Source organism: Apteryx mantelli, chromosome 1, assembly GCF_036417845.1.
Source record: "Apteryx mantelli isolate bAptMan1 chromosome 1, bAptMan1.hap1, whole genome shotgun sequence".
NCBI classification, from domain to species: Eukaryota; Metazoa; Chordata; class Aves; order Apterygiformes; family Apterygidae; genus Apteryx; species Apteryx mantelli.
Genome location: NC_089978.1, coordinates 171615927 through 171676874, shown reverse-complemented (window position 1 = coordinate 171676874; position 60948 = coordinate 171615927). Strand labels below are relative to the sequence as shown.

Below are 60948 nucleotides of genomic sequence, written 5' to 3'. Positions count from 1 at the left end.
TCATATACCTTTGCTAAAGCAAATTGCCTTCAGCTGTGGAATTTTTATACCTCATACTTGAATTCATGATTTTGTTAAAATAAAAGCATTGGCTTTTAAATATCCTTCATGTAGTGCAGCTATCGGATCTATATAGACAGTCCTGCAGCACAGGAACTACGTAATACTATTTTGACAGTAAACCAAAAAGTAGTCAGATTTGGTAGGGCCTCTCTAAGAGATCGGAACAAGTAGACATCACAGGTGCACAGTAAAATGAGAAGTTACTCAAATGCACATAACATACAGCAGAAAGAAGGAATTTAAACTAGGTCTCATTCAGTGCTATCAATAACTAATTTGTTGTTCAGCAATAATGGAATTATATTTGGAAGCTAGTGAAGGGGTCCATAATACAAGTTTTAGTGGAAACCCTGATTTAGATCTATATGCTGAAATGGAAAAAGTTTAGGAAAATCATGCTAACCTTCCTGAGAAACTAAGTCTTCAGAAGGCCGTGAGCAAAACGACTGCAAAATGCCTATACAGCACACATGGGCATTTACAATTAGCAGATGGACTGTTTAGTTAGAGAACTACTGGCAAAGTGAAGTAAAATAATTGACTACCAGACTGTATGAAGCAGAAAAGACAGTCTGGCAATTTTTTGTTGAGTGGGAGTTCTAAAGAGGCTGATGGTAAGTAAGTGGAATGAATATAGTCAGTGTTTAACATGTTGTACGAGAACACAAATGCAAATGCTATACCACAGAAGATGTTTAATTGATTGAGAAGTTGAACAAAGTTTTCACTTTGAGGGGTCTTGCAACCGCTGTTGTTTGAGGTGGCCTAAGTATACCTTCACAGCAAGCAAAGCTCTGGCTGCAGCACAGCTCTGAACCCTCATGCTCTCTGCAGCCTACCCTGCTCGTGATGCTGATACTGAAGTCAGAGCAGCACAGGCATCAGCCCAGGCTAGCCCAGCCAACAGCCTGCCCTAGATCCCAGATACACATGCAGGTTGCCACTGTGTGCTACCACATCCTATTGCTGTTTGCGTCTGCTCCCAGTGGGCTAGTGCTAGAAAGAGCCTTTTTGTGTCAAAGGCACACCACCATTCTGCTGGGGAGGCTGCCTTAAGCACTGCCCTGGGGCAGCTAACTGTTTGCTGGAGCCCAAAGGAGGACGGCTTGTCTCCTGCTTCCACTGCTACTGTTGGTGCTTATGAGCTCCTTTCTCTTGCCACTTTTTGAGTCTCTAAAAACGGCAGAGAACAGTCCACTGCTTTTGCTGGGTTAGTTTCCTTCCAGTCTAGTGAAGTAAGGTGATGTACAGCAGACTGCAACACACCCTGGCATGCAGTAAGCCATGGGAGGGTGAAGGCCAGAGGGGAGAAGGGAGAACTCCCTCTCCCCGTGGGTAGCAGGTAATGAGCTTGTCTGTCAGCTCAGCAGAGCTCCTGGCACTGCAACCTTACTCTGTGCAAAACTATAGCCGTTTTACTGTCTTTTACCCTCACATCTTGCTAGATTTTGTGTCATGGCCTCCAGCGAGTCAAATACAGCAGGGAAGATAACCTAGAGTAGTGATGTGTGCCCATTACCAATTAGGGCTGTTTTAATTTGCAGGAGTAACTACTCAGAACTGTCAGCTTTTTCTGCGTCCTTTGTCAGATACAAAGCCAATAGGGAAGTGCAAGACCTTACTGCTTCCAATTTGGACCCTGTCAGATTTTTTCAAGACAGTGAGCAATATTTTGTAGGCTCATTGATTTTATGCTCTATTCTCATTTTGTAGCAAGGTCACCTTCCAGCGTTGCACTGGAATGACCTTGGAGTAGAAGCTGTCATGGCCCCAAGTTGTGCCATACCAAATTCCTTTGTTATGAAAAAAAACAACTAATGTGTTAGAGATCAGAGGTCTTTTTCCTGCCTGACCTTGAGACTAACTGACATTACATTTTTAACTATTCTATACACTAGCAATGGGAGGATTATATCTTTAAAAATGCAACAGGCAAAGAATTTTTTCTGAAGTAAAAATTATTAATGCATGGCATCTATTTCTTGCACATGTCCCCTCCAGAACCTGTTTAACAAAATGCTACATAAATAGTGTTTCATCAAATGGTCAGCCCAGAAGGCAGCTGTGCAAACTGAGTAGAAGAATGCAGATTATAATAAAGAAGGGCAAGAGAGCACCATGAAGAACAGTCACAGATTTCTCAGGATCAGTGCCAAGACTTTTGATTTTTGTAATGCATGTATAATTTGGTGGTCCAGGTGAGTAAGAAAATAAACATTACGGGGTGAATAATAAACTGGCTGGTGGAGTTTAGCAAAAGACTTAGTTTAGCAAAAAAAAAAGGGGGGGGAGGGATTCTGAATGCTCATTGGCTAAAGAAGGGGAAAGTACAGACTATAAAAAACATTAATTACCTTTGCAAGAATGAAGATGGAAACATATTGTTTTACAACAATAAAAAAGACCAAGAGGATCTTATGATAGATCAAAAGGGCATATAAACAAACCAAGGGAAATCCTTTCTTGTGATGGAAAGGCAAGAAAAGAGCTGCTACTTTTTTCTTTTTAATATTTTTAACATTATGGAAGAGACTTTCCTGTGAAGATAATTTTATGAGCTCTATCAGTAGAAGCGATCTCAGTTTATCAGCTGGCTGTAAAAGGAGGCTAAGTGCAGATATGTGGTAGGTAGGGTGAAGGCTTGCTGCAATGCACGCAGGGATACTAAGCATGGGAAGAAAGGTCTCCCTGAACCCAACAGCAGCACATGCACCAGTTCAGACAGAGAAGGTTTACACTTAACACAGTGCCTGTTTCCCTTCTCAGGGGATACCTAAGAATACAGGTGTAAAGGCAGTATCCAATTTTATTCAAATAAAAAATATACCAAGAAAAATAAGACTATATCTATATAGTAATTTTTCCTGACAGAGCCAGGGATAAACCAACTGATAAGTCTGGGCTTTACAAAGTCATAGCACTGTCAACGAGACTTTTTCTTTTTTCTTTTGCTTTCCCCTCCACCGTCCTCTGAAGATTGGGCAGGGCTGGGTTAGGATAACATGGGTGTGCCTGATCTGATCCATTTCCTGTGCCTGCAAGCCAGGCACAAGCCTTCCCCACTTCTGTGGTCAGAGACATTGCACATATCAGGAATTCTTTAATGATTTAAGTGTTTTAATATAATTTTCTAAATGTTCAGTCATTTCATTATTTACGCCATTAATTCTGTTTTTCCTTCAGTTCCTGAAGCCACAGAAAGTGACTACATTCACTGTTAATCCACTAATGGTAAAATGCCAAAGTACTCCCCCCTTGCCCCCTACCCCTCTGCTCCCCTACTCCATTTCCGAACTTCTACACCAACTCTTGCACTGATTAAAAACAAATACACACCTCAAGCAGTCCCCTCCCCCCCCTCCAGTAAAATCAGCATAACAAATACTGCAATTAAAATAAAAACAATCTGTCATGACAATTATTTTAAAAGTAAGTAACACTGAATATCAAATAAGTAGAGACACTGTATTTTTTTTTCTTTTTAATACAGGGTGGAGGAGAAATCTGATTTTTCTTTATTTAAGACCTTGTTTTACATTATGGCTGGGAACCAGGCAAAGGATTTCAGGGAAAGTTTTTTGTAGTTCTTAGATCAAGCAAAATAAGTTCTATTAAGAAAACAAAACCAATCCTGTCTCCTAGTAGTGGACTGTATGCTAACACATTATTTTCATTATATTTGTCAAGAGAGTCTGCACAGTGCTTTTATGGAAGTGTAACTCCCTTCTCCTCTAAGGATTTGTTCCCTCGTGTGTCTTCCACATCCCTTAATCTGTCACAAGAAAAAAAATCCACTGTACCTAGAGTCCCATCACCTATCTGCTTTGCATTCAGTCAGAGAAGCCCAACAAGTCAGTGCTAACAAAGGCTAACCTACCAAACATCGCCTTCCTGTGTACTTCTTTCCCCTTGCAGGTTGCAGTGCTTGAAGCGAGTGAGTGCTTGGGTCTCCCTTCTTTACTCCTTTGACAGAGTGACCTGGAGATTTTGTCATTCAGTTCATCATCTTTGGAAGCCTTATGCCACATTTATATATTTCCTGAGCGTGATAAGGAAGAGTGCCAGGATAGAACAATAACTAACTGATCTAGCTTTTGAAAAAATAAGCTTTCTGTGCAAAGGGTTACTGGCATGAGCATCAAGTTCTGCTGCTCCTGAAAACTAGAATCCCCATATACAGATATCTAATAATTTAGAATCAGGAAATATTAATACATATGACTGTATAATTTGTCCTGTCATTCTAATTGGATTCAAAGAGAAGATTACTTCATCTGTCTGACATGGCTGATGCATTTTTTAATGTGCTCCCTCCTGATCATAATCTTTTCCCTCCGCTCCAGTAAAAAGCACGCCTTATACTTCCAATTACTTGGATCCCTCCCAAGATATCATGCTTTTTGTGATTGTAGGTTTCTAAAGTGGGAAAACAGTTGGATTAAGGCAGAAGACTGACACAAGTGAGCAGTAAATCACAGACAAAGCCAATTAGAAAAAATCTGATTGAACAGGCAACTGACTGCCAAAAAGTATGCATTTATGTATTTACACCTTAAAGTCCAAGACTCTTTGTAGCGTTCCTCATCCAGTCTGCACATTTAAACAGACAAAAATAAAGACAGCTTGTATATGCACAGCGCTTCTTAAAAAACAGGAGGAGGGGAAGAAAAGAAAAACAAAACAGCCAGACCAACAGCTTCATCTTGGTATAATCATCCGTTCTATGGCACAAATGATATGATCCCAGTTTTTACAAAATATTGCCAACAGTGTCACTGCAAAAAAAGTGCAGATGATATGAAAACGGCTCTTCATCATAGGAGCAATGAACTTTGCAATAGTAGAGACACACACTAAGATGACAGTCATGAAGGCCAGGATAACATTTATACATTTCCCCAGGAGCACTTTGGCATTAACCGTTTCAGACTGCTGTGCTTGCTGTTCTTGCTGATGGAGCTCCAGCTTTGAAACCCGGGTCTGGCATGATTCCAAGGCTTCCTGGAGATAATAGAAAACAAGAATCAGAGCAGCTGTATTTCAACATAATGCTTTTTTCCCTTTTTAGCTGTGGAGCCATCCCTCAGCTAGATTAGAAAGTATAATTTATTACAGACTCCTCAAATTTGAATGAACTACCAACTCTTTTTAAAATAAATACACTTATATATCTGTATGTATGTATCACTGTCTGCTCAGGCATAATTAAATCTGACAACATTGTCAAAAATGCAGTATTTCCATTTTTCATGCTTGAGGAAAGTATCACAGCTCTAATGTTCATGATAGCTCATGTTTCCTGCATCTACTGATGAGACAAAGTACTGTGAAAGCTGTTGCCATGGCAACTTTCACTGTATTAAAACAGCATCAAAGTTAGTTTCTTTGCATACACTATAGAAAACATTAGGGTAGTACTGGCTTGCTGTGATACTAATTAACTCTCCTGTGCAATGTGTACCATTTGGTTTACACCACCACTTTGGTCTACATTACTTTTGTTCTCCTGAAAGACACCCATTGTACAGCGCTGGGATTATGTTCTCAGTAGGAGATTGCCCTCTTCCTCTGTCAGCATGAAGGCTCATTAGCCCATATCCTAAGTGTACAGCATGCCGGGTTATCTGTCAAGGATGTGAATCTGAGTCACACCAAACAGCTTTTAGCCATGCATAGAACCCTCCAGTATAAACTATAATAATAAGAGTTTAAAAATTGTGTATTCTGATAATTTTGCTGAAACAGAGAACACATTATGATCAGATATGCAAGGCAAAATGCAAGTGGGAGACTAGTCTCATGATTACTAATGGAGGAAGCCTTCTATTGCCAGGCTTATGAATACATCCTCCTCCTCTTCCGCTCTGTAAGTTTAGGCACTCATCTCAGATTATATTCAGCCACCCCTTCTGGAAGAAGGGTCGCGAGTCTGAAACTACTGCATACACTCTGCACACAACCAGGGCAGCCAACGGGCATGGAAGAGTCTTGGGGCTCTGCTTTGTAGCTAATGACTGCCTAATGTAAAACATATGTATACAAATCCTGAGAGCTGGTCTGCCTTTTCCTAGTTCAGTGTCCTAGCTGTGAAGCTCCAGAGTCACGCTCCTCCTAGCCTGCTCTCCTGGTCTCAGGGATCTCAGCTTCTGACAGCTGAGCTGCAACACAGGGAGAGCAGAGACAATACTCCCATACAGAACATCCTGGGAGGCAGAAGAAATGAATTCAATCCTCTTCTCTCAGAGGTGGGCTTAGAAAACAGTCTCTCACTCTTGACTATTTTTACATTGGTGCTCTCATACAAAAGGTCAGTGGCATCATACTACTGGAACAGAATTTAGTGAAGGCTAAGCTAGTCAGGCTTGGTTTGAGCACACTAACAAAACAGACTTCTCTGGAGACAGAGCTCAGATCCCTTATTGCTGAATCCAAAGCAGCTTTAGCTGACTGGGCAGCCAGCTAAGCAGGGACAAGATCTCCACTAAGCATACTCAACAGCAAAGCTTCAAGTGCTATAGGAAGGTTTTGCTTGAAACTTCAGATGCCTAAGCAAGTCAAGTGGGTTTTCCCTGCGCCATTCTCCTTAACTTCAACTCCGCCATACTCACCAGGCTTGTTTTTTAAATCTTTAGACAGGGACCGTGCTTTAAGAGCCTGGCTTGCTATTATGTGGTTTTTCCAGGTCCCTCCGGGTCTACATTGCTTAGTTTCTAAATGGCCTATCCTGAAGGCACAGGAAATGCAATTACACTATTTTCTTCAGTCATGAGAACTCTGACCTCCCCATGGAGGAAATGACAGTGGAGAATCCTGTGGTGACACTCTTTCTCTTACAGGACTTTCTCTTACAGGACATTTTCTACCTGACATTTTGTTTTAAAGAACACAGACCTCGCTCTTCTGCTTGAAGGTGTACTAAAAAATGTTCTTTAAATAAAATGGTTCCTAAATTGCTAACCCTGCACTCAAACCCTCTCAAGGTGAAACATGGAAAATTTTCTAACTGCTTCACTCACTTGCCAAAATATGATTTTCTGCTTGAGATGTGTCTTGGGTGCCATTATGTAATATGCTGTAAGGCTGTAGTTTCATGAGATAGGTCAACCCAACATAATCCTTTGCCAACACTTAAAGGAGAAAAATTATGCTCCAGCTTCCCTACCTCCTTCCCCACTCTCAGCTGCAAACTCCAGGCATCCTTTTAGTGAGTTGAACTGGCTTACCATGTGATCAGCCAGGCACCAAAGTCAGTGCAAGGCAGCCAGCGGGAGCATGGGGGAGATAGAGCTGGGAGGACAGCTCCCTTTAGGCAACCATGAGCTACTAATTTGGCTCAAGATGTAAAGCAAAACAGCACCCTCTGAAAGGCAGTTTCCTTTCACTGTTTTAGCAGTTAGCAATATTACACAGAAGACGGTTGTCAGTAGGTGGCACAAATTCCCTTAGGGTTCACATGTGCTCTTCTACATGCTGAAGAGCTTTTCAGGCCTTCCTTCCTCTCTGATTTTAAATTTTTCTCAAATCATCTATGCTGCTTTAGAGAAAGTCCATCTGCGAAAGTGTTGTACCTGGAGTTCTGCACTGAGAGGCTGAACAAGCATTTTAAGAACCACCCCCACCTTCACCCCCCCTTAGGGACAAGGTGCTCCAAAGTTAGCTTGTTACTTAAAATACCCATAACTTAAATGCTTTCACTCTATCTTAGCTTATTTGCCAAACCCCAAATAGACAAGTTTTAACAGGCCCAACTGTACAGAGATAAAAGAAACAAGGCTACATCAACTTAGCACTTCAATTACTTTTAAAAGTCTCTGACACCCCTCCAGGGTTCAGGTAATGAGTTAGCAAACACTTCACAGCCCTTTGACTGGAGATCTCTGCTCTCAGTTCAATTTTTACATCCTCGAGATGCTTTCAGAAAGGAGTCCTGTACAAGAGACCTCTCTTCTCCAAACCTACAAAGGAACCTGTGATATGCTTAGATTCAGTACTCTCTTTTCACTCAGTTCCTGAGGGTTTGTTAACTCTCATACCAATCAGAAAAGAGTTCAGTCCTTCTGCTACCCTCCTGCTGATTTTTCTCTCTACCTTCAGAAATGTGAACACCAGGATGTACAGGGCAGTTTTTATTTACTATCTGAGCAAATAAGAGGACAGTCATTGAGCTTTCTTACATCATTAGTGAATTTTAAACTTATGGTAAGGTAAGGCAAAACAATCTTTTCACCCTTAGACTTTGGGTAGAAATATTTCTATCCATCAGTTGCTTAGATTGCATATAAACATGCAAAGGGATAACCACATGCTGTTCAGGATAAACACACAGAAATTATTACTGGCTATTACTAGCCAGACATGACAGTTACCAATTACTTTGAGGTGAACACACCCTACAGCTTTGACTATAGGGGCTGTTGTGACCATAGGTTAAAACTCTAAAATTTTAATTTGCAGATCTAAAAATCTGTTTATTGTTTGGCAGTCTTACTTTTTACCTTAATCTCAATTTACACTTTGTCATGCAATATTAGTACATATTGGAGAAAGCCTGAGCAACAGGTTTGTGTTAGGACACTGTTCCTCTGGTGCAGGAAATTAAAACACAGGCCATTCTTCATCCACAAGTCTTCCTGGACTATATTATCAATTCTGGCAGGTAAAATTCTGGGTCCATTGAAACAAATGGAAACTGTCATGATTTAAAGGTGTTAGGTTTTCATCTTAAATCAGGCAAAATATCGGCTTAAATCTTTCCCCACATTCTTTATGTATAAACATGTAGAAAGATGTGTGTTTTACAGCACAAGATTTCTAAAAAAATGTTGAAAGTCTATAATAACCAAAAAAATAAAAAGAAAAAAGGAAAAAAAAAGAGAAGAAGTACCTGAACATCTCGTGATCGCTCATATGCCTGATATGCCACTTTCTCCTCTATGCTGGCTAGCTCTTGTTTCAAGTTTGCTGTCTCATGTTGATGAAGATCAGTCAGATCATTTAACTGGTCTTCCAATCTTTCATATCTTTTCAGAAAAAAAAGTTTAAAATTAGTGCTTTCTATTCAAGAAATGTTAAATCATGACAACAATTACACATTTCAAAAGGTAACCTCTAAGGATGCATCTGCTTGACATTACAGCGTACATAGGAGAGAAATCGGTAAAACTTTGGAAAACACTCTGTAAATGTTTGTTCAGCAGACTTAAAGCCTTTTGTGACAACTCCTTGCTGGCCATGGGTATTAAAGGACAAATATTTTTATATCATTGGCGAATTTTATAAACTGAAAACCAGTGGCTAGGGATATCCAGTTCACATTTTCTCATTTCTCACTCTTCATTCAAACAAGATGATATAGTTTCACACGTAAACTTGAGCCAATTAACAACTCGCCGGTAATGGAAAGGAAAACTGTGTTCCCCATACGCTCTCTTTGTGAGGTCCAGTCATTCATCTGCAGCCCGTTTTGGCATGTGTCTGCATTGTAAACCAATTCAACTGAACCATCAGAAAACTAAAATTATTTTTGGTCAGTTTGTAACTTGTGTACAGGCAAATGCTGCAGTCGGCACAAAAAAAGATGGAGGCAAAATTGTGTAACTGTGGAAATGGCAACAGGAAGCTTGAGACCTTAATGGCAGTGAGCTTCCAAAAAGGCCACTCTGCCTTCTCATGAAACCAAGCATACAGTAGGACATTTGCTCTATTGTGCTCTCCCCCATGTCACCATCTGACCTCTGGCCTTCCCTGTGTTTCAAGAACTGTAAACATGGAAAATACTAAATACTGTGTTTCATACTGAGGTTTTGCCCATTACCTAAGTAGAATCAACACTTGATTTAATAAGTGAGATGTAGATACAGCAGGTGCAAACACTTTGTAGAACAGATCTCACTTCCCACAGTGGATGATAGAGGGGGTAATTACCAAGGAACAAACACAAGAGGAAGCTGTGCTGCAGCACTTAAAATTACATTCCACAGCAGTGTGTCACACCAGGAGTGTGTTACACAGTGACATTGCATCCACTGGATGTGTCTGAGAAGTGTCTGTACAAGGTGCTAAGGGTGTACTTATCAACTGTAAGTCAGCTCTGTTACACCGCAGACTGATCATCATTTACAAGTTATAATAGATTGAAAGCCTTCCATTAGTTACAAAACAACTGGCATCCCTTATACACAGTATTCACATAATACAACGCACCAGTAAAATGTCAGATGGCAAAGTTTTCAGACAAGCCTTGGACAAAAGGCAAAGAATCACCACATTATCTGATGTGAAATATTAATGTTACACCTGTATTGTCAGTTACTGGAAAGAGTGGAACATTTTGATACCAGATACTAATTGGAATTTATCCTCTTGTTTCTGAAGTATACCCCCCCAACACACACACATTTACTCTTTCTGAATAGTTCCTATACTCATTCAAAGCCATTTCAAGAGAACAGTTTAAAAAAAAAAAAAAAAGTACCTATATCTTTCCTCCTGTAACATCTGAGAAATAAAGCCATAGTCTCTTTTAAACTGTGTTTTTAAATTCTCAATATCATCAGCTAATTGGGACTGTGTCTCCTTAATTTCCCTTAGTTCCTCCAAAATCATGGAAAGCTTTCCGTGGCTGTCCAGGGTGCCTGCCACAGCAGCACCGAAGGAAGTATTCCCATTACTATCTGCAGAGCCAGAGGTACCACTTGAGCATTCATCATCACTAACATATTTTGGTTTGGCCACAATAGTAGCACTGCCACCATATGTTCTAGAACTGGCTTCTGGCCGAAATTCATCCAGGGTATTTTTGAGATGAGCAATGTTGTCTGCACTACCAAATTTGTTTCGAATCAAGTTTGCAAACTCTTTAGACTTGCTGAAAACAAAGACAGGTGGTGTCAAGGAGACACCCGGCACACCCGATTTGCTGCTCTCAGTTCCATGCCCAGATGTACGAAGCTTTCCATGCTGAGTATCTTTCAAGTTATCCTTGGAAGCATCCTTAGTACTTTTGGAGGATCCATTTTGTTCAATATCCTTGAGCTTTTTGTGATACTGTTCCAATTTCTTCTGCAGCTGGGCAATGGAGTGGGCAGATTTCTGGTTCTTTTTCTCAAAGACTTGTTTAATGCGCCCAGCCTGTTGTTTGTCTGCACTGTTTACTAGTTTCAAATACTCAGCCACATTTCCATCTCGAGCTGTTTGTTCAACTTTGATTTGTTCTGTGACCTTGAGGATCTTCTGTTTCAAGCTATCTGCGCTGAGTTTAACTTTGTGAAACTCTAAAACCCCATCTGGAACATCAAAGTTCAGGTTGGTGTCAGAGCCTCCGCGGCGAATGTTAAGTGGCAAGCTCAGGGTATTCATGTCATGTCTTTCTACCTGAAGGGAGGGAAAAAGAAAAATAGAATTTGAATTTTATTTTTGAAATCTAACTTTCAGTTTCAATTTCCCCACATACTGTAACAAATACAGAATATAAAGTAGTTTATAACAGCAAAATAGAATGAACTTTTCTTTGAAAATATGAAGGATTTTCCCTCATCTTCCCTAGGCTGATAAACACCACAACTTGCCTGTCTCTGTTTAAAAAAAAAAAAAAAAAAAAAAAAAAAAATCACTAAAAAGAACAAGAGTGAATATATATTTTTTGAAAATCATTTAGTTATTTACAAAAATCAAAACAATACCTAGCTAGAAAAGATTCCTAAATACATTTTAAAATATAACTTTTTATTATTATATTATAATGTATAATTATATAATGCATTTATGTTACTATTACATTTATTATATTTTAAAATATATTAAATATATTTTTATTATCAGGAGATTCAAAAAATCATGACATAATTATCCCCTCATTCTCTTAGCAATGGTCAAACCCTGATTTAGACAGATTTTTCCCTCTAAAACAAGATTATACCATCCAATATATTGTACCAGGTTAAAGTCCTTTTTTGATGCATGCTCCTCCCACCCAATTCATCACACAGTTTTTGCACAACTAGCTGAAAGTTCCTGGAAGTTTACTGCAAGCTTCAGCAGGAAGCAGCTGCTAGTTTTTAGTGCAGAGAGTACAAAGAAAGAACTGGTCATCATTTGACTTTTTGTGCTTGATGAAGATGTCCAACAACTTGATCTGCTGTAGCTAGGTCTGCTTTAAAAGCAGATTCACTGAGTGGGATTTTCAGAAACCCAAAGGAAAGAAAAAAAAAAAGAAAAGAAAAAAGCATTTGATCACGCGTATAATCCCTACATCTTATGAATACTCTCCGGAAGCGTAGCAAAAATAATTAGTCAACTTGGTCACAACACCAAGATAACTGATTGTTCATCTTTCTCAACAGAAAGCCAAGATAGCCTGATACGAAACAGAGTATTTCCTCATATAAAGACAAAGTCACTAAGGAGCCGCAACAAGAATGACTTTACCACAACAGTTTCATCCCTGTTATCATCACGCGTTGGCCCCTGTGACAAAGTAGGTGCATTTCATTAAAGCTGTCACAATGTCCTATCTATAGAGACTGCTTAACAAACACACTAGCCATAATGGGTTTTCAGATCTTAACACCAGGCAGAACTACTACAATAGCTTGGTCAAGACCACTGCAGAGAGAGGGCAGAGGCTGAATTAAAGCATATCTTTTAAAGATGCTTTTATGGAAAGCTGTTCAAATGTCTAGCTCCTCATTGCTAAAGGTGGCCTGACTTATTGTGTTAAAAGTGTAATTTCCAACTGCAGTACTTTGTATGACTCCCCATGGCAAGACTTCAGCGCACATACCTGTCTAGTGGTCATCGCTTTTTTTCTTGATTAATAAAAAAACATCATTAAGCATTGTTGAAAGACTTGTTTTCCCACCTCTGCAAGTCTTGGTGGCCCTCCTGAGGGCTACCAGCATTCCTATACAGCCCTTCAAACACAGGCTCAGGAACCAGACTTGGGATACTATTATTAATGATATGCATCATGCACAGATCTATCATGAGAACTACTCTCTCCCCATGTCCATCATGAGGGGTTACAAATACAGAGAGTGCAATACAGCCATAAAATTGGATCTGAACTGGCCATTTCAGAGACAAGATCTACTTCTTATTCTCATAATTACATTACTGCTACAGCACTGCTCTGAGAGTCATCACTAAAGCAACTACTTACAATGACCTGAAAGTCCATAAATCTTGTTTTTCTACTGTACCTTTTCTTACAGATTTCTCTTTGAGAAAAGATGGCAGCACACCAAGCCTAACACTGCCATATCTGCTTCAAAAGTAAAATGCATCTCACCAAAATTTCTGCAACAAACTTTAGTAAAAGTAAGAACAAAAACCCAACCCCTTCCCCCCTACTATCAAAAAAGTGATGTGTTTACCTCATCAGTTAATGAGGCTTTTTACCTATGTTTTCATAAATACTTTTAAAAATTGGCAGGCTCCTGGTAGTAAAATGGAATAGCAATAAATTATTCAAGGTCTAATGACAATAACTTCCCTGGCCAAACCCTTTTCATGTGAGTTCATGAAGCCAGAAAAGCCTGCCTCTCCTTTTCTACCATGCCACTGCTGATTTGAAAGGGTCCTCTGCAGGGTCTGGTTTCTGACAACAGTAAAAAGGTGACACAGAAATTCACATTCACCAACCTCTAAGCTAAACAAACACTTGAAAAATGCAGACTGAACAGTTCTGGTGCTGACAATTTCTTTTGGAGAATATTGGTTAATGGCAACATTTAAGACTTGGAGTCTGTTCTAAGGATTAAACCAGTGCTGTTGTCTCATAACTCTGCACTTTACCAGTTTGCTCAAAAGAATTAATATTGAGCCATATGTTTAATTATTAAAAAGGGATGTCATGTATATAAATGCATTAAAGTTGTATATGATTTAATATCAACATTCAAATGAACTTCACAGAAAATCTACTTTATTAATGACATCTCATTTTAATATTAGCTCAGATATGACACACACCTGGAGCCTGGGATGGCATTCTATATTCAGTACAATAATTAATTTGAAGAGTGATAAAGATCACAGCTGGCTCAAAACTAACTTCAGTTTTTATTTTTAATTGAACAAGCCTTAGAAGTATGACTAATAGCTAAAACAAATTTAGCCTTTACAGATCACTTTATAAACAGTGATTTTTAAGTCCTCACAACACTGTTGTGGTAGCCAAAATATGCATTCAATATGAACAAAACTAGTTTCACATAGGATACTTGTATCTTTCCAAAGCTCATATGGGAAAAAAGCAATCAAGGCAAATAACTGAAGATCTTAGGTACTAGTATTGTAACCCATACCGTGAATACGTCTTTATTTACTGGGTCTGGACAAATGCAGTAAAGAGAAAAGACTGAGTATAAAACAATAGTTTCCTGAAACATTAAGACATTTTTGAGTAAGCTTTGGCACAAAATTATACTATAATAAATCACTGAACTGCGCATACACACAAGTCAGAACCATCACTGCTGTTACTCAGGACAAGCTGTACATACTTCCAAGAATGGGTAGGGTCTATCTCCGCCCTTTACACAGCATTAAGTGTTTACTTCCTCAGTACAAAATATTCTAAAAATATACTGTAATAATTGGATACAAGCCCAAACCAGATCCCTCTTCCCTTATGTCCTCTCCCTCACTGGAGTCTCTGGCAGTCAGCAAGGTCTGTATCATGAATCACGCACCTCTTGCCTTCCTGGAAGGGAAGGTCCTTCCTCAAGGTTGCAACAGCAAGAGGGGAAAAAAAGAACAATACTATCAAGGGATTACATCAGCTGGAAGTTGCATTGCTCTTGCAAGCAGGGATAGGTAGGTCTGAGGAAATCACCACATGGTAAAATTACTTCTGAGATGAGTAAACACCAATCATAAGTTCAGCTTAGATTCAGTAAATAATTTTAGAAAAGAATTGTATCCAGACTCACAAAACTAGCAGTAGGAGTAGTACTTAGCTTACTGGATTGAGAGCTCACCGAGGGTACAGAACAGTCATGTCCAATATATTCCTCTAAGTGTATTTGACCCAACTGGCAGTTGTCCTCTTGCCATCATGCTGCAAGGCTATTCAGGCAACAGAGGCTCTTGAAACCTTCTGTTGATGTTATATAGTGTTTATCAGAAGCAAACAGCCACTGGAGGACCCTACAGCCCAGCTGGGAGCTGCTTGTAATGTTTGTGTTCCTTGAAGACTAAAGAACGGTGACTTAGTAGTGCAGCAATTTAGGGTCCCTGCCTTCACCAAAGCTAGACACCACAGATGACTAGACAGGCACCTATCGGGGTAAAATAACTTCTTTCTGTCCCAGTGCCTCCTCCAAGGAACCAAGCATACACCCAAAGACTACTGCCAGGCTTTGCACATAGCCCAAGTGCAGCCAAAGCGCAGCCCTTCAAAAGGGACAGCAGAATGGCAGCTCGTCACAAAGAACGAAGGTGCATTGCTAGAAACCCTTCATTACCCAGGAACAGGCAGGTATACTTTCTACCTTAAATAGCAAGCGGAGTGCTGAGTAAAGGCAAAACTGCATTCATAAAGTGTTCAGAGCACAACAGTGCTTTGAAAACGCAAGCACAGAAGCAAAGGTAGGGATGATATTGGCAGCATAATTACCCACAGGTGTTCTCACTTGCTATCTGCAAAGGCACCCCAAAGTGCAGATTTGCAAGGCCATGCCAGTAAGAAGCCCAGAGCACAAAAGGACCCATGTGCCCAAATGCCACAAGTGAATCTAAACCAGCAGGCACCTCTTTGAAAGGGTACCATACGGGCAGGAACTTCTGAAGGGGTGAGAAGCCATGCCTGGGTAGAATGCCCTTTATATCCTCTGGTGGCAATATGCAAAGCAAGAGGAGAGGATTATTTCTTCCCCAAAGATCCTGGGTGGGATCCAATCTGACAGAAGGCAACCAGTAGTCACTAGAGCATAAGGAGTGTGCAGCCTACCCTAAAACACACACCTAATGGCTGCTGAGATTAATCACTTCCTCTGCTCCACTGATTGTGTGGATAGCTCTCCACTGACGAGTAAGAGCTCAGCAACCTTTACTTAGGTGTCAAACTGAATTTTGCTGTTTATTCCATACAATTCTTTTATGCCCATTTAAGAAGTGGCATAAAGAAGCAGACAAAAAAAGCATTTGCAAGACGGAGTCACTGACTGCACATACACATCAGGCACTGGAAAGCCCATGTCTTTAGGTCTCCTCACTAACAGAAACCAACCACAAAGACGCCAAGCAATCTTCTTATTCCAATATGCTCAGAGTATAGTTTTTTTCTTTCCCACACAGCCTCATCAACATCAGCAGTCACAGCTGCGCAAGCTAAACAAAGGCTTATCATGACAATTTTTAAGTCAATTTTGCAAGACTTTCACAGGTATCTGATTAGTGCTTAGAAAAATAATCCCATAAGAAACATACAAAATAGGATAAAGGCAGCCTTAAAGCTTGTAGGTTTAGCAACAGAAACAAAAATAATCAATTCTTTTTTGACAGAAAGGATACATATACCAGAGGCACAGAGGGTTCCAATGGATAAAAGAGCACACAGAGGACTTATTGTTACTTTTTCAGCATATTCTCAAAGCAGAAAAGTATTTGGGCAGAGTTTTACCACCTCTTTCAAATCCAGTGCTCCTTCTGAAATTCACTAGAGCCAAGTCCTTCAAAGAAGGCTGAAAATGGTGCTTAAACATCATAAAAGCTTTTAAGTGCTCAACTAAGTTACAGAAAACCAGCCCCAAAGACTTTAAATTATTGCTGTGCTGAATGCCACAGTAAAGCACCTCCTTCTGCTCAAGATTTTCCTTTTCAAGAGCTATCTAATAGGAATATCTAGAAGTATCTACACCCAGCGCATCATACTAACTCACCACAGGGAAGGTTGAGAATGCAGCAATGAAGGGAGACAGCAAACCTTGCCTCTACTTTACATGAGGGAAATCAGGGATCAAGGGTAAGTGATTTGCCTGAGATCACCTGGCAAATGGCTGGTGGAGACAAATAACATAGAAGATTAATGTTGTCTGTCTTTTTGACAGGAGGCAGCGGAACTGTTGATAGTGAACATTTGAGACAAGCAGTAAGGCTCTCTCACTAAAACACATCAGGAGTTTATTCCAGGTAGTAGTCAAAGATTGGTTCCAACTCAACAGCCGCAGTCTTATCAATATTTAAAATGGAAGCAAAAATCTGTCCAGCTTATGTACCTTCTCATTAGAGAAAACTGATGCAGAGAGAGATGGAGAGTACTGGATGACAATAGTTGGAAAGCTAATATAAATATAGGCCTTTTTTGCAATCCCTAGCTTTATCAAAGATAGTTTCAAGATAATCCCAGATACCCTTCGGTTACTATCTGCACTTCAATATTTGAAGTGCTTGGGAGTTTCAAAACCATTTCATGAGCAAGGCATCACACAGAGGCAAACTAGCCTGTAGCTTTGGGACACTTCAGAAAGTTTTGCCAATCATGCCAACATGGTCTGATAATTATAAAAACCCAGTTCTCATACTAAGTACCTTTTAGCAATTTTTATCATGATATTAGGTCATAACCAGATTGTCTTTTTATCATGGTAAGACCTGAGATATGGAACTGACCCCTTCTCAGGATCATTTTGATGGCCTATTTTTCCCCTCCTGGGTCCAGTCTTGTTCAACTTATTCATCAATGACCTGGATGAAGGGACAGAGTGCACCCTCAGCAAGTTTGCTGTTGATACAAAACTGGGAGGAGTGGCGGATACACCAGAGGGCTGTGCTGCCATTCAGGGAGACCTGGACAGGCTGGAGAGGTGGGCGGAGAGGAACCTCATGAAGTTCAACAAAGGCAAGTGCAGGGTCCTGCATCTAGGGAGGAACAACCCCGTGCGCCAGGACAGGTTGGGGGCTGACCTGCTGGAGAGCAGCTCTGCGGAGAAGGACCTGGGAGTGCTGGTGGACACCAAGTTAAGCATGAGCCAGCAATGTGCCCTTGTGGCCAAGAAGGCCAATGGCATCCTGGGCTGCATTAGCAAGACCGTTGCTAGCAGGTCGAGGGAGGTGATCCTCCCCCTCTACTCAGCCCTGGTGAGGCCACATCTGGAGTACTGTGTCCAGTTCTGGGCTCCCCAGTACAAGAGAGACAAGGCACTACTGGAGCAAGTCCAGGAGAAGAATATGAAGATGATTAGGGGACTGGAGCATCTCTCTTATGAGGAAAGGCTGAGAGAGCTGGGCCTGTTTAGCCTGGAGAAGAGAAGGCTGAGAGGAGATCTTATCAATGTGTACAAGTATCTTAGGGGAGGGTGTCAAGAGGATGGAGCCAGACTCTTTTTGGTGGTGCCCAGCAACAGGACTCGAGGCAACGGACACAAACTGAAACACAGACACTTCCATCTGAACATGAGAAAAAACTTCTTCACTGTGAGGGTGACAGAGCACTGGAAGAGGTTGCCCAGAGAGGTTGTGGAGTCTCCTTCTCTGGAGATATTCAAAACCCGCCTGGACGCAATCCTGTGCAACGTGCTCTAGGTGACCATGCTTGAGCAGGGGGGTTGGACTAGATGATCTCCAGAGGTCCCTTCCAACCTCAACCATTCTGTGATTCTATGATAGAAAGCCAGGCAGGTCCCTGCCACGACTACCCACTTCACACAGTTACAACATATCCCTCTGACTTTCCACCTTCTGGGATTTAGAGCATTTATTCCTTCATATCACCCATCAGTCTAACTTCACACCACAAATTATCTGTTCCATGTTGATAAAGCTACAAGTCACCTGTTTCCCCTCACCCAGTTCTTTCTGCTTCACAGTTGATGCTTTTAATTTAATTGCTACTGAGATTGCAGATCTTGAAATCCCAGCTCCTGGAAACATGCAATCATATGAACGACTCAAGTAATATTACTAAAAAAGTTTCTTGTCCTCAGAGGGAAATTAACTCACACGTCAAACTTAATAGTCAACAGCCAACAGAGTCTTCCTTCCCCTAAAACAGACAATGTTATGGAGATTTAAAATACCATGATTTACAGACCCACAAAAATCAAACCCATAACCAAACATTGATTTTATGAAGTCCAATTCATGACTTTTTATTGCTTTGAGCTGGCAACACTTATAAAAACCTACTTTGTAACAGGCAGTTCAAGATTTTATAGTAGCAAGGAATCTTGAAAGTACTACTAGAGATAAAACACTTTAAATCCAGATAGAATGGCCATCATTTACAATAAGACACAGGTCTCTTGTTTGTTTTAAGCATTGCAAAACTTCCATTTATAAACAATAGAACAATAACTCCATCACACAGAAGATCTTTTGATTTGCCTTAATGCTGCAGCAACACATCCTGAGCATATAAACAAACACATCTTGTCCTGTACATGAACTGAGTCACTTACTCAAAGGAGCCTGTTCTCTCTCCCCCCCCCCCCCCCAATCTTTCTCTCCACACTGGACTGATAAAGTAAAACCTCAAAAATATTTCTGATAAAGTCTGCTTCACTACACTGTGTGGCCAATGACCACAAGCTGCTGAGAGAGAAGCTTAGATGTCAGTTCTCACTATTACAGGAATTACTGTCATGCTTACAGATGCAGCTTTGATCCCTCTCTAGTCTTTTAAGAAGAGTTCTCACATATCTGATATTGCTCCCCTCTCTCGCTCTCTGACTTTTAGACACTAGGGGCTATAAACTGGGCTTGCCCATCAAGTTCAATACCTGGTAGTTCCAGGTGCATGTTGTCAGCGCCAATCAAATAGACCTGTCTGAACTTGGGAGAGGGCTGAACACCATGAGATCTCCCCACCACCACAGCCTCCACCACTCCTTAGGCTTCAGGCTGCTGCTGAGGAAGAGATCTGTTTTGGAGGGCACTCTACTTACCTCTCTGTACATCTATTGACAAGTCAAATTTTTAAATTTGGTTACTTGAATAGTCAAAACTTGCTTGTGTATATAAGTCACATTAGACATGTATGAAGCACATTTTTTTCAGATATGTTCCATACCTGATATGAGATAAAGGCTTGTATTTGTACCTAGTACCACAAAAAAGGCCAAAGGCAGAGAACTGTAGGGAAAATGGGCCACAAAAACACCAGGAAAGCAAAAATTCAAAAACTCCATTACCTACATATAATGAAAGAAAAAAAAAAAAAAAGGCAAATCCAGAAAAGAAAGTAAAGAGAGAGATACAAGATTTTATTCAAGATCCCACTTTTTAAGAAAAGTTTAAAATTATTTTAATCATCAAAACTGTATTTCATTATGCAAGATAAGGACAACTAAAACTAGAATCACACAGATGATTATACTGGTCATCATTATTCAAAAGCATTGCTGCAACAATAGTATTTTAAGCTACTATACACAACTGATTAACACTGCTTTGAATAAAAACTCTGGAGAAAACATCTTAATTGCATTGTAGTAAGCACCAAAATTCCCTGTGGGTTAAACTGATTTAACCCACTGCCTCTTGAAGATCACAACAACAGTATTTAAACCATTTTCATGCCTACATTTCTTTTAAAAAAACACAAAGATCTTTTCCTTTCCTTTTACTGAAGGAGAAACATAAAGCATCAGGCAACAGAACTACAACTTCTTCCTCAGGCAGTATGCTTTGCATACCTTCCTCCAGGAAGAAAATGAAACATTGACCCCCAAGTTAATGTAAACAACATTTATCTGCAAAGTAAAAATATAATGGAAGAAGGTTTTCTGCTGCTGTCACTATGCTACTAAACTGTGTTGCAGGCAATAATTTCCATTTGTGAATAGAATTAATCAAATCTTTTCGAGAACAACTATGGCAGTTCTCCTTATTTTGGAGGAAAAGCCTTCAACATTACTTGTATGCTTATGTACCTATATATGCCTTCATATTTACATACATTTATTTATAAATATGCATTTGTAAATGGTTTTGTAAATATATATGTTTTACATCAATATAAAATCATTATAAGCATGTACTAATCCACAGAAAATCTCACATAGATAAAAAAATTAAAGCCATGTTTCAGCTGAGGTGCACCTTCTAGAAAACCTGCTCTTTGCATGCTATTTTAAGTTTACACTCTAACAATCGATTCAAATAGTTACAATGAAAAATGAATTCGCAAAAAGCCAATTTCCTCCAAAAAGAAAAAAAAAGATAAGAACAGCACATCTTTTGATGACGAATATGCACCTGCAAGTAAATCTCAAGTAAGTCCTCATGAATCTCTCTTTTTGAAGAGGCTCCATATGCACAGAAGAGAACACACCGAAGAGTGAATGACTACCTAAGCTGGGGTTTGGGCGCTCTCCTGAATCACGCCTGGTGTGGGCTTGCATCCTCCCATGCTGAAGAGTGCACCGAATTTGAGACCCTTAGCAACTGATCTAATCCCTAGAGGCATGTAGGCAGCATTGTCTATCTTCCTTCTTTTGTAGATCCAAGATCTCAACCTTGTCTCCTGGTAAAAAGTATTCAGCAAATTTTGGATTCATGGATACTGGTAAAGTGATGAAAATGGCACTTTTCAGCCAATAAACTATTCTTTTTTGAGGGGACTAGGATGGAAATCACCCTGCTCAATTCATAGAGACCGCAGAATGCTCAATACAATTGCAGAAACATTCCGATTCTTATACATGGGCCATAGCATATTTGTCAACCAGTAAATTTGCTGCACCAATTGCCAGTGTGTTAGTTGCAATGGAAGAAATATCTTGTACAAGTCTATAGCAAATTTTAAATAAACTCTTAAATTAAGTCTCTTGAAGGAACCACAGTATTTTAAAACACTGCTTTATAGCTTAGCATACAATTCTGAATAATTTCTCACTGAACCTTTTAAAATGCTTATGAATTTCTACCAGCACAATTCATTTCCTATAAGAGGTTGGGGGATTGTTAAAAAAAAAAAAAAAAAAAAAAAAGCAGTTTTCCTATCAGTCTTTTCTCCCTGAACCAAGTTTAGCTAAGACTGTTATATCAATTTTATCGAACGTTCTACCTCCTGAACTAAAACAACATGCTATTAGTGCTTGGTGATGGTCTTCTCCATAAAAAACAATCCCATTTTTTCCCCTTTTCATTTCACAGTTCTGTATACAACGTACACTTCAAATACTAATGAGCATTACAAAAGATATCTCAACCCATAAGAGAAACTGTAGTGTAGGGAAGTTTCACAAGCCAGTAAGATAACATTAATTATTTAAAAAACCTGAAATGCAGAAGGCTTGTCCAGCTGAAAAGGAAATTCAAGTGATTCACACAATTAGAGAGGAGGAATAAAACCCCACAGATAAGTCTTTAATCTAGTCTCAAAATATTCCTATCCTGAGAGGACAGATCCCCAATTAGTGAGATTCATTAAACCAAATTATTTTCAGGCAATTCAGACAATTTTGGAAGATAAACTAGGTTAAGTTCTACTTAAATCATTTTATTACTTATAACAACAGTGTTAGTCACAGCTTTAAAAGTTTCAGGAGTAAAGGAAGAAATTGCTGTTTAAACTACTGCCATTAATGAGGATCCACAACATTTTGAGAATATGGTACAAAGGGTCTGATGTTGTTTTGAGCAAGCTGCAGTAGTAACCTTTATGTATTGCCTGCATAGCACTGGCAAATCAAAGCAGACTTTTCCTCACAGAGATGTTTGCAGACTGAAAATACCTCTGTGTCTGTTTGGCCAGAACTAAAATGTCAAGGGTGGAATGAACTCCAGTAGATACTAAAGGCTCATTACAAAGCTCACTGCCTTCTACTCCAATCTGCGAGGCACTTCTGCTCAGCATCTCCTTACGTTGTATCAACACACACAATATACATTATGCAAAAAAAGTATGTTCAAATTCAGTGTTCAGAAACTAATACCAAAAAAAACCCAACCCCCAAACAAAAACCTCCTCTCCATTCTCTCTGCCCTCCAAAACAAAACTCAATCTCTCCCTTGGGGAAAAAAAATAAAAAAAGAGAGAGAGAGATCAGAATCACAGGCAAGCAACAGAAGTGACTTTGTTTAACAGACCACTGCAAAGTGCTCAGAAACTGCAGTTGCACAGCACACAAGGGTTGCACAGAACAGAGCGCAGAATAGACTCAGTGGAAAAACTATGCCTGAGGCATTTTTTCTTGTTCTGCTAAAACCACGTTGCTAACATAAAAGACATTAATACAGTGAAATTAAAAACTCTTATCTTAGATGTTGTAATTGAGAGGGTTGATAAAATATTACAAACCAATATTGTATGGACCTTCTTTGCTACATTGACACGTTCATATAAAGCTGTGCTCAACGTAGTACAGATCTAGTTGAGAGCTATCGTAGGAGACCAGCAGGGCTGAAAAACAACATCAATAATCCAACAGCAACAATAACAGTCGTGTAAGAGAAAAACAAGCAGTGATAGCTTTGCAGCATATACTGCTATTACTGTCCTTTCTTGCCTTTGGGTAAATATTACAGCCCCCTTTCCTTCATATTCAAGGCCTTTCATTTTTTTGTGCTTTAAAAAAAAAAAAAACTCTAGGAGGACAGAGGAGATTAAGGCCTTTTTAATGTTTTTAGAGTCACAATTTAATTTGGATCCCAATATCATTAAGGACATCTTGGCTGTTTCATCTTAGCCCTCCAGAGAACATGATGGTGTCACAGGGATTATTTATTTAATCAGATAAGGCAATACTAAACAACAATTAATTATTCTGGAATAATGCCTCTCGGGTAATGATAAGGTTTCTTCAAGTAATATTTGTTAAAATATAATTAAAGATCAGACAGGCTTACTTTACCAAGATGTTTATAAGGCCAGACACCATGCTAATTGTAATTTAGTCTAAAGACAAAAGGGGCAAACTTGTCAATTCATATTAACAAGGACCACTCGCTAATCAAATAAGGGTTTTGTGGAAACAGGAAATCCTAACACTGTCATTAGAATATTGCAACACAGTCAACTTTACATAAATAAAAATAACTATAGCTTGCTATAACAACAACACCTACGTTAATAGTTATGTGCTTCACCCATTGAGTTTGTTCATTTTTCTCTTCAGTTATAGCTTCTTACCATTTTGCTTTTGCTAATCTAATATTTATAACTTCATCTTTTTACCTTAAATTAGTTATATCATGCTCTTTATCTGCAATGTATTTTACCTGGCACAATATTTGCAAAAAGTTACAAAAATTGCCAATTTCTGCATGAATGCTTCTTGTTAAGAGATTTATACAAGGAGATAAAGGAAATTAAGACTATCCTAGAACAATCTGTCTTTTTAAAATGATAATGATTTATATTACACCGCACAAGCAACAAGTGTTAGTTCTGGATACTGCCAAATTCAAAGCACACAATTTTATGCAATCCATCAGTTGACACAACTGATAATATATTGTTTAATTAGTAAAACACAAAAGAGAGTGGATTTTGCTACAACCCCAGATGGGCCTACTATTAATTCCACAGTGATGGGTAAGTCCAAAGTGATGTAAAGACATGATTTTCAAATAAGATATTAGCGTAGACCTGTATTTCACCCCAAGAATCTTTTCCAGCATTTTTGGGAAGCTTCACATGCTACAAAAAAACATAAATCTGTCTGTATTGTCTAAGCATAAAGGGTAATAGGAGTTATTCATATTATTCCCAACAAATACCTAAGGAAGCAAAGAGATATTTCAAATTCTCTTATAGTCACAACCCACATTAGCTAGGCCAGGAGAGCAATAATTATTATGCACTTCTGAAACAAGAGTGCAGGCTATTGCTTTTCTGCTCGGTCAAGTTGTCTCTTACACTTACGTAAATGCTCACCATCCACGACTTACTCCTTCCAGGAACTGAGTCACAGAGTTCACCTATCAACTTCTTTGCCAAGTGTATGAAAACAATAGAAGATGCTTAGAACATTTTTAAGAGTTATTTTTCAGCTTATTCAAAGTCACTGCTTCCCTGACCTAACCACCGAGAACTGGGAGAGCCTCACTCAAATGACTGTCATAGTCCAACGGTTGCACACATCTCATTATAACTTTTCTGTAGGAAGCTACAGGCTGCGCAACTCAAGTAGGTTTGCTGCCCATGTTCTTTGGCCATTACAGCACAACAACAGAACCACTGAAAGCAGGATACAGAAGTTCAGTCTTAGTCTTCCCTCCCTACCTTCCCAATACAATTTTATTAAACCATAAAATACTGCAATCAACCTGATGGGCTTTTTCATGCAGCTTGTAACCTTAATTCAGAGTGTCAAACAAAAATTATCATCGGAAAATGCCATTCATTCAGCCTACATTCAAGCTAAAGATAGAGCCTTTCCCAAAGGCATGTAGACATAAACCCAAGTCTCCAATTCTTCTTTAAGGCTGGTCCCTACATATTAAAGTCATATTATTTCTTTCTACTTTTAAAGTTGTGGAGATGTTAGCAGCCTATTCACCAATATGATTTGATTAGAAATGAAACCACAAACAATATTATATCCAAGCTATTCCTAGCCTGCCTCCCTCCCTCTTTGCTGGGCTTTCTAAACAGATTCATTTTTTCCCCTCTTAAGTTTCTATTCAGACAGTCTAAAAGGATATGCTTCATATCACCCTATTGGCTTTGATGTAAAAGATTTATAAACATATTACCATATTCAGTCATAGCAACAGCACAGAAAAAAGGAACAAAGCGGAGCTCAGTGGGAAAGGAAGTAGACAAGAGTCATGCTGTCCTTAGAGTCAGACGACGGTTACTGGCACTGTGCTGAGCCAGGGCTCTGTACCTGAGCAGAGAGCTCTCCTTAGCTACGAGCTCCTGAATCCTGTAGTAAACAACATTACAGTCTAAACAGGAGACCTCATACCTTTGAAAATGGAAAAGTTATTTTAAAAGATCGAGGCATATAAAATTGTCTAAATATTTTTTCCTTTGTCTCTCATTTGGTCATTTCCTTGGAGTAATTTAACCAGCATAAACTACAGTCTATAAATCAAGATATGTAGTGCTCTAAACAGGCAGATGAAGCCCTAATTCACCACTAAACCCTCAAAAATATGGCTCCTGTGAGATGATTCAAATGATGCGAGCCTAATTACAATTCCCACACAGTGAGTTAATATTCTACACTAAGCATTACGTATCGAAAAACATTCTGCAGATATCCTTCCTAAAGAAGCAGACTGCTCAGTACACTCACTTTCTGGATACAGTTACTTGCAAACTATAGGAAATAAATAAATTTCACCTTAGCTCTTTCACAAGTCAATGGTGCCAATAATTCCTGAGGCAAGCCCCACTCTTTCTTTCAACTACAGCTCTTTGCTCATTCATGAAGCCTGTCACACCTTGACTTCAATTCCATTATTTCTGAAGAACACTTTTACCTATTCCTTTACTGAAAATTCAACAATACATGTTCAGACTTCACAACTATGGTCCTGAAACAAGGCCAAAATTCAGGAGGCCAAGGAAAGTGGTTGTTAGCTCTCAGAGACTGCCCCTGAACAACTTGTATTTACTGCTGTGTTAAGAAGCTTTTGCTGATATAACTTTGAATTCAGACAAACAGATGGATGTCTAAGAAATTACAGTTTAAATTACAAGGGAAGTTACTCCAACTCATGCCCTCTAGCTCCTAGTATTTATGTTACTATCAAAGCAGACTGCCTAGCAGGTAAGCAAGATGGAAGAAACAGGTCAGAGATGTCCTAATCTATGCAAAGGAATTCAACATGCACCAAACTAGTCTCAGTTCTGATTTTGGTTCCAGAGTATCAACTATTTTCCAGAGTATGTAGAGGAGTGTACTTGCTACCAGCATTAAATTTAGACATATATATTTTAAGAAGTATCTCCTACAAGCTTAACTTAGCACTACTGATAATAAAGCTTTGAAAGAAAAGTAGGTAGTAAACTAAAAACAAGAAGAGGAACATCTAATGTTTCAGCAACTCACATAGCACTAAATGGCTTATTTTCCATGTCAGCTAGAAAGGAAACTTGTAAACATGCAAATACTTATGAAATGCTTTGAGAAACTTTAATGAGTCCTAGTGATTTGCATAGGCCAAAAACCTTCCATGCAACAGAATCAAAATATGAACACAAGGAACTCTCCAAATTTTAAGTTCCGTATATGTTATAAAAGACCACATGGCAAGTCACTTCTTGAATTGATCCTCCCCTCCAAGTTCACATTTAAAGTCTGTCTCTACATTTGATTTTGGTATTAACCATTTTATTAACCACATATTAGCCACGCCATTTCAACTTTATGAAATAAACTGTACCACTAATTATTTGTCCCATTTGGTCTGCTGGCTTTTTACTTGATTATCTTTCTTCTTCATTTACCAAGATGTTATGAAACATGGCCTTTGAGAAAGTAATGTTTAGGTCACTATGGAAATAAATGCACCAAGCATTATGTTTCTGTGTAATTTACTATTAAAAATATTTAGACAAGAGTCATATAGCCAGGAAGCAAAAGATACAATAAAGAAAATTGAAAAAGTTTGTTAGGGCTGTCTGCTAGCTGAAAGCCAAGGATCTAGCAAAATAAAAGGAGTTATACATTCAAACAGTTTCAGATTCACCCATGCACATATACTGGGACCACTATAATGCAGTATATCTGAGTAACAACTGTTGAGCACATTTAAAGCAGATTACACTAGTAAGAACAACTATTTCTCACTTATTTAGCAGTCTGTTTGAAAAAGCTGTTTCACTCCCTTTACTGTGAAGAAAGTGATGTTAAGTTTCTGGCATTTATACGGCATTGACTGCACAATACAGGTTTTAAGAGATTTGTGCATAACGCTGTGCATGAGATTTGTTTAACACACAGAGCTGGGGCTGGGGGTTAGTGGCATTTAAATAAAGACATTTATAAGGTAGAGTAATACAGTGTTTGCACCATTTCACCACTGCTTTTCAAGTTCTTGATATGGCTTCTGGGTCATGTGAAGTACTGGATAAGAGGAAAAGTTCTTACTATGCTTACAATACTGTCCTATTTTATTACCTAGTGTATCGGTAATGTAGTAATGTAATTGGCTATGTAATGTGTTCAAACTCTCTTACGTCAGAACTGAACACGCACTTTCCTATAGTTTTACTATTATCTGTAAGGAAAGAAAAGAAATCTTCATAACAGCATTGTTCTAGGAGGTAGAAGTTTCACTACACACACGGCAACAACCGTGTAGGCTCTATGTAAGTTTTAACCTAGTCCAACTGGAGATTTTTTTTTTTTTCCGGCCTACAAAGCAAAGACCCAACTATGAGTAGTTACCTTGTCAAAAAAATCTCATGGTACAACTAAAAGAAAACCTAATCTAATTCAGCAGATATGCTAACACAGACTGATCACATAAGAGACTGCCATACGTGAACATACACAAAATCACTACTGACAGACTAGACAGCCTGCCAACATCCTGTACAGTGAACAAGTCTAGCAAGGTCAAAAGATTTTTAGAGTAGAATGATCAGAGTTGGGGTGTTAACAAGATGCCTTTGTGGTCACCTTCGAAAGAACTCTCATTGTTATATGTGAGATGTATAGGTTAAAAGTTATCGCTTGCAGTTCTAGATGCCTGTCTCCCAAGTGACCTGCTCAAACAGTTTCAGCTGCATTTCTGACCTGCAAAAAGGCAAAACCTAGAGAAACTCTATTAGTCCCAAGAAAACCCCCAGTGACGCACTATATCCCAAAGTGTGTAAAGAGGCAGTCATGCCAGATGTACTCAATGATCTGTTCCATAGGAATTTGCTTCCCCCCTCAACACAAAGACATTGGAGTGCAATATGAGCCAGAGGGATGGAAAAAAAAAAAATTAACCACCACATTGTTTTTGAAACCAATTACAGGTTCCAAGTGTCAGAACATGATCTATTTATTTCCTTTATTGTCAGTGTTGCCTCCTGAACCTGCTCAGCATGTATTCACAAAATGAAATTATGCGATCCTCCAACCACAGAAGATCAAGTGTCCCAACTGCTAACACTATTGTAAACATTTAAGGGCTCTTGTTAGACCAAAAATAAACAAAGTGTTTCTTTGACAACCACAGATACTTGATCTGTGCTTAGATTTAGATGTAAGGTAGCTCCTGCAGCCACCTCAGATGAAATTTCATCCTCAATCTGATACCACATGCATCTGACACCTTCCATGCAGTGATTCTGTTACCTGCAAATCTTAACCTAGACTCTTACGTCTTCACTTTCTCATCCATGGTGTGTACAGCATCCATGAATAAGGTATGATGGAATCTACTTTGGCAGGAGGGAGCTGAACCAATCGCTATTCTGGGTGAAGCAGGAAGGGCTGGAATTTTTCCAAGTGTTAAGCTGAGGAGGACATTACAGGACCTCTTTTGTTCCTCCCTGGTATATGGGACAATGCCACACATGAGGATGTCGCTTCAAATCACAGCTTACTGGTTAAGTTTAAGTTCACGAAATAACCTTTCTACCTCACATGAGCTCCGGATTTCCCCCTTACCTCCCTCAGCCCTTCCCTTTTCCTCCTATACTCTTTTGTGAACTCTTTTCTGTTCTCAGATCCTTCCCTGTAACCTCTTCCCTCCCACTTTTCTATCTGCATACATTGTAATAATTGGGTGCCTTCCCTGTCACCCAGAACTGCAGGATCTACCTACTCCCGGAAATTCCCTGGCCCAATTTAGATTTTGCTCATCTCTGAGCCAAGGGGTCTTGAAGCTACAATCTGGCTTTATAACATTTAAAACAGAAACATCTAATTTGTCCTAAGTGGTACAACTTCCTGTAAATCTCTCATATCCACTGAGGTTTTTTTATCTTAAGAAGTTAAAGAGGAATTTTTTTTCTTTGATCTAAGCATATAATCCTTCTGTAAGGTCATTCTCAGTCTCTGAAAAGATGCCTTATCAGACATTTGGATGCTCTTTAGCTTACGTGATTTTACAAGGAAAGCAATAGCAGAATTTAGTTCTAGGAGTCTAACAGTCATTTAACAACTGCTGTAAGATGCAGCTGCAGACATAAGAACCAACATGAATGCAGAATACCACATAACAAGCTCTGACGCTCACTCAGCCTTCCCCAAGAGGCTACCAGTACTTGGAAGAAACTCTCTTCCCTCTCTCACCTCTTGTGTCTGCACCTTCAGTTCTCAGATAAGGAGGAAAAAAAAGAAAGTATGAAAGGGATCATGTGAAAATACAAAACAAAAACACTCCAGGCCAATATTGAAAGCCTAAGCACTAAGGTATTATATGCCATCTACTTACGTGGCTATCAGAGCTGCCACTTGCCTCTCATGTAAAAATAACCTTCTTTAAAAACCACCATGGCACCTTCCTGTAGATAATACAAGAAGGGGAGCCAATTTCAATTGCACATTCAAATATGCTTGCCATCTTTTTTAGCCAAACTTTTTAAGCTTACAGTAATTAAAAAGCAAATTAAAGTTTTCTGATAATTGTATAATAAAAATAATTACCATCTTTTTGTCTCTCCTTTGCACCTCTCAAAGAATAGAAGGAAGGTAATTCTTCAAAAGCAATTTTAGCTGCTTGAAACAGATCCGTGATTCCAAACAACCCACAAGAGAACTAACGTAGGTAGTCTGAAGACTTAGTACTAAGGCAAATGTCACTGTTTCAAATGAGGTGAACTTAGCCAGTAATTTCCTGAATTCTTTTTCCCGTTATTTCACATGCTTATAAATTTATTGTCCCTATGAGTTTTTTCCCCTTATATCCATGAGATTTCTTTGCAATGACTTCATAATAGTCATCTAACTGTGGCACTGATATCACATCCTGTTGCCAGGGGAATCGAGTGAGAGCAAACAGTATCATGACTGCACTGCAGAAATCAATAGGGAAGAAAGAGGTCCATCAGAGATGAATCATTTGTTTAGTCATCAATGTCTTCAGCAGCAGGCACAAGGGGAAAGAACTGGCAGACAAGCCTCCAGGTTAGGATCACTTGTCAAGGAAGTAAGAGCTGGGTTCCAGGCTCTCTTCAGCTTGAGACATGTTCAGACCCACAGCTTTGAGGAAGACACATCAACCACCAAACTGACAGCTAAAAAGAGAACATTCCTCCACTTCTCCTGAGGAAATCTGGCCACTGGACCCCAAGATTTATGGGGAGATTAAAAAAGAGAGTATGGCAGTAGCTCAGCAATGAGGGCATGCCCCTCGTAAGGGGAAGACTGCCCCACCCCATGGACACAGGTTGAACAAATACGCTGTCACTGAAAGAGGGCACTTCAGCATGTTGCTTTATGTTCTTAGCCTCCACTATTTATTCTTCAGCAGGGAATCTCCAGCCCCAGGGCTGATCTGCCTGGAGAGGTGCAGAGGTCTTGACCAGACTGTGCAAGAGCCCTGGCTCCCAAGCAGCTTACCAGACAAGACAGTAGGGAATAGGCAAAGTGTCCAAAAGATGCCTTCCCTTGGGTTCAGCAGCAGCTTACTCAAGCTGCAGTATTTCTATGCAACATGTTGAGTCTTATTATTTATCCTATTCCTGTAAAACCATATTTAGGACTAATTTTTCAGTACATTATTCATCAGCAGGGTTTGAGCCACACAGTTCTCCCATTAAAAGAGCAACTGTGCTGTAATGTTCCCCACCAGCCACGACTTGAATGAGTCTTACCAAAAAACACATTCATCACTACCTCATATTGACAGGAGCAACTTGAAAACTGGTATTGCATGCAAGGTGGAGTGCTTAAGTGGACTGCAGGCAGTATCTGTTTTCCATAAACTGTTTTTACATCTTCAATAGATGTCTAACTCAAGCAATGCCATCTGATTATCTCTAATATCATGGTAGGCTGGAACTGCTTTATATACCTAAATAATTCACCACTGAAGAGTGCTAATGGCACCCCAGTTCAGAACTAAGCACCAAGAGCCTGTCACTGTTGGGACTCTTCTACACACATTCCCTGACTTCGGAATCTCAAGCTGTCAGTTACAACAACTTTAACAGTTGTGACTGAGCAGTCCATGTTATTTTAAAGCTCTGATGATTTTATTTTTCCTATTAAGTGCGCTCGTGAAAGATTTTCATCAACTAGTCTGAGAGTGCCTGCAAAATAGCTTACATCCTTTGGAACACTTTAGTCAACAATTCTGCTCTGTATGTCAGGTATCAGAAAAGGTAATAGAAAAAGCTCTGAAAAAGCATTTCTGTATCAACTTAAGCTTCAGTTCCACAGATGATGAATCTTAACATGGATGCTTAAGCTTTGACAAGGAAAAATAGAACCTGGAGCTAAAAAGCTTCCTGGAATATCCAAGCCCTGTATGTAGCAAAACCAAGCGTGGTTATTAAAAGTGAGATTTTTTTTTTTTTAATGAAAGTACACTAAATGTAGCCAGTCTTTAAACACTTAACAGTGTGTAAGATTGCAACAACCCATTCCAAAAAAAGCAACATTTGTTTAATTTTTTATGAAGGTCATGATTTTCTTGTTTCAGTGCTCATGAAAGTGAAATATTAATGCCATGCACAGAAACGAAGCATATTAAAAACCCCCAGAGCTCTGTCAAGGCACCTCAATCCAGAGTTTCAGAAGCAGCAACCAGAGCCACTTCAGTAAAGACTGTTCTTCCAAACCATGTGCCAGCTAAGCAGTGCAGAAAATAATTTCAAATGCTTGACTAAGATCAAGTGCCTTTTGCTGTCTCGAGCATTGATGAATCCAAATTGTCACAAGAAGGACCATGAGCATCACTATACCATGCACCTGAAGACCATGAAACACTGTCAAACCGGATTAAGGGTGTCTACTGAATGAAAAATAAATACATAAACAAGAGAGAGAGAGAGAGAGAGAACAATGAACACACCATATTCTTGAAGATAGAATTCAGAACACAGATTAACAAGAATCTTCTGTATCTCCCATGCCACATGAAGTATATACCCAAATTTAGTTAGCACTAGTCTTTCGTGAACCTTAAATTAATTCACAGAACATGTATGTGGGGGAGAAAAAGACCAACAACTGCTTAAAATTAACACTATGATTTTTTGTTTCCAGTAACAAATTCAACCACGGAAAAAGTCCAAAAGAAAATAAAATGGAACCAGCCCTAGTCTAACATTTCAGTGACACGTTCTATATGTGTCGTCACAAACACAGTACCCACTTCCTGTGGCGTTTGTTCTCAATGAAAAGACTAGTGCTGTATTAGGAAACAGGGACATCAAAATGCAGTGGGTTCAAAAATAACTGTGCACATCAATTGTGGCAGAAAGTACCTTGATTGAGCACTGCAGCATGAGCAAAGCAGTCTGCTGTCATTATCACCTTCTTTACCTGGCATGTTTTGCCTGCCCAAAGGCACACCATCACCTCATCTCAAAGTCGTCTACCCCTTTGTTCACAGTGCTGTTCTCTGGCCACCTATTTGCTGCTAAGAGCGCAATAGTGTTCAAATCAAACTTGCCTTCTCAGTGTTCCCACAGAGCTCTCTCACAGAGAGGCGCATTTTCTCTTTCTACAGTCCAATATGACAGTAAAGATGCTAGAGCACATTAACCCAAGCCGTTAGACCAGACTATTATCAGAGCTTTCATTATTAGCATACTTTGTCAGTTCATCACCAGTCAGCTCGTATCATAACCTAAATTCAAGTTAGAGTATGAAGCTTCCTTTGGTAGGGGAGCTCCATGGGACAGAAATGGACACTGTCAGAGGGCACATGTTACACCTGCTTGGTGGCTGGATAAGCACCAGCACTTTGTGCACCTACCACTAGATGGATAACTTGATTCAACACCAATGCTGTGCTCCTTCTGAAGGCAACCATGATTGTTAGTAATGCAATGCACTAAGGACCCCACAGACAATTAAAAATTTGTTTCCACAGAGATAGGAAGAACTCTTCTGCAGGGTTACACGCAAACTGATGGTTACTCCAAAGACTACAGCATCAGACACGATCTAGTAGCAGGATCGGACTTTGCTCAGAACAGGCCACCAGCAGGCAGGCATCTGCTTCTAAGGTTGCCAAAGAAATTAAATAGGAAACCTTGTACCTAAGCACAGCCTGGATAGTCAAGCAAGTTGCCCGCAGTTCAAAAGCAAGCATCAGTAACTGCTTTAAGGACACTAGCAGCCCAGTTCTCCTGCAGCTGAGACTTGACAACTGAACAGTAATTACTATGACAAGTAGTACGTGCTTTCCAATAAATGTCTCTAAATCGCTGCTAGAAACCACACATGCCCACAAAGCCTAGCCAATCCATTTTTTATAAGAGACTGAATGCCTCCGGAACATTAATTTTCTGTTGTGCTGTGACTTAATGCTTGAACTGGTGTGCACTATGGGCAAGAACATCTATGTGGTAATAGAGCATTAATTTTTCTTTAAGCAATACTTTGTGATTGGCTTAAATTACCCTACAACCTCCACTACTACAAACTCCAGCAGCATCCTGCCCATCATATAACTTTTTCCAATACACCTGGAAAGTTATCAGGACTACCAACTAGCAGAGAGTGCTACAGTAAATATATTTTAGTCTAACACTGTTAAACAAAATTAAGGCATACCCATCGTTAATTGGACAGGTAATTAAGCAGTTTAGCATAGTAATTTCACTTGAACTGGGAAAAAAATCAGTAATATCTGCTTGTGGAAAACTGTGTGAGATGGGGAATCTGACACAGTTCTCTACCATGAACTGAATTTTTGAAGGCATTTCATAATGCAGACTTATCTACTACCTCATACAGATTTGAACCTTTGCCCAACTTGAATAGCAACATGGAACAATTGCTGTTTTCCCCGGCCACAGTCAAATTGATAGAGAAGAACAGGCAGCGACAGTCTGCTTCATAAACCCCCACAATCCATCAGAGGCGTTATGTCAGCAAGAAGCAAAACATGGTATCATATGGACATTGGACTCTTGTCTCTTACAGCAACAACCCCAGCAACACCCTCCCAGGTCCCCTCACTCACTACACCTCAACAGCATTAGGTTATGTGATAAGAAGCTTGTCTGCACACACACACAACGAAGCAGAGAGAGACGATGGCAAGTAGGGGAACCTGAATAATTCCCTGCCCTGGCTATTCCCAGGCCCGTCACAGGAGAGTGATCGGCCCATCGAAGGCTCATCGCCACAAGCACAGAGGAGCGCAGAGGCACAACGGCAAGGCAGAAACCCAAACTACCTGCTCGGAGAATGGACACCCTGTCAACAAGACGAGGCCATGGAAGCACCTTTCAGACTGGGGGGGGGGGGGGTGTCACTGCCTAGTGGTATGGGACACCTGGGATGTAGCTGGAGAGCATTTGGGGATTGCACAGGACTTACTATGGGAGGTTATGAGAAGGAACCAAAGGTGGGGAAAAGGAGGGATCAAGGTTTGGGGAGGAAGGAATAGAGCAAAAAGGGGATAAAAGCGCCAGTCACCTGTAAACACATTGCTGGCCAGTACACTTGTCTGGCCCTGTGCCTGATCAGCACAGTCTGTTCTACCTTCTTATCAGATTCCTTTTCTGTGTGAAAGACTACTTTGTGTGCATGTGTGTGTACGGAGGTCTAAGTGCCAGCAACTGGAGTCAGACCACAGGTTAGAGGGGCGTACACATGCCTGTGCTGCCAGCAACTGGAGCAAGGAAGGGCATGTGAGTCAGTGTGTAATTGCTTGCAAATATCAAGCTGAACTAGTCAGTGAGTAGGTCAGTTGATCTGGGAGCCAGGTGTGTGTATGGCTACTGGAGGGACCAGGGGAGTCCTGGCCAACTTCTGTGGAGTTTGGGATCAAATGGGAGACCCGTGTGTGTGTCTCTCTCTTATGGGGACCCCAAAGGGGATTTGGCTACCGGAGGGAGAGTCCCAACCAACTGCTAGAGAACACAGGGTCTGAGGGTCAACTGAGACCGACTTCTGTGTGTCTGTGTGCTAGTCTCTAAGGGCGAGCCCACAGGGGGAGCTGGCTACCAGAGGGACCAGGGAAGTCCTGGCCAACTGTCAAAGAGACCACGGGGTTTGGGGGTCAACTGAGACCTGAGTGTGTGCATGGAGAGGGAGAGCAGGCCACAAGGCGGCCTGTACCAGCCACTGGACTGGGGCTGCAGGCCTCAAGGGCTCATTTGTCCAGGTGCCAGCAACTGGGGAGAGGGAGACTGGGGATCCAGGGACCAGCTACAGGGAGGACTGGGTGTTAAAGCCCAGCTGCCGGAGGGATCCACATTGTACATATGTCCTACTAACGGACCTTCCTCCTGATCAACCAGAGAGGGCAACAGGATGGGGCCATTGGTGCAGTTTGTGTGAGTGCTGAGTGTGTTTGTCTGTATTGATCTGTGTGGCCAGTCATGTATATACATGCTGTATGTGTGCTCCTGTGTGTGTGAACTGGGAATACATACTCAGCCTTGCTAGTGGTTGGACCTGGGGCATGGAACTGCAGCAGCCTCACCTATCAGGCTACCAGATTCTCTCTCCTAACAAGTATCTTCAGATTTGTTAAGTCCCCAAAACACCAGAGTAATTTCTGCTTCCTCCTGTGACTTTAAGAATGGCTTCAACTTCTTTAGTGTCCCTTGAATAACCTTTCTGGACTGGCAGGTGGGCAAGAGAGCATTTTCTGTGGATAATCTCAAACTATATGCATACTGACCAGCCAGCCTACTAGCCAGCAGATAACGGGCGAGTTCTCTCTGATTTTCACTCCCTGGAAGAGAAGGTAAGTACCTGGTGAGAAGACAAAAAATTATTTCCACACGATGTCCAGGCTCATTATCCTTGAGGTCTCTAGTCTCCTGTAAAACTTTGCTAAAGCCACATCACATTTATTAAGCGGAATATACTCACTTGAACATAATTGAGTGATGTAAAAGCCTCAGGAAAAATGTAAAATAATTTCCAAGACAGGAACACAGGAGCCTCGTGGCTCCTAACATTGAAAAGTTACATTCATAAACTTGTCAGGCTTCCTTTTAAAAAGAAGTCATGTATTTTTCCTGTTACTCAAGTTCGGAAACTAATTTCCAAACACTGTTCTTCCCATGGATAAAAAGCTTATTTTGTTTCCTAGCCTAGCTTTACTCACACTTAGGTCTTTCTTCTCTATATCCAACTCAACTTAAACCAATTCTTCTTGTTACTGATGCATAGGTGCAGGATGACATACATTAAATGAAAACCCAAATTCCTCTCTCTGCTAAAAGGGGAATTATAATAGGGTCTGTTACTTTGCAAGACTATTAACCATCCCTAACCCCATCTCTCTTCTCTTCCCCTATCTCCAGTGAAATCTCCTATTTAGCATATAATTTATCACGCGGCACCATAGCAAGTATTTGACTTAGGGCCACACTGATACTCTAAGCAAAGGGTAGTCACTTTTGCTAAGATAACAGACCATATTAGCTGGCAGTGTCCATCCTTTGGTTAAACCAAAGGTAGAATTTATTTCGTTTTCTGTTTACTTCCAAGTCTTGAATTAAGTCTTTCATTATTCTCTCCTTTAAAAGTTGCTCAAAGACCTATTTGCTTTGAAGCCTTGCATGTCACTGAGGTTATAGTAAGGCCTTTCTTTGCTTGGAATGTTCCTTTCTCTTTTACAAAGAGGTCCCACACTTGCTGTTCTGCTGGTGGAGGTTAATACTGCTGACTCCTTACATTTTTCTCTCTAGCCCAAAGACTAAAAACATGAAGTTCTCCACATTTTGCTTTCATTTTGATTATAAGTACTTCCCATTTCTACACATCCACGTGTATTAATGTAAGGATGGAGGCACTATGGCTAAACTCCACAGTTCTGCCTGACATCCAGGACAAAGTTAACCATTTAAGTTCTGTGCATATACTTAAATAGAGTAAACTCATTCCCAAAGTTAAGCCTCACTGGGAGATTTACTTATTCTCTTTCTGTTTACATGGTGGAACATACTGTTTCTAGTTCTATGGGATTAAAAAAAAGAAAATGCTTTGGAAACAAGTACCTGAATTCTCTTAATATATAATTCAGAGGTATCCGTGAGAGATAAAACCTAATATTAGTCTGAGATGAGACAGATGCAGAGGGGAAGAGGAAAGAAAGATTAGTCTAGGAGGTGATGAGATCAGACTGAAAAAAAATGCCTGAAGAATCTGAAAAATAATGCATTAGTTTCACAAAAGCTCTGGACAGGATTTAAAGCTGTAATAAGAGGCATCTTTTAGTGCTGCTTAGAGAGTTTATGGGTTTTCTTTAATGTTATGAAAAATTTAGGCCAAGATGATAGCACAGGTTCTTTGTTACCAAATCTAAGGACTGTCAGCACTCCAGTCACTGAAACCAATTCAGCTTATGAGATTCAGACCAATTCATGGCATCACATGTGAAAGCAGGGACAGTCTAGCCACTGAAATACTGATGTTTTAAATAATAGCAGCATGTATTAAATATTTTTAAAATTCACACTGGCCATTCAGTCCCCAAAAAGGCTATGCCCTGAGCCAACAGCAATAAAATTCTCTGTTCTTGAGGTGGTTTGCAAATGAGCAATGATTAATACCAACATCCTAATCTTCATAGCCCTAACGCCTATTCTCTCAACTTTTACCTTTCATAACGAAGTTGCTAAGCTAGAATTTCTATATAAGTTTCCTCAGAGATGGAAAACTTCAGGAACTGGTATGAGATAAAGCTCCCATTTAAGTCAGTACTTCAAAAAACATGAAAAAAAATCATATTAGCTTCAAACAGTTCTATGTGTTTCACATGGTATAACTTTACAAGCATGTTTCCACATACAAAATGCTGGAGATCAGTCCAACTTTCTAAAATACAGACAATATTTTTACTTCAGTTCTGTTTGTCCTCATTTTTCCAAAAGGAAAAAAAAAGGGGGTTTTATATATATTTTTGTGTGTGCATGTGTATCTATGTATATATGTGTGTGAGTGTATATATATATAAATAAATATATATATTTAAATATATATATATAAGCAGGGTGATGAAGGGGGGCACATTGAAGCAGCACAACAGATCAAATGGTTTGGAAAACTTACAATATTTCTTCATACAAATGTTCTGGAAACTCTAAGTTTGACAGCGAGAGAGCAAGAAAAAGTCACCTAGCAATAAAATTACATCCTCATCCTCTCTTCTCCCCTCCCACAAAACACAGACAACTGCAAATCTGTAACTGTTACTACTAAAAATACATATTTAGGTACAAACTGGTCATTTTAAACTGACATCTAGCAATTAGGACACTTCTTTTGGTACCTGTAAGTGTAATATCCACCATACCAAGAATAACAAGTTCTGAGTCCAATCAAAAAACTGTTATCTCTAGAGAGCTATGTTGCGTTAAGAACACACCTCAGCAGAGAAGAGCTTTATACAGTAAAGAAACAGTCCATTACTTTGGTGGGAAGATGGGGATAACATGGCATAACAATTCAGAAAAAGGAGATTAAAAATAGAAACGTGTCTTCTGGGAAGTTCAAATACCAGAACACTACAATATTTTCACATTTTCAATTTGTTTGCGTCTCAAAAAAAGTACAACATAAGAGAATATAGAATACATACATACAACTTCAAATAAGCCACGAGCATCATCTTTAGTCATTCTCCCTTTTTAAGGCAACAAAAGGGCTGAATAAACAGCACAAAGATTACTCTGGCAGAAGAAAGCTGAGCACAGTGTTAGCCTAAGGAATACTTTCGAACATAATACCCCTCTCCCCCAAACCGCCACAAACAAACAAACAATCTGCTGCAATATTGACAGAGTTTTTTGTGCTTGGAAATGAGTTGTTGAATCGAGGACACTTTGTACCTTTGTTAACATGACTGTCTCCTAAATCTTATTGCTGTTGCGAAGATAATGACAACAGATAGACCTGTCTGCCCCAGGAGGGAAAGACATTTCAGACAGTGATGCAGCTTGCTCAGAGAACTCTCATAGCAATAGGGACTGAATCTTTCCAGTACGTTAATCACAGCATTGGATGGTACCAGGCACTACTGTGCCAAAATTAAAGCTTCCCCGAATTTAGCAAAGAATAATTGCTGCAGGAAAAAAAGATATTACTTTGTGCGTTTGCTAGTAAAACATATGGCAAGTTCACTACTACTTATATGGAAGCTTCAAAAAGTCAGTTCAAATACGATACTTGCATGCTAATCCTAACTCTGTAGCATTGAAACACACTGATATGATGATTCAATATATGAAGACATGAGATGACACTTCTCACAACCAACTTAGAATGACGATTTCTTCCCATTTCCATTTCGCAAACCCTGCTTTAATAAAATCATGTGTTTATCAGTCATTCAGCCTGTTTGTCAAAGCAACATCATAAGCAACATATTTGGCCTTACATAGAAACATACAGTAATAAATTTTAAATAAGTATTCAGAAGCAGCTATTAAAACTTTGACTCCCTGAACCATGAGGAGTTCACACCCCTAAAATTAGCAAAGTATACTGGATGTAACCAGAGACAAAAATTTCTTCTTAAAAATAGGCATTAAGAAGTCGATTACTTTTAATGGATATTAATAAAATGAATTAACTGTGTGAAGTCTCAAAGTTACCTTATTAGACAGCCTACAAATTAATTAATTGTAGTCCTTTATTTCCCTAAAAACAGATACAAGTCTGTAAAAAAAGGAAACCAGGATAGGTTTTTTGTTTTGTTTTGCACACAGAACTACTTTCTCTGCTTCTTTAAATGCATATTCTAACCCAAGTTCTCAGTTAACATTTCAGTATCCATATTAACAACTTCAGTACCAGTTAATTCAATCAGCACCTCTAGAAATGGTGCAAGGCTGAACAACCTTGGTTTTCTTATTACTAGAGAAAGATAAGGTGAGGGAAAGTGGCAAGACGAGGTACACTTCTGCAGGAACAAGGACCAGTGCTGCAATTTCCCATGCACATATCAGTGCTGAAGGAGCACTTACAGGCAGAACTAATGCATTCTTACTTTGAAAATTTAAATAGAGGAAATTAGAAAAACATCATAAAGACTAAAAGTTAAAAAAAATAGTACACAGTATCATCCTTCTTCCGAAGGAAGTGCAAGTAAAGTTATGTATTTTCTCAGGCAGCCTCTATTCTGGACCTCTCTTGGAGCCATTGATTACAAATTCTATACATGCTTTAATATAACAGTAGAGCTCCAAGACAATTGGGCAAAAGAAATCTTTCCAACTCAAACTTTAGCCTTCTGTGCCCTCTTACCCTTGCGTCTGTGCTATACAGTTTCCTTCTTCAGATGCACCTACCTTACAAAATGAGCATGAGAGCACTAATACTTGCCAGTGTCTCTGCATAAAGTAGTCTCATATAAACAACACGTAACAATGACAATGAGAACTTACTGCACAGCACTGCTTGCCATGCTGAGAAGGCTTGCTACATTTCCTCAACTGCTATACGACTTTCACATCCTAGTCTCAGAAAACTAGTCTTAGCATACCTTAGATTTGAGATATGCTTCTTATACAGGATGCCCTTTAATTGGGACACCCTGCCAAAAAGGTTAAGGTGGACTGAGGCCTGTTTGGCAAACAGATGAGAAATAAGCAACTGTCTAATACAACCTATCATTGCATCTTTTGCTGTAGATCAGGCAAGGCCAAGCTGAACTACTTAAACCAATGGAAAAATTTTACTGAAAAAAAGTCACAGATTACTTCAAATGCAAGAAATATGGTATATATACAAGCGATTTCACCCACACTTTCCAATGCTATGTTTTAGAAACTCCTATAGACATTTCTGCTTCAGGCTTTTTTCAAATCAAGTCCTGAATTTCTGAACCTTATGATGTCTACCTTGCTGAAAGAATGATCTTTCTTTGCATCAGAAACACCTATAACAAGACAATACAAGTACTTTACACTGTGGCTCTGTGCTCCCAGTTCCCATGACTGAAAGTTTGCCTCTTTCTGACTATTTACTGTCATACTAAAAGTTCATAAAAGCCCATTTTCATTACTGAAATTATTACAAATACCTTCTGCAGAAGACTTAGTCCTATACTACTGAAATTACCCAGTGTTGCTGCTGATTTACTCAAGAGTAGGTCACAGCTGACAGGAACACCCCCCGCAGTGCTCTAGCTCACCTGCAATCAGTCCCCCACAAGAAAACCCAACTCAGTATCAGTCTAATTTAAATTCAATGCACCACTGCCAAAATGAAAAACAGTGTCAAATCTAACATTATCAGAAGCATACGCCACTCTAGCAGAAGTGATAAGAGCTCTACAGACTTACAGAAACAATCTTACTTTCGTGCAGCAAAGATAATGTAAACTCAGATTCCTCTATTTCATTCCATTTTCTATTTCTTATCGGTATTCTTTCTCCCTTCTTCCTTTGTTTTAAAAAAAAATAATAATAATAATAAAATCAATCCTTCCACAACTTAGTTCACAGAATCACAGAATCACAGAATCACTGAGGTTGGAAGGGACCTCTGGAGATCATCTAGTCCAAACCCCCTGCTCAAGCAGGGTCACCTAGAGCACATTGCACAGGATTGCACCCAGGCGGGTTTTGAATATCTCCAGAGAAGGAGACTCCACCACCTCTCGGGGCAACCTGTTCCAGTGCTCTGTCACCCTCACAGTGAAAAAGTTTTTCCTCATGTTAAGATGGAAGTGTCTGTGTTTCAGTTTGTGCCCATTGCCTCGCGTCCTGTCGCTCGGCACCACTGAAAAGAGTCTGGCCCCATCGTCTTGTCACCCTCCCTTCACATACTTGTACACATTGATAAGATCTCCTCTCAGCCTTCTCTTCTCCAAGCTAAACAGGCCAAGCTCTCTCAGCCTTTCCTCATAAGAGAGATGCTCCAGTCCCCTAATCATCTTTGTGGCCCTTCGCTGGACTTGCTCCAGTAGTGCCACATCCCTCTTGTACTGGGGAGCCCAGAACTGGACGCAGTACTCCAGATGTGGCCTCACCAGGGCTGAGTAGAGGGGGAGAATCACTTCCCTCGACCTGCTGGCAACACTCTTTCTGATGCAGCCCAGGATACCATTGGCCTTCTTGGCCACAAGGGCACATTGCTGCCTCATACTTAACTTGGTGTCCACCAGCACTCCCAGGTCCTTCTCAGCAGAGCTGCTTTCCAGCAGGTCAACCCCCAGCCTGTACTGGTGCATGGGGTTATTCCTCCCCAGGTGCAGGACCCTGCACTTCCCTTTGTTGAATTTCATGAGGTTCCTCTCTGCCCACCTCTCCAGCCTGTCCAAGTTCTGGTTTAACTACACAGAGAAAATCCTGCATTTCTCTGAGGTTGTCAGAGTCCAACACTGTCTTACCACGTTCTTTTAAATATTCCATGCGTGGAGGGTGTAATGTTCAATATCAAAATTTCCCATTACTGGTCTCTGTAATATGCTTACCACAACACTGAGCGTCTGCAGCCACTGGGAAGGAATACATGAGTTGAAACTAGCTCGAGCCCATTACTTTCTTCAAAGTTCTTTTGTTAGTTGTTCAGTTTTTATACTCTCTGGTGGGCTGAACCACATATACACTTCCTCCCATGCTGGTCTGGCTAACTCATGGAGACATTCACACTCTCTTGGTTAACTCAGGGAAAAACATTTACACCACCAGCTGATCCACTCAACTGTGATACAGTCAATGGATCCACTCAACTGATACAGCCATTTATCTAAAACAAAGGCCACCCTCCAGTCCCCTGTGTGTTGAGATAAATTCAGTTATCTTTGCAACAGCTGTAGTCAGTCACTCCCGGCATTCTTCCCCAAGCTTCATGGGCAAAACACCCCTACCCATCTCCTCTGAGCCTTCTTCCATTGCAGGGGTTTAGTGGTCAATCACAGAGATACTCACAACAAGACCACTCTATAATAATCATAACTGAGCCAAAAGAGAGAGAGAAGGGAAAAGGAAAGGTAACTTCCTGTACTGCCAAATTTCTGAGCAGCCAGAGACCAATAGTTTCTACACATAATGGCAAAACTGGCAAAAGATGAAGATCAAAAAAAAAAAGTCTTCTTAAAATAATGCAGTTATGCATAAGTGAAAAGAGGATTCAATAATATTAAGAACTTATTGTGCGAGAAGGAGAGCCAGAAAAGCCTTTTCCTTGTCAACCTAATACAAAGAACTTAAAAGGCCAGGTCAAGAGTCAAGCTGAGTTGGAACACATACCTAGATAATCAGTACATACATCTAGTTCCATACTGCATGAAAAATGGTGGAACTTGCATCTTTTCTGTGGTGCCTGCACACCTGTATCCACTGTCACAGAGCTATTTAGAGTGAATTTTATCTCTCCCAGCTTCAGATGTCCACCTTTATATGATTCAGTTTACACTAGTCATCTAAGTTTCTTCTACCAAATCGTGAGTGATCTATTTGATCTCTAAGAGCTGTATCTCTCTCTCAACTACAGAGGGGGCGCCTACACAACTAGCTTACAATTAGATGCCCAATTTCAAACAGTTACATAAGCTTTATAAAATTTTGAAGGAAGAACCATCTATGCCAGATAGTCTCCTTAAACATCTATCTGACGTGGAAAACAAGAATGTGCATCCATTGAATATTTTTGAAGCTCCATCAAACATCTGAGTTTGGTTTTTTAAAGAATCCATCAAATGGCTAACAGCTCTGAAATGTGTGTCCTTCACAGCATTTATCCCTCCCCCACAGATGTTGTATCATTTTCCAAGAGGTGAAGTGACTTGCCCATCATTACACAGGGGCTGAGAGCTGCCAGGGAACACTGAAGCCATGCCTGCAGAGCCTTAGGCTACCATTGTCACCACTTCTTGAAAGTCTAGACTTCATTTCAAAACATGGATTCTCTTCAAGCAAACCACTGAACTTCAACCTTCTCTGACATTACCTGCCATACCACATAATGGCACAAAGCACACAAAGGTTATACAAGTTAATTCACTCAAGTCCAAACAAGAACAAGTGAAAGAAGGGCTTGGCTATTTGTTTCAAAACACCATGGTTGGGTGTATCTTCATTGCAAGAGTACTTCTTCAAAATTAAAGAGCAGTTTGCATATATGCTACAGTGAAATGTACACGTTCACTCGTAACTGAGAAATCACACCTAAGGTATGCATGAAAAGCAGCAACACAAGTCAATACATTTTGTGAAAGAACAATTTGTAAGCTACTGCACTCAAATAAATCCTCAGAGTCCAGCTTCCCAAACCTAAAAGAGTAAGGATATCATAGCTCCTGGCATCAACAAATCACAAACAAAAGCTTAATACCAAGTTTTATGAATAAAAAATATCACTATAGTTTCCATTTGATGGCTTCCAGATCAAGTTTTGTCGGTTCATGTCTAACTCTTCCTCCTGAATATTTACCTGCAATTCAAGCTTTTCCAGTTTCTCTGTGGAAAAAAAGTCTTCCCTGGAGGCAAAAAGCAATACAGAAGAGAAAGCTGCATCTTTTTTCTATGTTAAATTGATATCGCAGGACACAATGATGCTCCTCAGGTAGAAAACTGTAGGAAGCTGGCTGCATAAAAAAAAAATCAGAAATAAAAGATTTACTCAATAAGATCTCTCTCTGCACAGAACAGAGAATACCATGGAAGTTAACACTGGAGAGACAATAGAATGACCTGGTAACAGCAAGCCTCCTTCACCGGTAAGCTCTTAAAGACAGTAATGCTCCCTCATATTCCGCAAGACAAACTGCTTAGGATTACACCTCTACAGTTTATGGGAACAAAGCATGCAAGTGCCTGCAAGGGGAGCCTCAGATTTTTAGATATATCTACTGGCAAGCAGAGGAGAAATTCTTGCTGATTTTCAAAGACCGTCTTACTGTCTTCACTATTCTCCTTTTCTTGAACCTTCCTCATCACTATAAGAAATGTCTTCACTGTCTCACATTCACCAGCTCCTTCCATGCCCTTGGCACAAAAATCTACCAAATGCAATTCACTTGCACAGGACAGAAGCAGCATAATACTTGTACAGGTCACAGACTCACAGACCCTCATCAGGACCAACAACACCTGCTTGTGATGACGCCGTATTTCAGAAGGGCCAGAGTCTCACCCTTTGCACAAATCCATGTGTGAAGACTCTGAAGAATCCATGTGTACCGCTCTATGGACCTTCACAAAAAGCAGAGCAAGGCAACAATTTCAGAATATGACAGACTCACTGTCAACCTTCTGGATCAGTTTTAGCACAACAGGAACCTGGCAGCTATTGAACCAGTCTGTTGCCATTTAACGCTTGGCTTTAAAAGAGACTACTAAGATAAAAGTTAAAGGGATATTCTTAGGAGCAGGCTGTCACCCTTTTGTCCATCAAAACTGAAATTGTATAATTCGCTCCAGAACAGGGCTCATTACAGGTGACAAGATGAAGCCAAGTTTCTCTCTTAAGAAATGAGAGGAAATTGAACAAAAACAACCCCTTTTTCAGGGGCACAGTAGGGAAGACAGAAATCAAAAACCTGATGAGGAGGTGAAGAGATACTCGCAGGTCTGGCAATAAACATCATGGACAACCATGAAACAGAACAGTGCTATTCCTGACAATACTCCCAGTAAAACAAAGACGTCAAATAAAATAAGAACCACACACTCTCATATTACACATACACATCAGTAACTGGAGTAATAACAAGCACTAAGGCATTTTATTTTAATTTCAAATCATATGTGTGGGGTCAAGAAGAGAAACAAAACAATGACATCTGGCCTTTGGAATGAACTTGTAGCCTGACTCTAGCCAAATCCACATTTTCACACTTATTTTGACACACAGCAGATTCTTCTGAGTGGTTTAAATATAAACAAAAAAAGCAAACCAGATCTAGAATTCAAGAAGTACAGTCAAGTTTATTTCACCAGACTGAAGAGAGTGCAAAGGCCAGTAATACAGGATGCATCCTCTTCATAACTCAATGTATCAGAGCATTACTGGTGATCAGAGTAGAACTTAGGCAGGTATGAGAAGAAAGGGTTCAAAAAGCTGACATTTAGCAAAGCTATCTTTCATCTTTTAACAAAATGCCTTGAACGGAACAGTTATCAGATGAGCACTGTACATTTCTTGCTCAACTTCTTTTACTGTATCACTCTCATGCTAGCAAACAATATTTTATTACTTTTTCTTACTTCTCCTTTGTTACGCATTTTTTTGTTTGTTTGTTTTTTGCCCTTCACAACACCAAGAAGCACTTCTCTCTGTCCTTTCTAGGTTACAATCATCTTCAGATTTTCATTCATGCTTCTTCTAGACTTACATAAAGGGCTGATACGTCAGTATCCACACACAGTGCAAATACCAAAGCAGAGACTCAAAGCATCCCAATCAATAACTTCAAGATTTTCTTCAGATAGAATTCTGGGGCTTATTTGCAGCATCTACAACATTAGACATATTTCAAAAAATGAGTAACTACATTCTGGGCAGCCAATGTGAAGTCCCATCTCTATTCTTCCTTCCACAACCTCTCCCTGCTCATCCCTCCGTTCCTCGTCAGCTGCTTTACCCTGACCACGCCCAAAAGCTGCCAAGAGCTGCCCGGTCCCCCTCCTCCCCACCTCCCTTGCCCCTCAGCCCTAGGACATGGCAGGGGCACACAGGAGACACAAGTGAGCAAGCTTGGTACTGAAGGGTGCAGAGTTTGTAAGCAGAAGTTGACCACAGTGGAGTGAAGGAGCCCCCCCCTGCTGCAGTGCCATTAAGGGGCTTCACACAAGGTGTGAGCAGCAGGGGGCCAACCGGCAGAGAGAAGGTACTGAGCAGGAGGCAATGTGCAGTGCTGCAGACTGGAGGAGAAGCAATGAGTGTTACCAAGTGTGTGGGCAAAAGTCTGCTTTGGCCCTCCTGAAGGAGAAATGATTCCTCAAACCTGATCTAGATAACTCTCACTCAGTAAGATCTGCTCATTTAGATTTTCTAATAAATGTTTTTTCAAGGCTAGTGCTAGGTTTGATCCTACTCAGTTCCAGCTTTTTCATGCAGCTTTAAACCAAAGCTAGAGTCTACTGTAATCCAAAGTACAGTCATCAGAGCCCAACAAATCTTTACCTCCTGTTTGATTTAAATTTATCTCCTAGGAAGTGAGAGTAAAGCAATGAATCTTTGGAAGTCCTTAGCTGATGTACAGACAGGGTAGGCTACCAAGCAGTATTGCTCTGAATTAGAAAAATGCATGAGTCAGTTCTAATTGGTCTGTCAGTTTGATCTTTGGGTGTCACTTACCTGTCCAGACATGCTGGTATAAAGCAACACATTTTTTGCATATTCATATCATTTTGCATTTGAACAATGAGCACTACCTTAATTGTAATTTCTGTACAAAATGTACTGGAATAATTCAGAATAAAAAGAGAAATGAATGCTGTAAAACCAGAGAAACTTGCCACCTCAACTTTTCCTAATGAGGCTTCTCTTCCTGTCACAGTGTTTCTACTGGTGTAGCACTAAAAGCACACTTACAAAAGTCATTTAGATTTAAAAACTAACAATCTACAGACCCCCAAACACTGACTCCTCATATCTCCTGTAAGCTGTGTTACTTACCTAAATTTGGAGGGCTTTTTTGGTGGTGGTAGGCAATGAAGTTTTTCCTTGAAGAGTGGAGGACTTCTGTTTCCACTAACTCTTTCCTAAAGCTTCATTTCATCCTCTAAATTTACACCTCATGCTCACCTAAACTGACTTCAGAGCACTGCAGTTTTCCCAGTTTTTAAAACACCAACTTCCATCAGAGTGATTCACCTTCAGCTGAAAAGTCTCGCTTTAAACGCAGGATTATTGCCAATTCAATAGAAAACTTTTCTTATGCCTGCTTAAGAAGCCAATAATGTAGTATGTTGTGTGAGTAGCCTTTTTGAAAGGCATAGTTCTATTAATTTCAGTTAGAACAGATGACATAGATAACGGCTTAGAGTGTTTAATTGTTGCAATCCTTAGCAATATAAGTTTAAAAAGAAAAAAAGTTTCCTGACTGCCACCTTTGTTACAACCTTTGATGGAAAACTAAATAGGTTTCCATATACTTTTAGCCAAATCTGCTACAAGACTATTAATTTAAAGAAGAAAAACAAAGATGAAAACCAGCTAACACCTCCCTGGTAGATTTAAGTAGATGAGACTATAATACAAACTGCAAGTAGCATCTCCACCCTGTAAAGAACACTTACTTAATACGTAAAGAATTTTCCATAAGGCTGTTCTAATTCATTTCAGGTTTGTTCTATAGGCCACTGGTGTCAATTAAAATATTCCAATGCACATCAGCACTACTTGGATCACATTTTGGTTTTAAATCAATTGCACAGCATTAATGCTTTGCATCCCTGTGTAACCTCTCCATGCAGAGCTACTTACAGAAAAATTTATACAGGAAGGTAACTACTACTAAACTGCATAAAAATAGATAAAACAAGATGAAGGGTGCCTGATATATTAAAGATGAATCAAGAAGAATTTAGAACTGATGCCAAATCTTTTACATCAAAGGGCCATTAAAGTGCACCATAGTCTGTGTGCCCAATGTACAGGTCAACTTAGAAACAACAGCAGCAGTCTCCCTAACTTCTACCCTCTAGAATTTTATCCAGCTGCAACACCAAATCTGACAATAATCAGGGGGGCCAGGTCTCCATATTTTCTTGAGTTTTTTTGAAAAACAAAACAGAGCGCCTCATTCCAGCTTTCTGTAATAATGGCATCACAACTCACAATTCATAGATATTCTTTATTTTAGCCAGTAGAGACATCCCTCTACTCCCATCTTTCTCCTAAACTAAAGCTTAGATTACGTAGCATGATACAAAAGCTGCCTCAGAAGATTTCTCAATTTCTGAGAGAGCCTGAAAAACGTTAGCTGCAAAGCCACAAGCCAGCCCAGTTGCACACCAGGTCCCATATGTCAAGGCTTTAGAACAGCAGGTTTATTTTTGGCTTCAAATATTAATCCTTCCCTCTCTTTCTGGACCAAAGGAAGAGCAGAAAACTTTCAATATTAAAGATAATTAACCCTCATTAACAATAATGGAAATTACATGTTGTTCTATCAGAATATAGTCTCATTTTTCATTTGTACGTTCCACCATTCCCCAACACTATTTAGAAACTCTCCCTCCTGCCCAGGTCCTTCCCAAAGCCATTCATTGTGGGGGTGAAGATGAAAGCTGCACACTTGCTAATAGTGCCAAACTGGGCCGCAAGCGGGAAACTTTTTAGCCTGAACAGCAATAGCAGAAGTCAAAGCCAGCCAAAATCTTACAGACGCGGCCTCTACGCAGACATAGTGCCAGGTGGCACTTGCTTAAAGCCTTACCTATGGAGCTGATGACAATAAGCAAACTAAGGATCTATAGCTGTCTGCATCCCCCTGCAGCACTACTGGCAGCCTGACAGAAGGGCAATTACATGTCCTTCAAAAGGAAAACAAACCAAGAGGATAAATCTTTTCCTCCAGTGACTATGTCTTTTTAAATATACCTAACATTTAAAGATCTGCTAATAGATGTCCCAGTCCTACAAGCAATGTTACCACTGCAATAAGGATGAATCAAAAGCATAGCAAAGGAAAGGAGACACTGTGCAATTTTCAGCAACACAAAGTTTCCATGTAGAGACCAAAAACTTCAGGAGGTCTAAGTGCAAAAACTTCCAAACCTAGAAATCAGCTGCCACCATGAAGAGAACATGAATCCCCACTTCCACTTAATGTTTACAACAGTCTTGTTAGGTTGGAAGGGAGGTGATGTTGGGTGAAAAGCCAACATTTATGGCTCATGACTCTACCAAAGATGTTCACCTTGCATGATCAGGGGAGCACAGCAATACATTCTAAGCTGTAGAGCAACAATTTCCCCTTTTCTTATTTTGTTTGACAACAACAAATTACATCTCACATTGACCTTTAGCTTTAGGGTGGATTTAATCCCCAAACTTGAAGTACACCAAAAAAAGATACCAGTTTTGTAAACTTCCTAACATTCTTTTGTGACACTAAAGCACTAGAGGAAGAAAAAAAATGAAGTTACAGTTTTACAAACAGTTCTACAATAATAATCAAAACAAAACAGGATTATTTATTTTAAATATGCAAAATGGGCTTTTCTTCAATTCTAACAAGCTAATATGTCTTTTGGGGTTCCCATCACAATTGTGGCTCTTCTTCCCAATCTGTCTGCGTCATGCTACCTATTATTTGACAGGTCTTACACATCCTTAGATATCCAGTGGATTTAAAACTAATGCTTGGAGGTCTTAACAATATTCTGCCTCATCACATTATCTTATTCCAAAAATGAAGGTACCATGGGAAAAGTGTGTAGAAGTTCTTTGAGCACAAAATATCTGGAGGTTTGAGTACGAGTTACAAAAGCCCAGAACAGGCATTTTTACAGTAATCTTTATATTTAAAGAAACAGCAGGAATATAGATTAAATCACCTTTTCTCCTGAGACTGATTTTTTTTTAAACATTTTTAATCTTTCTAGGTCCCTTTATGTTATTTCCCCTAACCATACTAGAGATTGTAAGAAACAAAGGGGATCCAAGGACAGATGATGAAAGTGATTAGAGGCTTAGAGAGACTTCCATATGAGGAGAGATTATTAGGAAAAAAAAAAAAGAAAAAAAAAAGCCTCGCTTAAACAAAAGATTAATGGGAAGGATCATAAGAGAGACATGGAAAATAAGAAGAAACATTCCAGAGAACATTTTTACATTACTAGGAAGCAAGAAAACAAGAGGATTTCTATATATTATTTCAAGTGTAACTTTTTGTGGTCATAGAAGAATCAGCTCATCCACAGAACAACGGCTCTATTGCTAGTCTCACTAAGGCTGAAAGCACAAGAAGATCAAAAATAGGATTCTCTATTTGTTAATAAGTAAGAACATGCTCATCTATTTCAGGCAGGATTTTATTTTTATTTTTAATAAAGGGATAATTCTTAGCATTCAGGTATGTCTACCACTAATAAAAGAAAGGTCACCTGAACAGGCTTCAACCTACAAGAAATTACATAATTAGGACTTCCAGCATCTCTCTCTGAAGCATCTGGTACTGGTTAAAAGCAGGACATATCACTGCACAGACTTCTAATGGGATGCAGTAAAGGAACTCACATGCTCCATTTGCACCAGAAGAGGATTTTTCTCCTACAAGGCAGGATGTATAAACTTAGAATCCTAATGAATGTGGGAGAGTCGTGTTCTGTAAGGGAATAAAAGTGAAGAGCAATGCCCTGATGCCCAAGAAATTTGTGTATGCAGGTTTCTGAGTTCTAAATAGGACAATCTGCTGTGTGTTCAGAGGTAAGAACTTTAATAGGGCCTTGACAGGCAGTCTTGATTCAATGCTCTGGAAACAAAAGACAACACAATGATGCATAAATTAGCGTAAATTGGTTTGAGTATCAGAAACATTGTTGCATTAGTATGGACCTCCGCATGGACTTACCACTGTATAGACAGACAGAATTCAAGAGCCTCTAAGCTCCTGCAGTACTCGCTGAAAAACATAAACCCCTTAAGAAAGCACCATGACAGTCTCTAGCTGTCCTGCAGACTGCATTACAGCAAGAATAGCATCTGGCACATGACAGCTAAAAATGCAACCATTGCTCCCAAGTCTTGACCCACTCCATGGGTTAGGTCCTGATTTTAAAAAAAGTTGGATTAGTTCTCCAAATGTTGCAGGAATCAACCAGTGGTGGCCATGAATCATGAGGAAGCTGCTGCTTCAGGCAACTGGTATTAGCACAAGTGAGCTGAAGCATTTGGCACAACTGTAGTGTCTACATTGATTCCACCTGTGCCACCAGACAGAGTGAGCTGCAGTAATCCAGATTATAGTGGTCAGATCTAGTGGACGAAGAGGGGCAGAAAATCTTTGAGAAAGCTTCTTAAAACTGAAGATGGATGATTTACCAGAACCAAGGCAACAATACTTCCATAAATATATACACGCCAAGCAATGTCAAAACTATGAGGCACTTATACCATTGCACTACAACTAATAGCAGTCTTACACCACACTCTGTGCTGCCATGTTTGACATGCATGTTTGGCAGCATAGTTTGACTTTCTTGTGACTCTTCCAAGGAAGAGAGCAGGAATCCCCAAAATACTTTCCTTCCTTAAGCAGCAATAACTTTTTCTTTTGCCCTAGTTAAGAATGAATCAGCTGTTCTTCATTCAAGTATTTTATCTCTTTCGGGCTTTGGAATCTTTGCAGAAAACGGACATGTGGCTCACCAGAGAGCTGTTAGCAGAGCACACAAAAGCTTATTCTTCACAATGTCTCAGAGCAAGGTACTGAACAGACCTGTTGCCTTACACTGAAGGAGCTTCTTAACCTCAGCAGGAATTTTAAAATCCTTTCCCCTCAGATTCTACCACCATTTAAACACACAGAAGACTACATTCACAGCAAGTTTTTCTAGAGATTCTGCAAGCTGAATTTGGTTATATTTTCTCCTAGGGAATAGACAGTAGCAGTTTTGGACTTGTCTCGGCCCTATCCATAGAGAAGGCTTCACTTTCTCATAAGAAAAATCCTTAGATGGGCTTGAGAGATGCAGGCAGTATCTACATCCCATAGGGCTGCAGAAGTCCTTCAAAACTGCCCACCCAAAAAACTAGAGTCAGTAGCCTATGTTATACAGACTATAGATCCAGCAACTACTTTGTCCCTTTCTTCCAAGCTGTATTTATTAAATGTATCTCACTATCTACTATATACTGCTCTCATCCTGCTGATAAAGTCAACTCCGAGTCTTTCTTCACACAAGCAAGTCTCCCCAGTTGATTTGGGTTCTCCGAGTGTCTCAAATATTGTTTGGGAATGGCAGCCCTAACTCTAGTTGAATCCTATTTTCTTGCTCCTTTCTTACATAATAGTATTATATCATATTATACCATATTATCATTAATTGTTGCTGCTCCATCCTCCTGGCTAAAGAAATAACAGGAATGTTGAAGTTATCAAGGCCATTTACTCAGGAAGAAAATCCTACCTGTCTTGGATAAGCACAAATGGATTTAACACAAGCTCTCACCATCACCTGGAACATACGACCTGCTATTACCATCTTTGGCAATAGTATTACAAGTTTTGTGATAAGTGACACAGCTTGTAAAGCCTAGACCCTAAAGCAATGCACTTACACAAGACTACAAAGTTGTTAGAGAGTTATATTTCCAGTTCTCATGGTTGCAGAAAAGGAAGGAGAGGCTAAGACTGATGAAAAGAAACTCAAAACCAGACAGAGATGCAAATCTTTCACAAAATTGTCCTAAACATGAGATTTTTATTTTTCAGTGTGCAAGTGTTCTGAATATTAATCATGATACTTTATGCTTTTAAGTAGATTGCCTAGACTATAGAGGGGAGGCTTCAGGTTTAATTCCTAACATGCCAAAAATCATCCTTGATGGTATGCAACTTTCTTCTATGGCCACTGGAAATTAGGTTGCACATTAATCTTAGAGCAAGAACAATGAGGAAAAAATAATTAGTTCAACTTCTAAAAAGAAAAACAAAGGAAATGCATAAAATTCCTAACTGGTTTATGACTTGCATGTGTACCTAGCTTACAACACAAAGAGCATGTTAGACAGAACTCCAGCAGTAAAGCCACAGTGTACAAAGTTACTTATTTTAAAACATTTCATTATGCAGGAACAATCTCAAGCACACGATCTCCTTTCCAGCACTATCAATTAATGGGCTAGAAGGGATGGAAAGAAAGGCTAATGTTCAGTGTAGGGGAGGAAAAAAAAGCAGTCTTCCTCCACAAATAGCTAATCCCTACACTCCAAACTGTGAAGCTCATTTATTGACAAACTCAAGATCTCATAAGCACAAAAAACAGAATTTTTGCCAATACTCAGAGACAGCTAGAGCAACCTCCTTTTTCCTTCATTTCTTCCTGCAGTATACAGGAAGAAAGAGACATTTGTTTGACACCTGCTTGAGTTGAGCATTCAGATAAGAACTTGAAACCTGTGTATAAACTAGAGAGTCAACTGCCTTCATCAATGCGGTAGTCATCACAGAGGTTACTAAATATATGATAGGATCATGAGCATTGCAAATACACAGTTATATTAACAAAACATCAAAACAATGAGATAAAGAAAGCTGAACTCGCCAGCAGACCAAAAGGAAAACTGTCCCATAAAGTCATACATTGTGGATATATGGTATATTCTTACTTATCCCTGACATCAGCAGATAAACCTTTTCTATCAGTCTCCATCCCTGCCACAGACCTCTTGTAAGTAATTTCAGGAAGGGAACCATAACCATTCTCTGTTGGATGCAATCACCTGATCCACAGTTTATTAAACAGAGACTTTGAAAGCCAAAACCAAGTGTCTACCAGTGAGATCTAGGTACAGAGTCATGCTATTAAATAATCACTGCTGCAGACTTTGGTGAGTAAGTTCGCTGTTACTCTCAGCTCCAACTGGTTTCTATTGTGGATCTATTTGAACATCGGTTTCTGTTATGTCAACAGCCAGTTTCATTTCATTTTCCCATACCAACAGGACAGCAGTAAGTACTGACATTGAGAACAAGAAACAGAGGCACAAATTAAAAATTTCCCTCGGGACCAGCAGCAAGGTAGCTAACACGGAGACCTCTCGGGGAAGGTGCTGCAGGCTGATGGTGTGTTTTCGAGAGAAATTCCCCCACGCACACACACCGCCCTGGCTTCCAGGGGGCACCGAGAGCCCTGCCCCGGGACGGCCGCGCACGGGCTCCCTGAACTCAGCCCTCCCCCGCCTCGTCTTCGGGAAGATACCGCTGTAACTGCCCGACCGCGGCGGCTTATCGAGAAGGACCAGCCGAGCTGCCTCGCCACCGCTGGACTGGAAGCACGCCGTGACCTGCCGTCTTCCTCCCACCCGAGGGAGCACCCTCCTCACCCTGCGCCTTCAGAGAGCGCCGAGGGGCCCCGCGGCCGGGACGCCGACGACCACCCCGGCGGAGAAAAGTTTCTGAGCGCGGGTGGCAAAACCACCCCGCGGGGCGGGGCGGCGCGGGGCGGCGCGGCGGAGGAGAGGGTTACCCGCGTCTTTCGGCGCCGGTGCCGCTCCGGGTCCGAGTACGTCCTGTCCACGGCCAGCGCCGTGTCGCTGCCCGCCATGCCGGCTCCGCTCTCCGCCGCGGAGAGCGGCCTGCGAGGCGGCCGCCCCCTCCTCTTCCCCTTCAGCGGCGGCGCGGCGCGGGCGCAGGTAGGGGTCCCGCCAACGGCCGCCCGCCCGCGCGCCAACGGCCAGCCCAACGGCCGCGGCAGTAACGGCTCGCGCCTCTGAGGGCTCGCGGCCGCCGCCGCCGCGGTGCGGGAGGGCCGGGCACGCCCGGAGGGGCGTGCCCGGCCCTCCCGCACCGCGGCGGCGGCGGCGGCGGCTTCGGTCCTCCTGAGCGGGCACAGCTCGATTAACCCCTCGGCTCCCTCCGCCCGACGGCGGCCGTGCCTAGGCGAGGTCGGTGTCCAGCTCTGGGCACCGGTCCTGTGCTGGTGTCCCTGGCTGTGCCTTGGCGCGGGTGACCTGAGAGGGGACAGTCGCAGCCCGTGTGCTGCCAACTGTTACTCTGGCTCGGGCTTTTCATTAAAGCTCCAGCCCTTGAAGGGAATTACCTTCAAGATAGTTTAAGTGACAATCTCAACTTATGTTAAAATAAAATTAAATTAAATTAAATTAAACAAAACTCTACTTCCTGTTACACAAAGCGAGTCTGCAGTTCCTTCAGACTCACTCCCCTGTAACAGCAGCGGGACTTCACCTTTCAGGTAAGGTTGTTAGGAAATACTCATTCGTGAGTCATCTTGCTTTTCTTCTCAAATCTGAGATAACAACAGTCCCAAGGCATGTGCATATATAAATATATGTACTTCAACACAGCTAACTACCCTAGACGGCATTGCTGCTTTTAAAAAATATTTCCCTGTCATCATTTACATTTTTTATTAGATACTTTCTGTTCTGAGATAACACTACTACTGGGAGTTAATTATCTAGCACAAGGGCCTACTTGGTGTTTTCCTGTCATAACCTCTGCAAAAATTAAAGACCTGAAATTCCAAGGGAAAGAACAAATCCTAGAATTCACCTTCTTGGAAGGTTTTTCTTCTATAACTCTAGTATCAGTTTTTACAAAGTTATCCAAAATTCAGAGACAAATTTAGTGGTGAGCAGCTTTATTAAGGGAAGCATTATTTGCCCTATGCAGTATTCATACAACCAAACTAACGCAGGTTGCCTGCACACATGTAATGACTTGCCATTTTTCCTATAATTCTTATGTAGCTGAATGAAATAGCTGAAGTTGGAAAGCTGGTGGGAAAAAGTTCTAAAATAGGAACTGCATTTCTTCAGTCCCTCGGCTCAGACATGAAAGTTAATCCATCACTCCAAATGTGCTGGAGGGTGGGGAACTCTGGAGGCAAAGGTCAGTAAGAAAAGTAAGCAAATGTTGTGGTTTGGGGATTTTCACTGAAGTCATAATTGCACATTTCCAGAGGGGCCTGTGCAGTTTCCAGCACCTAGGATGAAACATCCTTATTTCCTCAGAAACTTTCAGGATTTTTTTTTAAGTCTTGCCAAATACAGCTGATCAAAGCATAGAGGGGATAAGTAGTTGGAAAAGGGGCACATAAAAGGCTTCAATTGCTTGGCTCTTTACTAACATAAGGCTTATTATAAATCATAGTTTATTCAAAAGTTTAGAGTTTTATTTAAATAATACCAGCAGGATAGCCATAAAATGATGATACCTCTCTTCATGAAGAGTGACAGTACTATGCAATGTATATTTAGAAATACATCCTGTGTGGCTGGTCTCAGCAGTATTAACAGTCAAATATTTACAAAGAAAACACCCTCTCCTGATGTAGCTTTTAAGAGGGGAGAGCAATATGCTTAGTTTCACAAGACCTAGATTGGTCACACCTTGCAATCAGCCTGCAGATTCGCTTGCTTGGGGGCTGCCATCAGCATTGGCAGTTTTTGCCATAAGTACCAGCAACCCAAACCCTGACTGCTTCCTGGAGGAGCCGTGACCACGGGGGCACAGGCTGGGCAACTAGGAGCCAACAGCGCATGCCGCAGCAAGCTACTGTGGAGCAGAAGTAACCACTTGGGTAGAGGCACCTATCCCAGAGGTCAGGAGAGCCTGTCTGCACAAGCTGTTGCCCTCTCTGCAGTCTCTACAGGTGCTGTGGTTTGGGAACACCTACAGTAAATGGTACTTTTCATAGGATGGAGTTGGATCATCTGCATCTTCAGAGCTTAAGTTTAGCATATATCAAACTTTAGTTCCATGCTGGCCAGTCAAAGGCTGCTCTTTCCCCCTTTATTTTAACTTCTCCCACATGTGCCGCTAGGTCCTCCCTGGTCTGTAGCAGGAGCAGACAGATGGTTTTCCTATGGCATATTGGCTGAAGGCATTTCATTTTCCTTGGCTGAGCACAGACAACCCCTCCACCCCCGCAGACGGTTTGTACAACTCTCCTTCCCCAGCCCTAAGCAGAGACATGACTCCTCAAGCATGGGCGGTTACTGAACAGCACAGCACTTCTGACAGTCTTGCCACGTACTTTCTCTCATTATTATTTTCAAAATCCCACAGAACTTGAATAAATGCTCTTCCCCCACACTGCACCTATTCCCAACTGGACCTTCAACCTACTAAAGCAAATACTTGCAGATATTGGTAGGAACGTGAGGCTGGTCTCAAAGGGACATAGATAGGAGTGGTGGCCTATAGATGAATTTTCTTGTCACTTTAAATTTTTCACAAAGTATTTTTTAAACTCAGTTCTGTGGTTTAAGTTGATGAAAAACCAAATGTTAAATCATCCTAGCTGTCCATTGTGTCAATTTTAAAGTTTCGATTTCTCAAAATCATTCACTGACTGCTCAGTTGTCCGTGGCTCAGAGTAATTCCATCCTTTTCCAGTGTCAGCATAATGCTGGTACTACCCACAATGCTTAACTCCTGATATTTACATTATTTTGCCTGCCTTTTTTAAAAAACCTTTTAAATAGTAATGAAAATTAGGAATGGAAAGTTTAAGCAGTTAAACTTAGGTTCACTGTACAAGGGAGGACACCACTGTCCTTTGGTCTCAGATGGAGAGATTTATGGTGGGTTTGCCTGTGTTGTCTCACTGTAGGAAAATTAAGTCTCTGGACAGGCAGCAGAGATCCTGACCAAGGCAGGCCTGTCAGGCGGAGCCTGAGATTTCTATAGATGACTCCTGTCTTATTTGTCCCTGCACGAGCTGCATCTTTACTAACCATGTCCTGCTGCCCAACCCTACACAGCTGATGCAATCATCCAGTCTGTGAGCCACTAACTAGCTATAGCGTCTTATGTATAGGCCCTACGGTGAGAGGAAGCAGCAATAGCGGCAGTGGGATGGCTTATCAAAGTCCAACCTCCCTCACAATGTAATCTGAGCAACAGGGTCATGCACAGTGGGAAGTATCACAAGACAGGAAACTCTTATATAAGGCAAGGGAATCCTATCATTAGGAGGCTGGCTTGAGGTTCGGTCCTGTTCTCTTCTCTGCTTTATTGTGAGTTTGGACCTTGGCAACTCACTTTACTTCTCCGGGCTTCCATACTCGTAAAACAAGAACCAAAGTACATCTTTATTCTGTGGAAAACCTTGAGATCTCTGCATGCAAAATGCTATTATTAAATGCAGTGTTCTGACATTGTAGGGAGAAATTATATGTACAGTGTTAAGCGTATATTGGCAAAAGCACAATCAGGAAGAAGGCGAAGGTCTCTTTTTCCACAATGGTAACATCCGTAATCTAAACAGGATACCAGGGCTTCTTATGAGAGGTTTTTTAACTTGCCTTCCAAAGCTTTTTCCAACAGCTTGCAGCAACCAGTCTCCAAGGGAAAGGACTACGTGATAAAGAGACTATCAGTGCCGTTACTAAGTCTGACAGCAAATGGGATAGTGCTGATTGACGTAGGTATTGCAGTTATCCATGAGCACATTGTCACAGTTCTCAGTTTGTCTGCCAAAACATGAGCTTTTCACACCCACTGGAAAGGAGATATTCTGTTTGTCTGTAACCAGCACAAGCTACCAAGAGATCACACCAAAATTTACAGATTACATTGCCAGGCGGTAACCTTCATTCAGAAGGTCTGATGTTGATGAGCATTCAGATGTCAAACTAAAATTTTAAACCTCTGCCTCGCCTCGCCTCGCCTCATCTCGCCTCTCCTCTCCTCTCCTCTCCTCTCCTCTCCTCTCCTCTCCTCTCCTCTCCTCTCCTCTCCTCTCCTCTCCTCTCCTCTCCTCTCCTCTCCTCTCCTCTCCTCTCCTCTCCTCTCCTCCCCTCCCCTCCTACACAGGAAGAAACTCCTAAGCTAGGACTATCATTGTGTCTTAGTGAGATGCATTGATAGAGGGTGAAGAATAGAGAAACAAATGAAAAAATCCAGATGAGGGTGACAGAAGTCCTTCTCCCTCTTCTTTCTTTCCCTTGCCTACTATACTTTGTTCCCTGCTGTGAGATGAGATGCAATTTCAGGCCTGTTCCTTATTCTTTTACAGCTTAGGAAATTTTTGCTAAGTAATTCCTCACTGCCGCTGATGACAGTGATAGCAATGGTGAAACAGTCTTAGTACAAATGGGATGGCAGCAGTCTTTTGCATTTTAAGTGCTGTGAATAAGAGACATGCTTTTAGCAGCGGTAAATGACAGCTGTTCTTTATACCCAAGAACTGTCCTGGAACTTATCTATTCACATTAAAGACGACTCGTACCGCAGAGGCCAAAGCACAAAATTCTCCCTTGGGCAATGTGAATGTTTGTTGCTCATCGGCTTACAAATCTTCTTCTG

At 40.5% G+C, this 60948-nt stretch overlaps 1 protein-coding gene across 1 annotated transcript; it reads right to left on the bottom strand.

Annotated features, from left to right (window-relative positions):
* Positions 1-3435: 3435 nt before the first annotated feature.
* On the bottom strand, positions 3436-56319 carry TMCC3 (transmembrane and coiled-coil domain family 3). The gene is made up of 4 exons (XM_067312498.1): positions 56141-56319; positions 10538-11436; positions 8948-9083; positions 3436-5064 (listed from the first exon to the last, which is right to left on the bottom strand). Exons 1-4 carry the CDS (start codon positions 56216-56218, stop codon positions 4762-4764), a joined length of 1416 nt encoding a protein of 471 aa, XP_067168599.1. The 5' UTR covers positions 56219-56319; the 3' UTR covers positions 3436-4761.
* Between the last annotated feature and the right edge of the window lie 4629 nt (positions 56320-60948).

What these genes read in the sequence shown, in the direction of transcription:
- TMCC3 (XM_067312498.1), bottom strand. Translation starts at nt 56,218, where the DNA reads ATGGCGGGCAGCGACACGGCGCTGGCCGTGGACAGGACGTACTCGGAC. An exon ending in ACCGGCGCCGAAAGACGCGG is followed by an intron (nt 11,437 to 56,140) that starts GTAACCCTCTCC and finishes CCCTCCCTTCAG; the next exon opens with GTAGAAAGACATGACATGAA. An exon ending in TTACAGGAGGAAAGATATAG is followed by an intron (nt 9,084 to 10,537) that starts GTACTTTTTTTT and finishes TTTTCTGAAAAG; the next exon opens with ATATGAAAGATTGGAAGACC.